The sequence below is a fragment of the Melospiza georgiana genome, chromosome 1, assembly GCF_028018845.1.
Source record: "Melospiza georgiana isolate bMelGeo1 chromosome 1, bMelGeo1.pri, whole genome shotgun sequence".
In the NCBI taxonomy this organism is placed as follows: Eukaryota; Metazoa; Chordata; class Aves; order Passeriformes; family Passerellidae; genus Melospiza; species Melospiza georgiana.
The window spans coordinates 143,731,438-143,803,526 of NC_080430.1; positions in this window are offsets into that span (position 1 = coordinate 143,731,438).

Sequence of the window (72,089 nt, forward strand, 5' to 3'; positions counted from 1 at the left end):
GAAGGCTGGCCTTTTGGCATTGCAGAGACAGGAGCTGACAGCTTGAGAGCAAAAGAATTAAATTAGACAAGTTTAAATGAAATAACTGTTCAAAGCAGCAGAGGAGCTTGCTGACTCACAGATGCCAGTGGATAGGCTGACCCTCTATCTTGCTCCCAGATTTTCTGAGCTGTTCATTATGGCCATAGCAAGCATACTACAATAAATAGTTATTTAAGAATACACTCCTGTTGCACCCACTAGATACCTGACCACAGGTATAACCTGCCAGTTCCAAGGAATGCCAGGCATGGTGGATAGAAAGGAAATGCTTCTGTGCTCTCTGCCAATTTGTGCAGCTCCAGATAATAGGATTTTTTATGTCACCACCACTGGTTCTTTACCAAAAGAGTCCCATCTCTATAGGACTTCCCACCCTTGCATCTCTGCTTGTGTTAATCCTTTCTAACCATCTGCCAAGGAATAACTGCAATCGAGGGTTCAGACATTTCCTTGTTCCATATTATTTCACAACAGCGCTCTGTGGTGATTCAGCCTATCAAATCAGACTGTGGTTTCCTTAAAGCATATATTCCAGAGGTTTCTGCTACACAAGAGGGAAACCAGGAAATGCCAAAGTTTTGAGAAGGCTCTTGCAACCATTTGGAGAGCTTCATCCCAGTTACCCCATTCTACCCATCCTTGTCACTGTGGGGCCTTGGCATCTGGGAGATGTGTCAGCTCCCCTTCACCACGCAGCACAGCACAGGTGGGACCCCAGGCTCTGGCTGACAGTGCACAGTGACTCAGGAAGATCTGCAGAACAAGCTGTGCCCTGCTTGCCAAGTGCAAAATTAGTGACCACTCTTTGTTCTCTGTCCTTCCAAAGTGCATCCCTGGTGCACTGCCACAGCTCCTGTCTGCACTTGTGAATGTGTGCTGACTTATTCCCAGCCTTGCTCAGGGTGGCCTCTTCCAAATTCCAGACAATCCTGCACATTAATTAATGGAAAGTATGCCTGGAACACATGTAGACACACTTGCACTAACTGCCATCAGCAGGAGGGGCCTGTGGCAGCACAGTCTGGACAAGTCACCACCTGGGAACACACTGACAGGGTTGGCCCAAGCTGAGCTGAGCCAGTGTAAAGCTAGCCTGAGTATGCCTGCACATCCTGACCTCTTCTCTCTGGTTTTCAAGTTAGACAGAGCCATCTCTACTACCAAAGTAAAGCAATGGGGGCTGTCAGGACTGTCTGCAAGAGCTGGATCACTTTACATTCTTCAGGGAGAACCACTGTGATGGGCTGCAGACTGAGTACATGACTAAAATTGGTGTATTTCAACACAACCATAAATTTCACCCTACCAGAGACTTGCTGCTCAGTGTGCGAGCGGTGGCAGCTGCTGTTGAGCTGAGCTTCACTTGATCTGCCTCAAACAGAGGTTAATAGGCAGGATAGAAGGGATTAGTCACACATACAGCCTGAATGTTAGAATTCTTAATTTGTCATGGCTCTTCTTTCAGCCCTGGAGCTAGATCCATTTAGCATGGAGAATTTGGGAGACAGTCTCATAATTAAGAAAGTTGACTTACAGCACCTGTGTAGGTGTCCCACAAAATATTGTTTCTGGTATTTTTTGAGATCATGGGCAGAGTGGACAGGACCATAGAATCATAGAATAGCTGAGTTGGGAGGAACCCATCAGGACCATGGAGTCCAACTTCTGGCCCTGTGCAGGACACCCCAAGAATCACACCACGTGTCTGAGAGCATTGTCCAAACATTTGAGTTCATAGAAAGGTGCCAGGCTGGTTAAAGAGGCACTCAGTGAACAATTTGGTCGTCATTCTTCTCTCTCCATGTTGTACATCAGACTTTAAATGGTTAATATCATTGCTGCTGGAATAAAAATATTTGCAGCAAAAAACCCCATGCTCTATCTAATCAGCCTCAATGAAAATGCTTTCAGCAATGACCCTCTTTCCAAACAATGAAATTGCTCAGAGACCTTGTTATTTTCAAATGAACTCCTGCTTGTTTATTTTAATGCAAACAATCCAAGTTTCTAGGGATAGTGTTGATAGCAGCATGAAATGTTTTCATAAATAAAAGTGAAATTTGTGAAGTGCTTCCATAAATGCACAAATACAAGTGCTAATTAATGTAAAAATGTTATTCTTTTAAAAGATTTGGAATAAAAGATGTACACCACAAAAAGGCTCATGGAAAAAACATTATTGCAGCTGTGCCCCATTGCCTTTCTCTGGGCGAGATACTTGTCACCAGGAGGAAAATTTTAATCTCTGGCTCAGCTCATGAAAAGTAATGGGCATGTGCACATATGACTTTAGGATAGCATTATGTGTGTGTAAATTGCTGTGGAACAAAAAGGGGCATATCCTATCTATCTGTGTGCATTTCCATCTCTAAGTGACCTTTTACAGCCAGGAGAAGGAATATGTAAATTTAGGGAAGAATTCATCTTACATAGTCTGGAGGTCTATTTTAGGATAAGAAGAGCTGAGCAAGCAAGCCCTGGTTGACTACCAAACACAGGTAAAAGATGCTTACACTTGATCAGATGAATCTCATCCCTTATATCAGCCACTCAGCTGCTGTCCTCCACTTGCCTTTTCACATGGTCCTTTTTAATAAGCACAAGGCAGCTGAGCCCTGTTTACTGTAGGGGCTAAATTTCCTTAGATTATCCTGTGTTTACTGTAGGGTGCCACTGAGGATGAGCACATAGTAGGAAAAATACTGCCAGCAACTGATTTACAGGTACCTTTGAGCCTGAAGCAACTTGCTTGTGCATCATAACCACAAATCTTTTGGGTCACACAGGGTATGTTTGTGCCCTTTGGATTCAGCTGAGTTTTGGGACAGGGTTTAAGCATTGCTCTGAATCTGTTAGAATGGAACTGTGAATATGAATAATTTTCTGGATATGGCTTTCAACCCCTTTTGGTGACTTGGGTGGATGGCACATGTACGTGTGTGGGGAAAATTTATTTGAGACATTATGGCTGTGAGCAATGCAGGTGCACAGCCCAGCAGGCCAGGCTGGACTCCCCTCCACAGTCGATGAACAGCCATCAGGGATTGCCAGTGCAGTCTGGGTTATGATCCTTGTCTGTCTTTGGTCAGAAAAATCTACCAACTGATTGCATTGATGATATTCCTATTGAGACTAACAGGAGCTGGATAGCTCAGTCATTGACATCTGCATCTGAGACACAAATGTGAGGAACTGCATCCCAGCACCTCTGTTAAGAAGTGAAAGCATAGTGAAATTAATCTAGTCAAGAATGGGAATCTGGCATGAATAGTATGAACATCATTTACTGCCTGCCTCCCACCTTATCTTCCCACATATAGATACATCATGTGTTCTCTGTGGTTTGTAGAGGAAAGGAATTCCACCTGCTAGAAGAAAAAGTGGGCACAATCCCAATTCCAAATGAATCCATTATTACTGTGTTGTTTTAAAATAACTATTCTCTTATAAAGAAGAAAAGTCTCTGATTATCAACTTAACACAGACATAGTCCTGGTATACACAGAGAAGATGAAGTTGGTAATGCTGGAGCGTTGTTTCCAGAAAACAAGAGATCAAAATTAATAGGGTGCTGAGAAACCATCCTGCAACACAATGAAGAGATCTGCCATATTGTCAGAAAAGCAATCCTAATGTCAAGGAAGTGTCCTACAAACTGATGCAAATAGCAAAGGAGAATTTAGAAATGCATCAGGCACAGCATCTTCAGCCTGTGAAGGGAGGGGATTGTCCCACTCTGCTCTGGGGCAGCCTCATCTCACACCCTGTGTGTACTTTTGGTCCTCACAGTATGAAAAAGGCATTAAGCTTTTAGAGAGCTTGCAACAAAAGGCTATTGGGATGGTGAAGGGTTTGGAGGGGAAGCTGCATGAGGAGGAGCTGGCATCACTTGGTCTGTTTGGTCCTGGAGAAGAGGAGACTGAGGGTAGACCTCATTTCAGGATATAACTCCCCTGTGAGGGGAAGCAGAGGGGCAGGTACTGATTTCTTCACTCAAAAAACTGTGACGGAACCCGAGCATGAAGCTGAGTCAGGGAAGGTGTAAGTTGGGTATCTGGAAAATGTTTTTCATCCAGAGGCTGGTTGAGCATTGGAGCAGACTTCTCAGGGGTGTGGTCACAGCACCAAGTCTGACAGAGTTCAGAAAGCTTTTGGACAAAGCTCTCAGGCACATGGTGTGACTCTTGGGGTGTCCTGCATAGAGTGAGAACTACATGGTCCTGGTGGATCCCTTCAAACTCAGCATATTCTGTGAGTCTATTCTATTATAAATATTGAGAGTTTTTCTAGTGATGCAAAATGAAAAAAAAGGGAATTTTGGTGGCTTCAGGAATGAGGTTCTGGGTGGGACTAAACTAACAGCAGATAAAGCCTAATCTTTTTTCCATACCACACCAAGATTTATTACATGGAAATATTCTTTCTCTTTTTATTTTTAATTTTTGCAAAAGGAACAGAAAAAGGTTTTCTGACCTTCTGAAAGTCATTGATCCTCTACAATAATCTTACATTCTGACATTTTCCCTAAGGGCATGAATGTAACATGAGGACTCCTTTGAAGTGTTCCAGGGACAGTCAGAGATGAAGAGTTATTTTCTCATATTGGAGGAGTTTAAAATACAGCTGATGAGGCAAAACAGATCTCCTGTTTAATATTGTCCCAGAACTTATATTTCAATGTGAACTTTGACTAAGTGGTGTTGTCAATAGATCATGAAAACGATTTAATTGAAAATGAGAATGCTGATTAAAGCAACTGCACAGATCCAGTTAATGAGTGAACAGCTGCAAGTGAGATGTTTTTTTAATAAAAAGAGAAGTAGTTCCAAAAGTGATGTTTCTAAAGACTTGTCCAAAGAAGTGCTTCTGTGAAGCAGAGTAGCTATAATGATTAGCATGCAGCTATATGCTGTTGGAAATAAGGAAGACCCTGAAAACCATTTACTGAGAGTGCACCATGCACAATTTTTTAAAACAGAGAGTACCAGTATTGGTATTTTTAACTCTTTCCCCAGTGTTGAAAATCAGGTTACTCATCTGATTTTTATTTTTTTTATCAGCTTTTGCAACTCCTTGAACACGGTTAAGCTTGAAATCAGAGAGAACTCATTGGGGGGCACTGGTAGAAGTGTGAAAAATATGTGGAGTTATTGACCTGCTCTCAATGCAAGAGATGAGTCCTTACCCTTGATAGGCAGAACTGACTTTGTCAGATTAAGAGAAAACTGTAATAGGAGTCCTATAGGATCTGCATGTAGACTGGATCAATATCTTATGAATATGATAAAAGTTTTTGGACACAATAAATCATAGTTTCCTAGAACAAATGGTCTCTGTGCATTTAAGATAGGTTGTCATTCTGAATTTGATTTTGAAGGAGGAAATCTAAGGAATAGGAAGGGAAAATCAGTTCGTAAGAGTGAGCACAATAGATTTAGATACACCGCAGAAGAGGGGAAAGTCAAATACAGCACCTATGGAACTATATAAAAATGAGATAATCAGCACAAAAAGAATAATAAAAACAAAATCTACCAATCAATAAGCCTCCGTGCAATCTGATGCCTCCTCAAAAATAATTTTGAAGCAGAGGTAAATTCTCTGCTACAAATTTGAAAACAAGGCAATCTCATGGAAGTGCTAACCAGCTTCATAGTAAATAAATCAGCACAAATAAACTAATCAGTGACAAGCCTGGAGGCTGTCTGGAATGCAGTGATCACACACTGGTGGAGTTTGCATTCCTCTGGGATATGGGTCAGGCAAAGAGTAAAGTCAGGACCTTGAATTTGGATAAGAAATAGGCTGGATGGCCACATCCAGTGAGAAGAAAGCAATGTCTCAGTGACCAGATGGAGAAGAGTGATGAGTGGTGTTTTCATCACTGGCACAGACAGTGAGATCAAATGAACCCTCAAATTTTCTGATGATGTCTCACCCCTAGAAACATTCAAGGTCTGGCTGAATGGGGTTTTGAGCAACCTTATCCAGCTGAAGATGTTGCTGTTCATTGCAGAGGGTTGGACTACATTGTCTTTATATGTCCCTTGCAACCCAAACCATTCTATGGTTCCATGATTCAATGAAATACAAGGATACTGTCCCATGGAAAAGGATGGTATTTAAAAATGGTAAGTGTAACTGAATGAAAAGTCAGGACAAATCAAAAGAAAGCAGGAAAACAAGACAGCGAAAAAAATCTGAAGAGCACCTTGCAAATTATGCTTCATCTAAGATCAAATTTTTATTTAAATGAAGGAAACAAGTGAGACTATGATGTCAGAGGGGCACTAGAAGAGATAAGACAGAGAAGTTCAATAAATTCTTCATCATGAAAGATGCTGTGGAAGTTCCTGTACTTAATGTATTCATAGCAGACCAGTCAGGGGAGCTACACTTATTTTAGGAAAATATACCTGAAGTATTGGACCAAAAAGCTATGTCAAGATTTCCAACATGAGTCTTATTTACTCTCTTACCAGTAAGCTCTGAGAATTGGAAGGAAAGAAGCTTATGGAGTGCACAGACTGCTGGGATTAATTACCAATGCCCTTGGAATGGGGAATCTTGTCCCACCATTCTGCTGCTGCTCTATCATGGTTCAGCAGGTGTATGACTGGACACCCAGTGAACCTGAGAAATGTGGGGTTTAAAAACACCTTTGACAACTTTCTGCAGCAAAATTTAATTAAGGTTATGAAGTTACAAGTTTGGCAGAAAAGTCTTTCTATGAATTTAAAGTTGGTTAAAGGTCAAGAAGAGCAGAATAGGGGGCTTAGTGATTTTCAGGCTGGTTAAACTCAGCAGTGGCTCCTACCCTGAATAAGCGTTGAAAGCAGTTTTGTTCATTATTTTGTCAATGACTGAAAAGGGAAATGTGATATCTTGAAATGTGAGGATGGCATTAACATCTTTTGGGTAACCAGAAGCTGCAACAGTGATAAGGGATTACATCAGGTGTTCAAAAAGTGGTCAGAAAGGTGACAGATGAGTGTTGGTGTAGACAAAGTCAACGTATCCTAAGAAAAAGAATCTAAACAACGCTTGAATAGTGCTGAACTCTAAAAACAAAAAATCACACAGGCAAAGGAAAATGTAGAGCTGCTTCTCCCCAAATCCTGCAACACTAGAACCAGAGAGCACTTGCTGAAACTTCCAGGAGATTGACTTAAAAATGGTTTTAAAAAAGTATTTCTGTGACTTGCTGCTACAGGAGGTACTGGACACAAACCATACCAGAATATTTAAAAGAATGCAAATTCATGGACTACACATACAAAACAAATACTACATGAAGAATATGAAGACAAATCCCTATCCTAACATGCCAGCAGAACTATTTTAAGTGCTGAAAGAATCTATGGAGAGAGGCCAGGTTTTTGTCTTCTCCTGGCACAGTGCCTCTATCTGCAGTGTCTTAGACAGATCTATTATTGACCTAAACATATATGATTGACATTTCTTACAATCTTAGTTCTTGTAATCCAGTGTTTTAAGGATTTACTAACCACAAGAACAATTCAAAAGGCAGGCATGGGGATAAGGGAAATGAGAAATTAAGTGCTCCTTAGGCAGCAGGGGGGAAACCTTGAACTCTGAAAATGTAAAATGCTACAGAGTACATTAAAGATACTTGTTTAATTACACATTGTCTCTAGAATTTATATACTAAGGCTGTTCCTGAAGGATAGAAAATTTGTTCTGTGATGTTCTTTCTCTCTCTTTTATCTTGATGTTAAGTTATGTAATTACTGACCACTTCAAAAGCTAAACTTTCTGAATAATTCATACAACACAGCAACATGAGACAGGGTTAGGGGAGCCTGTGGGTATCTCTACATATCAAAAACAGGTATAGACTTCTGATAAATAAAGGGATGGTATTAAAGCTCAAAAACTACCAGAGGAAGATAAAATAAACAGCAGCAAAAAGAAAGAAAACACAAACAACTGTCATTGCCCAGAAATCACTATTCTCTCAAGGATTTGGTACCACAGTAATGGGTAAAAAAATTAATAAGTATTTTCAACTCACATAAGTTTTTATTTTTTGACATGGTTAAATCTTTGTCAGAATAATGAATCAAAGCCAAAAGCAATCTTTATCTGTCAGGATGATTGCACACCCTTAAAAGAAAATTGATTCCATTGCCACAGTTTTAGAAATATGTCCAAAATTGTGCTCAGAGTAAAAGCTTCAGCTTTGGGGTTTTTTTGCCCTTCCCCTTTCAAAATTTAAAGCAGTGCTAAATGCCAGGTGTATTAACTAAATGGAGAGTGCATAGCAGTGACTGAATATTTTGGACACAGGGCTGAGAGATTGGAAACTCATTCGACTATTTGCTTCCATATGAAATCATTCTGGTCTTAAAAGTTATATAGAGCCCTGGACTTCTAGTGTAATCAATAGCTCCACCTCAAAATCGTATAAAATACAGATCTTAACAACTTTGCATCTGTAGTGCAGAAATAGAAAAGAAATCATCATAAATGAATCAACAAGAAGAATCAGCAAATTCTTGATCACAACTTTTGTGCTTAATATTAAGAAATCAAAATCAAAATATTGATGACATCATTGGCAGGATGATACTTTCATTTCAGTTTTATATTGTCACTTGAGAAGTACACTATTGGTAGGCAGGGAGTTGCTGAAGGAAAAATTAAGGGAACTGTACTGTTCTCTTAATAGCACACAGGCAATACTGGGTTGTTTTGCCTTTAATTTGTTGCAAAATTCATAAACCCAGAAGTCTGATGTTCTCACAAAATAGATGAGTGAATTTCCTGTCATACATAAATGGGCGGAGGGAGATTTTCAGATTTATCCACAAGATGTGTGTACTTATGACACCCAATACTGATTACCAGAAGCAGGACTGGAGCTACATGAGCCTGTTTATGTTAAATCCCCTTCATTGGCAAGGAAATCTCTAGCTGATTTTGTAGGGACATGGACTTGGAGCCTCTACAAGTTGGTTGCTGTTTCTTGGAGATGGAGAAGGCTGCCTACAGTTGAGAAAGTAAAAAAGAGCTAATCTGTCGCTGTTGAAGAACTTAAAATGTACTAAGCAAAAGTTCTCTTACATGCTTCTCAATCTCAAAGATCTTCAGAGACATTGCAGGACAACTCTGCTCATATCTCTGTTCTAAAAGTTTTCTGTGATGCTTAGAAGCCTTGTACATGAGAACTCAGTAAAAAGACTCAAACTGACTTTTCATTTTTTTTGTTTTGTACCACTTTCATGGTAAAACAGGAATTCACCTCTAGTGAACACTACTATGATAACTATCAGTGATGTCACCTGAGAATTCTGTATTTGATCAAAGTTTGATATTTTAAAGAAAGAAAAATAAAGAAGTACCAGCCAGACACATGATCTCAAACCACAGATTTGGACCCTGGATCTTTCACAACTTGAGAAAGTCCTGACAGAAATGTTGTCTGTGAAGAAGCAGGCCAACAGATTCTATTTCAGATTCTGTCTCTTCTTCCTTTGCCCCTCTTTAAAAGGTACTGTTTAGGGCTTTTTCTGGAAAAAGGCAATTGTTTTTTTAAGCTAAAACCTTCTGAATGAGAGTCAAGCTGCTGGGTCTCAGAGCCATTCCATTAGAAAGCTTATCACAGAGTTTAACAGTGATATTAGCCTAAAACTACTTTCCTTCTTTTCACTAAAGAGCAAAGGATTAATCCCATGGCAGATTTAGAGTTGAAGAAAATGTTAACTATGCCAGTATTCCTACAGGGTTGACAGATAAACTTTGGTCAGGTGTAGCGTAAATACCCTGAAGTGAAGGCTATTCACAGGCTACTGTAAGATATCTGCAAAGATAAATGGAAAAACAAAGCACACTTATTGGGAGTTTTGTCTCATTTTCATGCTCTGATAAAACATGGACCTCCAGCTACAAGTCTTTATTGATTTTAATTAGGTTTTACAGGTAACAGTCAGCTAAGCAGTTGCATCTGTGCTGCATGTCTGAGTAGTACATAATATTGCCTTTGGAGCTCAGATTTATCAGTGTCTATGTGCAAAGTACCTGCCCAGGGCAATCAAGTAAGACTGAAATGCGGAACATACAAGGAAAAGAAAAGCTCTCTTCTGTCATAACTTTAACCTGTCACTCATAGGAAAATGCCAGACTTCCCTCAGCTACAAGTTTTTACAGTGAATCTTCATCTGAATCCTTGGCAGGCTCTTTCAGAAACAAAATAGGCAATAAAGCAGCTGCTGCTGAAGTCCTTTCTGTCAGAATTCATATTTTCAGTGGTTGTTTGAAGGTTCTTTCCCCCAGCTGATTCCTTTGGTTCTTCATTTGATATTTCCTTTTTCTTCTCCCTTTTTTCCCTCTTCCTATATTGAACATCAAGAACAGGCATTGTTTTCCTTTTCTGCTCTTCTCTTTCTTGTTTTGTTTGAACTGAAGCATGGCTTTCCTTGCAAAAGCAGAGTGGGGCAGTGTCTTGGTTTGAAAAACAGGTGTCTGCAGGAACCTCCCTTGGAATGGAGAATACAAACCCCCTCCCTCAGAATTATCATAATTTTGGAATTAAAGGGCTCTCAGGCAAAAATATATGAGAATAGGAATAACATTTCTTTACTAGTATATATAACAAGCCAAACAAAACAGCAACAACCACAGCACCAACAACAAACTGCACATGGAGCCCAGTCCCGGCCTTTTGGCTGTGGCGCTTTCCCCATTGGTCAGTTCCAGTCACAGACAGAGATTTATTAAAAAAATATGGATATTGATCTAGTACTGATATCCAACTGTGACGGACAAAAACTCTCTAAGAGTTTAGAGTTAGAAAGTGTATGTTTATTGCAACGCCAGGTAGGGTGCGGGATAGATCCCAAATACACGCTGCAATTTACAGGTGATTACAGAGTCCTTTTATCTATACAAGTATTGAATACCCAAAATACAAATACATATTAATAACCTTGGTACATCCCATTCCCTGCTTCGTATGGTAATTAGTTCAAAAAGTATTAAGCATGTGTAGTTTGTTCCTTGAAATGGGTCGGAGGTCCCTTTCATGGGGAGAGGTCCCAAAATGGGGAAGTAAATGTAGTCTTCCTCATTCTGACCTTTCTACCTTTTCAATGCAAATATGACAAATGAACCCTTGGTAGAACTCCCATTCCCTGTCTTCAATTGGTTTCAGAACAGAGGAGGCCTACAATTATCTTATGTTCCTAAAAGCTATTTTTCAGTTTCTATATTCTTCATTATAAACCCAGCTAACCAAACATCGTGTTGACAAACAATCAATTATTAGTTTACTACTAACTCTTAACTTCATCAAGGTTGTCCTAGGTTGACTACATGATGTTTTATCCCCAATCGTCTTGTTCTGTTTATGCTGTATAATTATTTTTGCACCTTTAAGTCCTGTTGCAGACGGTGAAGGGGGAAGAGAAGAAGCGTGCAGTTTGTTTTCAGACACTGTGCTCACTTGTCCATATTCCTGCTCCTGGACTGCGTTGTCTGTGGATGGACAGACAGCAGGACAGAGCTCTCCTTTGCTTTTAGTTAGTTTAGCTCGGGATTGTGGGGTTTTTTTCTCCCTTTTCTCTTTTCTGTCTTTTCTCTTTTCTCCCTTTTCTCTTCTCTTTTCTTTGTTCAAACCTGTTCTGGAGTGAACACCAGAACAGCACCGGCAGCTCACACCTGTGGCCACTGGGCCGGGCCTGGGCCTTGGCATTTCCAGCACCGGAGGGACTAATAAGAGACTGAGTGAGCTGAACTGCAACCCAGGGCGGGGACATCCTGAGTTTGTCATCTCTTTTGGAGCAGCAAGGGGTTTTATTGTTTAATATTGTTTAGGTTTTATTGTTTAATAAACCATTTTTTTCCACTTTTCTCCAAGGAGATATTTTCTCCCAGACCAGTTAGGGGGAGGGGCCGATTGAATTTGCTTTCCTAGAGGAGCCCCTGTGGGGGTTCTCTCCCAAATTTGCTCTGAGCCAGGACAAAGGTCTACCCATTTATTTTATTAACTCCAATAAAGCTTATCTCAAACTAAAATCTTAGCTCCTCTAAAATCTCTAAATTCCTTACAGTTTGTGTCTCATCAGCAGGGGCGCCGCTGGCTCCCGGTGGGCAGGGTGGGTGCGGTGATTCCCCCATGCCTGCAGGGGGCGCTGTGGCACAGGGCTGGGGAGGCGCACGGCAATGGCGGCTTTGTCCCAGCCGGGAAGGGAAGGGATGGAGGAGAGGCTTCAGTTCACAAAACCCCGTGGGGAAGTTGATCCTGGTGCCCTAGCAAGACTCTTGGAAGCAGCAGGCTGGAATCACAGGGATGAGCAGAAATCCCGGAGCAGTGGATGAGATGTATCAAAATTCCATGGCCATAGCTGGAGCTGTGGGATGTCCCAGCAGGGCAGGGGGAGCGGGGCCCAGCAGCAGAGAAAAGGCAGCTCCTGGCGGTGTTATAGCAGTGGTAGCGAAGTTCCTTTCCCCCAGCAACAGCTCAACCATCCTTCTCTGAAAGTGAGAGCCTCCAGCTGCTCCAGTCCACCCCTTTTACCTGCCTCTCTTCTTGTGGGTTCTCTGTCCCTCTGAGAGAAACTCCCAAAAACCAGAGGAGAGCCACCAGACACCCTCTCTCCCTGAGGCCTGGCCACCTCCCCCTGTCTTAAGCATCCAGCCATCAGTGCAATCTTAACAACTCAGTGGGAAAAGTTCCACAGTGAAAAGGAAAGAAATCTAGTCCCCAACAGGCAGGACCACAGAGCCTGGTCAGTCCAAGTGGAACTGACCCAGTGCAGCGATTAGCAGCTGGCAGCAAGAAGCTAAAAGATGTGTTTGTGTTTCTGTAATTCCCTTTGCCATAACCTTCTCTTGGCTGCACAAGCCTTTGTTGCTCTAAATGCTGTTCAGGATATTCTCTGTCTCCACATATTCTCTTATAGTTTTCCCTGTTTTGGGAGCCCCAGAGATACCACATACTGGGTATCAAACTGGTTGCTGCAGTACCCAAGGACATTCAGGCAGTGCTCAGGTGTGACCATCCCTCACATCCCCAAATAGTCGCCCAGTCTCCCAGACTTTCTAAAGCTGTCAGCACATTCCTTATCTTCTCTGATATCTTCTCCTCCCAAGAAAAGGGCAGCTCTTGTTTGCAGACTCATCACTACTGTGTCTGAATTCATGAAGAAATTGCCCTGAAAGATTTGACTCTGTTGGGGTAGAACAGGTTGGATGTTGGTAACACAACCTGTAGAGCCATGAGTGGGATTTCTTCTGTGAGAAATTCTACAAACTGTTATTAGGACTGTTTGCCCCTTCTTGCACATATAGGGAGCTGTTTTGTAGTTCTAGATACTATATTTAACAGCAGCATCAGCTTACCAGGATTATTTTTTCTGTTTATTCCTCCAATCCTCTGAGTGCTAGATTTCATTATGTTCAGATGTTTCTTTCCCTGTAATAGAAAACATTAAAGGGTTGATTTTTACTCACATAAGGCTTCAACAAGGCACTCAGTGCAATAAGCATCTATGAAATCCCATCTGCTAGAGGGGTAGGGCTTGTACAGAAGTTTTGGTCTAATCTGTCTTGGACCATGGGCTAGAGAGGCCCTTGCCAGAGGTTATGGTGTGGACAAACTGCCTGTCCCTGTTTCCATATCCCACTTATGCCAATATATTCACCTTCCATAGACTCTGGGTTTGTCTGGGTGTGGTACACATCTCCATGAGCTCAGAGAATCACAGCATAGTCTGAGTGGAAGGGACCCAGAAGGAACATCAAGTCCAGCTCTTAAGTGAATGGCCTATATGAGAATCAAACCTGCCACCTTGGTGTCATTAGCACCATGCTTTATCTTTGTGGGTGAAACTGAAAGCCACTGACTTCCCACAGACCCTTTAAATAAGACTTTATCTGAATTAAATTATGCTAATCTGATTAGTGTTACTCATAACAACTACTAATTCTGTAGAGCACTAGGGGTGCTTCTCCGAACCTCTGTAATTTTCAGGGCAGGTAAGTGCCTGATAATTACTCAAAAGAGCGAAAAAATCTGTTGCATGCACATGATGAGGGTGTTCATGGCATGTAATCCTTACACAGCACCTTCTGCTCAAATCCTTAGCTAACTGCACTGACTAAGGCTTTGGAGTAAGGCCAGACAGCTCCATAATTTAGGCTTTTATGCAAGGAAATAATGTTGCTCAAGACTCAAAAAATTGTCTATATTGACCGAAATATTACTGTATTAGCTAGAATAATTGTACTTCTCCATCTCAGTCTACTGGAAAAAATAGATCTTGGGATCAATTTGTAGAAATTAGTGTTTCCAAATCTATATGCTCATAATTCAGGAAGGAATTTACCTTATCCTAAAAAAAACCCACATTCCTTTTTAAGCAGATGAGTTGCACCCCAAGATCACTATTATAGGAACTCAGAAAACTCAGGTAACATCTGCAGAGCAGCTACATAAACTTGGGTGAACTGAATCTAATCCCTAATTTCATATAACGTTTTCTTCCATGGAACAGCAACATTCGCCTGGGAAGAATTATTTTTGTGAAGGTGTCAAGACCAATGCACTTGGTAGCTTTTTTCTAACTCTTACTTCCAGTCCTGACTCCAGGTATAACACTCTTTTCCCCGCTGTGATCTCTGGGCTCAATGTAACAAACAAATGAGGCTGAAATGTAGGTTGAACCCTTATGCCTTGTTACCCCATCAATGGACAGCCATGAGAGGCATTTCAGTGCACCCTGCAGAGAAATCACAAAGCAGCAGCAAAGTGCTCAGGATGCTGAAGGGCAAGGCCAGCAAGAAAGTTCTTTCTTGATAGAATTACTTTTGACAAATTAATAATTTCCATTTCTTGGAGCACTTGACATCAGTGTTGTCAAGACTTCTTGAGGTCAATGTGTCCTGCATGTATTTAAATCTTATATCAGGAAATCAGTGAAAATCATATCTCAGTGGTGAACTTCCTATAAAACAGTACCACTCAATAGTACAATACCCTTGCCTTTATGACCCAAAAGTTCAGTGAATTGGATCAGCAAATCCTATCATATCTGACCTTTGGTTTGTCTTCTTTAAATATTAATTTTAAATACTAATATTAATTTTAAATAAATTAATCTTTATTCTTCAGCCAGGCATTCTTAAGAATGGTCATACCAAGGGACTTTTTATATTTAATTTGGATCAAAATCTAGAAGAAACTAGTTCTTTTCTTCCACTTGACTGACAGCAAGTTTGAGTCAGTTTTTAGCCATCAGGGACATTTGTCCACCTTCACTTTGTATTGTGCATGTTCATAATATTTCTTTAATGCATTCAAATGTATTGTAATCCCTAGCTGATCTTTCTCCTCTCATGTACAAAGGCACTCAAGCCTTCATGACACTGACTGCTCCTACTACCTTCATTTTCCACAGTGGAATTGCTTTGATGATGCTTCTTTTTCACTGTCCTATGTTTTTATTTTCCCAATGACTCATACTTCAGACTGCACATAAAATATCTTCCCACACTGCATATATGGTCTGTCAAAAGCTATCATTTGTGTCTCTATTGGAACATGCACTATACCTTTTGATGGCCTTTAATTTTAAAGGTCTTTGTGAAGTTTTCTGACTACTGAAATATAAACAAAGGTTTAATGTTGTTTTTTTTTGGTTGGTTAAACCTTGCTTCTGTAGCCTGATAGACCTTTCAGCTTGTCATGAGACAGCAGGTTGTCTCTGGAGAGGAAATAATAGACTAAATTACAGTTCACTCCCGGATAAATTAACTGCATTTTATTTTGAACAGCAAACCTACATCAGTTATTAATCATCATTGTCTAAAATCAGGTAAATTTTTGAAAGAGATGAATGACTTCCAGTTCCTTTGTATATTTGCCTTCTCTCTCTCTTAAACACTTCCATTAAAACTTTGCTGAGATGGGATCCTTAGAAGAAGAAAGCAGTCATCATGGAAGAAAATATATCCTGCATTTGAATGACTACATAATGCAATGTTTTTTCAAGTACACATAAATTCTGTGACAGCAGTTTCTGCAATTCCTTACCTGGAGCTTGGTAACTGTGCCATATTTATGTTTATTGTCCTTGGCCTAAGAATCAAACCCAGGTATCTTGTAGTGTGGCAGAAAACATCAAAATGTTCCCAAAAGAATAAGCAGTGATGGACATCTTCCACATCTTGAGTCATCCTTGGGAGCTGTGGTGGATAATGGGATGCTCAAGCCCCACCTGCTCCCCAGAGTTTCTGTGTCCCTGGCTCCCCACTGGCTGCCAGACCCATTGGCCCTGCCAACCTCGCATAGTCCCATAGAAGGCACTGTGGCCTTTTCAAGTTCTTCACAATCACCCCCCTGATGGTGGCACTCCTTTGTGGGCTAATTAAAGCCTCAAAAGGTAATTTCTAGCTCTGTCTTATTGGGACTGAATGACTTCAACTGTGGAGAAAACAATGGGAGAAAATTTATTTTATGATCACCTCTCTTTTCATCATTCCTTCACAAACCAAAATGGAGATGAAATGATTCTTTACATGAACACCCATGTGGGGTCCTGAATTATACCAGTGGGCTAAGAAAGGGATCTGAAAAATAATTGTGTTTCAACAGATGGCTTCTGGTGTGTGATTATCAATATATGTAATGTGTGGTTTTTGCAAGGACTGTTTATCTGGCTCGTCCTAGCTGTTTGTGTGTATCAAGCATATCCCAGGTGTCTGCAACTACTATGACTCAAAGGGCAGAGAGCAATAAAAATGTCCTTTTAAGAGCACAGCCACTCCAGACACTAATGGGCCTATGAGAGCCTTTGGCAGGCGCATCCATCCAGCACTGAGAGCACCAAAAACGAGCATGGATGACAAGAGTGGATTTAGCTGCCAGCTACATTTTACAAGGCCATTCATTCTTGCAAACACCTAAGACTTATAGCATGGTTCCCAGCTGTGCAGAGTAACTAATTATAATAGAACACAAATAATAATCTATTGCTCCTCACTCATAGTAATTTTCACTTTCTAAAACCTGCATGCCCCCACTTTGTGTGGTTACTGCAAATGATGTTTATTATCCAACAATCAGATTTAGATGGAAAAACAAAACAAACAAACAAGCAGTTTAATTGAAGGGGTGGTAGATGCTTATGTGTCATGCAGAGTAAGAATTCCAGAACAGCCCATACCAAGCCTGCTAGTACAAATATTAAAGTGTCTCTGCACAGGCTGCTTTGAGGCATGGTTAAGACAAGGAGGCTAGCCACGCAGTGAGTGCTCCATGGTGTTTCAGGGAGAAACATTAACAGTTATTAATACCATAGGTTCCTCAAGGAAAACTCCTCCTCTGAGTCCTGGTGCAGTGGGTGAGTAGTTTTCGAGGTGCCCTCTAGTACCTGGTGCTGGCACAATACCAGAGTTTACTGGAAGCAAAAGGAAGGTCCCTTTGCAGGGACAGGGAGTCATCAGAACATGATAACCTCACCTCTGCTGGCAAAAGAGGTTGGCTCTTCAAAATGATCTGTCTGGTTTCTTTGTAGCAGCAGGAGGATAAAGAAACCCACAAATCACCACAGTGCCCAGAAGGAAAAAAACCCAAGAAAAATTTCAACCCCTTCCAAATCTGCAGGAGGTGTTTGAGAAAGTGAAGTTTACATGACACAGAAGACAACTCAAAGCTGAGAAAGGACAAATAAATGCAAGATTTATGACTGTATTGAGAGAGGTCATATAGTTACAAGCCTCAGGCATTATGTTCTGTGTAAAGAATATGGATTGGTCCAAGGAATAACATGGAAGTACGGCAAAACAAAGAAAAAGAAAATAAACAAGCACCAATTGATCATCAAATATTACAGTCTGGATCTGTGCTCATTTTCACATGGCTGAGCAACTCACCATCTCACAGCAGGTTTTTTGCCATGTTTCTTTCATCAGGGAGCTGCAGAAAATCTGATCTCCAAAATGTATTTTTGAGCTGTTTTGTTTTAACAAACAGAAGAAGATTATATGTTTCACTGAGTCAGGATGCAGACTTTACCTTTGTGATGAGGTCCCTACTGCTTCAGCTCTTCATTTCACACTGTTATCTTATCCAAGGCTTTCTGGGAGTCCTATTGTGAAACTACAAGACCTTCTCTTTGAGCCCTTGCCTGTGTAATTTTTGATAATATAAGAAAAACTGAACTCAAATGCCTCTGCCCTCAGCCAGTGGTGCGTCTCCCTTGAATGCTCCCATGCTGTTGCAAAAAGTGTAGTCCTCAAGGCTTCCACCAAGCTTTGGAGCACAGTTGAATTCTGAGTGGTTAGGAGCTGATCCAGGGAGATATCAAGGTCACATGCGTGAAATAATCTATAGAAAAATGACAGTATAACAGTTATCAGCCAGGCTTTTGAGAAAGTTTGATTTAAAACTCAGGACTGCTATTTGCTTTTTCCTCTAAGCAGACCTTTGTACTGAGACTTTGCAAATATACTTTGTAAATACACATTTTAACTCCTACTATAGGCTGATACCTTTGCTGGAAGTTTCCCCAGGCAACTTCACATATAGTTTCATTACGAAGATTTCTTCTTATTCACCAACATTTCAGGTGCTAGTCCATTGCATAAGAGCTCAATAATGCTTTGAAATATATATTTTTCTTGTCTGGGGCAACACAACCTTATGGAGTCCCAAATTATTGCTCAGCTAAGTAAAATTACATAGTTCTCCTTTGTAGTTCAACCAATTGTTTAGAGAAAAATACAGCCTCAGTTATTCTGTAAACCTCAATACTCAGCCAGACTGTGATGATATTTGTTTCTCAGCAGTGATGGAGAAGAGTGTTTTCCTCTGTTCCAACATCATTCCAACCTGGCCAACACCTGGAGATTTGGCATAGTTATCTTAAAAAGCTTTTCATAAAGCACAGCAATATGGAAAGAAGGCATTTATCTATGTGTTATTATTAGCCTGGATCATATTTTTGTGAATTATGAAGGAAAATAGAAACACAGCTGGCTAAACAATGCCCTTTAAATGTCAAGACAGTGTGTGTGCATATATGTGTGTGTATATATTTATCAAGATTTAAATTTTAATTCTGTTGTTGTTTTCTTCCCACTATGGATTTCAGATGAGTTTATTTTCAATATGCCAAACACACTGTTAGTTTTCAGGAGTTATTTTATTCCAGGATAATTAGTTGGGCACTTAATTGTTTCAGGTTCTCTGAAGAATTTTTCTGGGATTTGCTCTTTGCCTACCCGATATGTAAAATCAGCTAAATATTTTTTATTGGGAACTTCAGTCTCTGAAACATCTGCTTTGTATTCATCACTGAACATTATGTGTTGATAAAATACTCCTGGGAGCTTGAGTACTTGATCTGAGCTTTTTGCCAGCTTCCCTAATAACTTCAAAAATATTAGCTTTTTGGGTTTAGGTTAGGATGGGTGACCATTTACCTTAGAGCTTTCATAAACTTCTGTTTGTGAAAGCTTTGTCTTTCTATGCAACAGAGACATTCCACGATGGCTGTAGGAGACACAGTGCTCTTGGAAGGGCTGCTGAGGCCTCTTGCTCAACACGATTCCCAGGTCTGCAGTATGGGTTAACAACAAATGCTGCAGATGGACATACTCTGCAATCCCAGCCGCCAGATCAAGGATTTTAGAGGCTCTGCATTACAAGCTGGCCACACTGTCAGACCAGAAGCTGGCCTTTTCCACAGTTTTCCATGGAGGAAAACCCCAATATTGTGTGCCACAGAAAATTCTTTTCCGTGATGCTGAGTACTTGATTTCACTATAGGAAAAATATCTCCTCAGTCCTTAATCTGATACCTTAGCAGTTTTAAACCTTTTATTTGGCACTTCTCTCAGATCAAGAGTAAATAGTCAGGTTGGTATGTTATGATGAAATTGTGTGATTGCTCCCATATGACAAAAAAAGAAATGTTTGCTTCAGCTGTAAAGGAAAAATCACATAATTGTTCAGGTTGAAAGGAACATCCAGAAGTCTTTTAGTGGCCCAACCCACCAGCTCAGGCAGCATGATCTAGAGCAGGTTGCCCAGGACCATGTCCAGATGGGTTTTGAATATCAGGTTTCTTCAGATGGAAACCACAATAAATAAAGAATTAAAGCTAGAACTTGTTCAATTAGATCAGAATCTAACTCCTTCCTCTTCTGCCAGACCTTCTACACTATCACAAATGAAAAAAGGAAATAGGATTTCATCTGTGGATTCATTTAGATTAAGTAACTTTCTTTGCTTACTGGCTTATATACTACTGTAATGAAAATTGTCTGTTTCAGCAGTGGAAGAGGTTTTCTGCATATAAATTGGTGTGGGTGTTTAAATTTGTCGAGAGTTTCTGACTCCTTTGGGAGGAAAGTGACTATATAAATGTAAAAGACTTTGTTATTTTAAATTATTTCTTTTCCCATGACAAGTGCTTCTGCAGTGTTTTGGTTGTTGTAGAGGTTGTGGTGGTGGTTTGTGACCTGGCATTGCATCTCCCCACAACACAAAAAGATTTATTTCAGAAGAAATGAAATTAGCACCCCCTTCAATTTTCCACTTACACAGTATTTTACATTAGATATCTCTAACTAGTTTCTTTCTCATCCTTATTTTGTGTGGCATGTGGAACTAACATTCTCAGAGAAATTATTTTGTCTTCTGTGTTTGCCCTCAGTTTTGCCCAGTGTCATGCTGAATAGGCTGACAATTCCAAATATTAGACTTTTGCTGCATTTGGCTTCAGGATACACACTGATGCCCTAGTTTCTTTTAGAGAGAGAGATTTGAAGGAACCATAGACATTTTTGTCTGTGAAGAAGTAAACATGTTGTATTGTCTGTGTTTCTCACCCCTGTTGCACATTAAGCAGTTGGTGTCCGTGCCTGTGCCCACATGCTACAGAGGAAACCTTGCTCATACATTTTTGCATTGTCATCCCCTGGAGAATACTGATATTCTCCTCATTTTCTGTAAAAGCAGAGAAAGATCTTGCCTATCAGCTGAGTAAAGCAGTTGATGGGACAAATTACCAACTTTTTTTTTTCCCTTAAGGTTCCCCTCTATCTTAAGCCCTATCTTTTGGTGCTACACATGCTTTTTTTAAAATAACACATTTTTTTAATCTACCCAACAGTACCTGTCTACTGGCCTTTGCAGCAGCTATGTCATGCCTGGAAGCCCGAGGAATTGCACTGTTTGCATGGTTCCACTCTGCTGAAATTTTGTGCCAGCATCTGTAGAAAGCAATGAGGTTCTTGGCTTTGTCATCCCAATCCAGGAGCAGAGAAGAAGAGGAATAAGAAGTCCAAGACATTTTAAGATGGTCATAAATGAGTTGCAAAGGTTGATTTTTTGGTTGAAAACTACAGTTTGTATGATTTTTAGAACTACTGACAAAAGCTATCTTCTGATATGTCCTGTCTTCAATGAGCTTTGCACTTCTGCTTATTTTGAAAGCACTAAAAAAGTGCATTTTCTTCCAGATCTTTCTTCTGCAATTTTCAAAGATACCAGATGAGGTATAAAATCGGTTCTCTTCCAAGAAGTTGGAGAGGTCCAGTTTTAGCAGTAATATAAATTAATTAATTTAATTTGTATTAATTATATATTATATTAATTAATTAAATAAATTTTTTCTGGCGGTCTAGTGAGATTAAAAAAATTAAGAAGGGATTGACACAGAATTGTTATTCTTTCACCATGTATACAGGGGGGCTGTGGTTGGCTTTTCATTTCTTTTCCAAGCACTATTGTTCTAGTTTGGAGATGAATTATGAGGTTTGGGAAGGTTTACATGAGCTGTTCTCCATCTATAAGGGCATCAGAACTAGTGACATAGAAAGAAGCAAAATCAGTATTAGAGACTAATCTTTGGAGGAAAAAATATGTGCAGAACCTGTAAGCACCTCTGGCAAAATTTACAAAACAGGTAATTTTTTGCTAGATTCCTTTATGCTAGATTCCTTTTAATAGGCTGCAGTTTGTGTAACTTGTCAGATTTTTTTTGGCAGAAATTTCTTTGCAAAAAATCAGAAAATACTCTTTTGCTGAGTTCAAAACATTCTGTGATGGCTTGGTTTTTACTATATTTGATTGTATTTTGATTATATTAGCATTACCATGCCAGCATTAAACAACTTTATTTGTTTAGACCTTTTTCAGACAGCTCACATTTCTAATAAAACAGGAAATATCATTCATATATAGGTCAGGAGAATACTAAATGTTTTTCTCTTTAAGAGTTTTTTCTAAGGAAGAAAAACAGTTTTGATCCACCAGATATGACATTTAATTTGACAATGTTAAATGTACCAATCTTATATAAAAAATTAAATGCAAAAATATCACTTTTTAACACTACATTTTTGATCATGCAGTAGTATTACCCATATGTTGTGGAGCTCTTTAAAATACTTAAGAAGAAGTTGAAGGGTAGTAATGACAAATTATCTGTGTGAGTACAGTCTTCAGGAGAATTTAGGTTCCAAAGTGCAATTTTCAGTAGCTGAACTCTTATCAACTGAAATTTCCTGAATCTGCATTTTCAAGACAAAGAAGACACCTTTATTTCCTCTTGTGAGGAATATTCTGGGAGGAACACCTCAACTGAGGTGAATATTGGTCACCCACAGGTGTCATTATTATGGCAGCAGATTTGACAGCTATGATTTACATATATATCTGATGGTTGCAGTTCTCCTGAAAAAAAAAGCATGGAAATAAGGCCTGAAATTTGGAAAATGTGTAATGGTGTGTGGGTGGATACTAGTAATTCTTGAATATGCTGTTCTTTAGGTCTTTTTACAGAGCAGAATTGCCTGTGACACACTGTTATCAAATACACTCCAGAGGAGCTGGTCTGCACACGCTGATGGAAGGAATAAATGGAGATGTGTGACTGGTAAAAGGTGTCTGTTGATCTGCAGAATTTGCTCCTCATAGAGAAGTTAAGGGAAAAAGAACAATAGTAAATGCCATCCAGGAAGGATCTTCCCTGGGAGATGTGAACCATGGTATCATCAGAGCTACAGGCCAGAATGGGCAAATCATGTGCTCATTGAAGGACTCACCAGAAGTCCTGAAAGTCTTTGAGCACAGAAGTCAGTGAGGATATGGGTCAGGTTCCACGTTCCAAATTCTTTCTAAAAATAATGTCAAAACATAACTGCAGGGCAGTGCACCTTATGTCATATACATTGTACAAAATAAATAGGTGTGTCCAGGCTTTCTTTGAGCCCTCAAAAGAGAATGAAAATCATAGTGGAAAATACATGTGATCAGAAGAGTACTTGCTGCTATTAATTCACTAACATTATACTTTTGATAGGCCCTTTTCTGTCAATCTATTTACACAGACTGGCATAGACTATAAAACTTTGAATGGAGACATGACAGCTTTAGGGCTAGACTGTTTGTGAATACTAGGGGGAATACATTTGGTTTTGGTAAATTTACCTAAAAAAGAGGAAAAGGAGAGCAGGGTTCTGTAATTCCAGATCAGTCTGTCACAGGCCAATCTGAGCTTGCATTTAAGGGGAATCCTCCAACACTGGATGTAAACAATGTCTGCCACCTTGCTATCATTACTGCTCAGAAAACCAAGCCAGTTTCTCTGTGGCTCCTTGAGGCTAATTAATGTGTTTATGTTGATTGCTGATGTCCTTCTGATTTGCCCTCTGCAAAAATTAGTCCAAGATCTGTGAAGTCTGATCTCTTTGAGGGATAGTTGCAACAGTACCACAATTCATCTACTCATGTGAAAAGCTTGAAAAATGTGATGATCTGGATTTACTTATGTAAGGTATTATGTACTAAATAAACTGGTGTCTTGTGGGTAAAACTTATTTTGTGACTCTGTATCAGCTTCATGCTTTATAAAAGAATTTGAGAATGAGTAAAAGCAGGAAAACTGTATAGCCCTTTTTATCTTTATTAAAAAACCCACTCTCAATTTGAAACTCCATCTCTTGATCCTCATTCTAAACCATCTTTTTATTCTGTTTTAAAAATTTAATATTCCTTTTAATAGTGAAAAACAATTGTTTTGAAAAAGTGTAAGGAAATTCTCTTTAAAATTAAAATCTGTCTGAAGTAACTGCTGAACAGACACTCTTCTTATAAGGGCTTGACTGTAGAAATGTTTCAAAGAAATTAGCATTTTAGACTCTATTTTATTTTAACTTTTGTACTACAGACTGTTAAGGAATTTCACTTTAATGCCATGATGGAGAAGAGCTACATAAAACCTAAATAGCTAATAACAATATTCATGAAAAATATACTTTTGATGTTGTCAGTAGAATAGAAACTAAAGATAAATAGCTCAATGAGTGTCAGTATGGTAAGAAATGCAAAATCCCAGAAGTTTCTTAATGATGAACTTAATGGCAAGGCTGGATCCAAACACCAATGCAGGAGAGGACCCTGGTACACTGAAGTGCTACAAAATCATTTCAAACAGGAAAATCCAACCTTCTGCATTTTTTTTTACTGTATTTCTTCAGCCATCACCTGCATGATGGTGCCTGTCCCTGGATTGTCTCTGAGCAGTGGTAGCACATTCTGAAATCTTTACCAGCTTCAGACCATGGCAGCTAGGACCTTTCACAAGGAATCAAGAAGGCTCTGCTATCTCTGCAGCATTTTCTCTTGCTTACCTGGACTGGACCATTCAGTCAACATGATGATACCCTAAAGTGCTTTCTCTGGGCCTTGATGAGGTGATAATTTGGCTGTCTTCTTCTTGTAGACCTCAGCCTAGAGGACCATGAACTTTGAAGCTGAATGCTGCTTGACTGTTTTGCCATCTGAAATTACTATTAGGATCTGCTTATTTTCTTCATTGCCATCTTCAATGAGATCCACTTTGTTCTGGGTAAAGCCCAAATTGTAAATCTCAGTGGCTCTCTGAGTCGGTACACTCTAATAAAAGAACATGCCAATAGCATGACTGAAAAACAGAACAGAGGGGTTAAACAACTGCTTCAGTTGCTTCCTTCGCCTCCATGAATGTGATAATGTTGAAAGAGTACGCTATAATCACGGATTCTTGTTTGTTTTTCTGAAATTTTCACAAAGTAGACGGTTTTCATCCATAGCACATTTATTAGTGAGGGCTTGAAACCTTGTGCAACCTCCCTGGCATGTGATTGGCTGTTTGCCTTTAGTAAAAAAAAATCATCCTGTCACTGATTCTATGAAATCACAACTTGTCATCAATCTGACACAAAATTTGAGCTGATCACTCCCATTTAGACTGCTCTAATCTCCAAACTGCAGGAGCGCATTCAGTCAGAATGGATTTGGGGCATCACGCAGAGGTCTCATCTCAGGCGAAGAATGGCGAAGACAGTGAGGCAGGACAGCAAAAGTACTGACTGGTGCAGCTGAGGTCTCCATCAGGCAAAGAAACAAAGATGATGAAATCTCTTGGGATTCTGATTGCTCTTTTTCTAAAACTCAGTTATCAAGGTTTTGGTACAGGAAAACTTGCTGCATTTCTCTACCATGCTTTCTGTAATAGATGTTCATGACTGTATAAAAAAACATGCAGATCAGTGCAGGGATGTGATAATGTATGTGGAGATTAGGGTCATCACATTGCTGATACTAGAGACTGAGGAGGGACAGGAAATCTGCTGTCTCCTTTATTTTTTTTAATGAAATCACTTTTGATAATTATGCTTATAGACTTATTGGGCCTCCCTGGAGGATCACAAAGACTACAGAAGAACATAAAAATAGTTTCTTATACTTCCTACACTCTTTGCTCTGATGCTCCAAGATTTCAGGGGTCTGGAGCTTTTTATTGTTAGCAGCAGACACAGATATCTGGGGTAGCAGATTAATAGACCCAGAATTAATAGACCCAGCTTCCTCCCTAAATTGCTCACAGCTTCTACAGATAATGAAAAGGATGGAATATTCTAATTTTGCGTATGGGTATGTGAGGCAGTTTGCAATTATATAACCTTCCAAAGTAGTTCTGTGACAGAGATAGGAAAGTTAAAAATCCCAGTCACAAGAATTTTATTAGTAGAATAATAACACAGATGTGCAAATACACTCCAAAATCTCTTCATTAGTTCATAACTTGACTTAGGACTTTCTGAATTTAAAGAATATTTATTGCAAGAGCAACTGAAAAATAACCATGTGTTTAAGAAAATATCCTGGTACTCAGGAACCCTTGGATTTCAAATTCCAGCCCTGGTTTGCAACTCCTACTTCTTTCTTCTCTTCTAGATTTTCACTTACAGTTTGTATTTGCCTCACAGCAATTTCAAGCATGGGAGGAGGGGGAAATGTCATGGAAGTTATTCATGCTAATATGCTTTCTGCAATATGTTTAAGAAAAATCTCCTATGCAGTGTTCTCTGTGGAGCATTTTTCCTGAATATTTTGCAGTGGATTTTTAAAATACATATATGGTGCTAAAGTCAGTCTAATCCTGCCAGCAAGTCTGGGGAAATAGATAGTTTCTTCCTACAGGAATACATTTACAATCCTGAAAGTTATACACTAACAACACACCTCAGTGCTGAGACCATGGAAACCTTTATTGTATGTTCAGGACTAGTGGCCTGCCATGCAAACAAGGGTCACAAACATTCAGTTTATGAGTTGATTAAACCTTATTCCTTGATTTCCCCTCTGCTAATCATGATAGAATTTCTAAGCGCTTTGTAATGGTTCCAAAGTAAACCACATCAAGCTTTCAAGCACAGCAGGATTCAAGAGCTTGTCCAATCACAGAATCTTTTGGAGCACATCTGCCTACGCTGGATTAGTTAGGAAGCTTTTCCAAAACTGGCAGTCTTTGTAAAAATACTTTATAGATATTCTTTAAATTCACCTCTTCCCAGCAAAAGCAGAATAAATCCCAAGCACCTGTCAGTTTTACCAATGCTCCTGACTGAATCATGACATTAATATTTGTGTCTCTTGACACTCAAAAAATTCCAGCCTCTTTTACAGTGAGTGTTAAACACAAAACCTCCCCATCCATAGTCCATTCCAGTCAAAGGAAAGGGAGTAAAGGGAGTAACAAAAAAAATGTGGGAATGGGGAGATAGCTTGGGTTTCATCATCATAATTCCTTCAATACTTTTAGATGTATTTAGTATATATGACATTTTCTGTGCAATGCTTCATGGTTGATACTATTTATCTCTCTTACTCTTTTCCAGTTTTATGTGTGTATAGTCACATGCCCTCATTTGATGTCTTAAAAATGGGGTTTCTGCGTACATGGATGCATGAGTTAATTTGTTTGTCTTTATATAATTTTCCTAAAATCTACTGAGTCTTGGCTGTTAACTGTTGTCTGAAGGTGACAGGTGGTATCCAGCTAAAATTTGAAGGAGTGATCCATAAAGTATTTTTTTCCTAATATTCAATTCCTCTTCCTTTCCAAACCCCAGTCTCTGACCCCAAGCCTATTCCATGACATTCCACAACAACCAATCTCTCCTAAAATCATTTGAAGTCATCTCAACCTCTACATATTCTCCTCTTCTCCTTTTTTTTTTCAACTGGTCCATGGTCAAAGCAACAGGTGACATATATCTCAACTCTCTCCAAACACTCCTCCTTGTTTCCTGTACCCTCCATTCTCATCACACCATTTTGGAGTACAATGAGTTTATAAAATAATAAAAAATTTTAGACACAGTCTAATAACAAATCTTTAAGGATGTAGCAAATGCTGATATTCCTAAGAATCACCTATCTTTAAGTTTTTATTTCCTGAGGCCCACAGATTTTATTTTCTCAAAGAGAGAGGCCTTGTCTTTTAAGGTTTTGTTCTGAGCTGTTCTTGACAGCTGTGCACTGCAACAATCCATATAGCACATTAGGACTTGTATGAATTCAAAGTTAGGTAGAGTTTTCTGACCATAGAATTCTGGGGCATCCATCTAAGCAGTGCTTGGAATAAGTGATTCTGTTAACATCTTGTTCCTCTGGGATTCTCTGAGCCTCACTGGATTGCCATCGGTCTCATCTTGGTTATCTTGTTCTGCATTCTCTCGGTCCTTGTGGGCATTCTTCTCTCTGAGAGTTTTCTTGAGAGGGGTTTTTGAGTCAGCTTTGGGGACAAAATGAGTTCTGGGGGCATCTGGAGCTAATTGCCTATTTCCCTTTCACAGTCTCTGGTGGTCCTTGATGCTTCAAAACTTGTAAATTTAGGATTAGAAGAGAGAAGGGACACATTTATCATTATGTTTTGTGAGGCATGAAAAATAAAACCTGCTGATGTTGGCTGTTGTGATGGGATCATGCAAGGTTCTGAGGAAAGTTTCCAAACAGAGAGGATAGCAGCAGTTTAAAGAGAGAAAGAAAGATCAGGATCTATTTTTGGGCTAAAAGTAGATCCTCACCATAAAATGATTGATGACATAAAGTAATGTCCAAGCATTTCTATTCCCTTCAGAAACAGGCTTTTAGTGCAGTCTGGAGATCATAAGATGGATAAAGATTTGGTTGGAATCAGGTTTGGGAAAAGAAAGAGTTTAAACTTATCTGTGGTGGTGGTGAGTGTGGTATAACCTAGAAAGATGAGTGTGCTGGAAAGAGCACTGGCAATGATATTCCTTTATTTTGTTTAATTACTTCATGGTGGCTGTGCAGCTTTTAAAATACCAGCTCTTAAGGGCTAATAAGGAGTAATGTTTCAACAGGAATGATTAGTACTGGATTGAAGGAAATGTCAAAAATATTTTGTAGTAATACTACAAGATTAGTTCTCCTGAGTATTACCCAGGAGTTAAGTTGAATGCAAGTTGTTAATGAAATGATATCATATGGTTATACATTATATAAGAAAAGTAATATTAATGCTTTTTGAGATAATGGCTTATTTTTGGTTGCTTTAGCTGTGCCTGAGCAGTACAGTAGAATTCAAGTTAGAGTAGTGGGAATAAGGGAGGTAAATACTAAAAGTATGGTTATGTCTTGTGATTGCAAAGTAGCCAGAGACAGGTTAGTGTTAATTTTCAAAAAATCGGAGTAGCTCATTATTGTATTGATTTCAGACCTTCAAAGTAAAATAATTTAAAATTACCTTAGCCAGCTGTATTGGGGTTTTGTGGACAGGTTTTGGTAGTGGGGAATCTACCAGGGTGGCTCCTGTGAGAGACTGCCAGAAGCTTCCTCCGTGTCTGACAGAACCAATCCCTCGTGGCCCCAAGGTGGACATGCTGCTGGTCAAGGCTGGACAAGTTAGAAATGATGGAAACACCTCTCTGATAATATATTTAAAAAGAAATTTTAAAAAGTTACTGCACAGCTGTAATTTTGACCAGGGAAGAGCAAAGAGAGACACCCAGGTCAGTGCAGGAGTAGAGGGAGGACACGCTGCAATCACCAGAGGTGAGTTTCCTCTGCAGGCTGTGCTGAAGGCCATGTTGAAGACCATGGTGAGGCCGCTGTGCCTCTGCAGCCCCTGGAGGTCCCTGGTTTAGAGGGATCCACCTGCAGGCCATGGAGGAGACCCACAGCAGAGCAGGACCCACCCTGGAGCAGCCTGTCTTTGTGGGACTGCACCCCATGGAAGAGTGACCCACATTGCAGCAGTCTGGGGAGGACTCTTGCCCACGAGAGGGACTCACATTGCAGCAGTTCACAGAGAACTGTTGCTTGTGAGATGGACTCACATTGGAGAAATTAATGGAGAGCTATTTCCCATGGGATGGACCCCATGGCAGAGCAGGGGAGGGACTCCTCTCCCTGAGCAGTGGGAGAAAGTATGAGTGATGAACTGACCATAACCCCATAACCCCATAACCCCCATTCCCTGCCTCCTTGGGCTGCTGGGGCAGGAGGTACAGCTGGGAAGGAGGGAAGGGGTGGGGGGGAATGTGTTTTATTTTATTTCTCATTACCTTGCTCTGATTTTGTTACCAATAAATTCAATTATTATCTTTAATTCAAGTCTGTTTTTCCCATGACCACATTTGCTGAGTGATCTCTCCTGGTCCTTATCTCAACACATGAACTCTTTGTTATATTTTCTCTCTCCTGTGCAGCTGTAGAGGGGAGAGGCTTTGGTGAATGCCTGGCACCTAGCCAGGAGCAAGCCACCTTACCAGTGAATCACAGTTATCATTTTAATTCTAATCAAATCCAGAGCCAAGGTTAAGGTTAGTATTAAAGATCAGAAAGTGAGGAAGAGATACAAATTTTGTGGTACTGTTTCTAGACTAGGGAAATAAAACTAGAATATGAACCAAATGGCTCCATTTTTTCTCCAACTTGACAGTAAGGCTGAAAAGTAAGCAGTGAACAGAGTTAAAATTAGGGCTATAATTAGTATAAAACAAATGAGCAGGAAAATATTTTTAAAATGTATCGTGGATTGTATATAGAAGAAAATGACAGTTCTGCTTTTACATGAGAGAGAATATTGTTATGACCTTTTATCTTCAGGGCTTGACTGTCACCTTTTAATTCACCTTTGACAGTCATCTTTGACCGTGCTATGGGTTAGTTTAAGGTTGAGATAAAAAGGGAGAAGTAAGAATCCTTACATTTTGTGTAAACCACTAATGTAAAACAAAGGTTTGAACTGTAGGGGTGAAAGTTTATTTCTTTTGTCTCAGGTCTGGTTACCATGAGTAGAGCTTGGGTTACAGTTAGATTTTCAGTCAGCTTTAGGGGTGGTCTAGCTTTAGGGATTTCATGGATGAACAAATGAAAATGACAGGATTTTAAAGAGGCACCATAGTTACCTCTTTTAATCTCTGCAGCTGGTGTAACAGGGTTACAGAGCAGAATATGGGAGAGGGAAGAAAAGAATTGTCTTATTTATGGTATAGAATGAAAACTGAATTTTAAAATTATTGTACCAATAATTTCTACATTTATTTTATGCATGACCATCAGTTATAGTACTACTGAAACTCGTTTTAGGCATATGCAAAAAAAAAATAAAAGAGGGCAGGAAGAAGTTTATGTTTTATATTAAAGATATTGCCAGAATAAAATTAACCCTGAGCAGTGGTTATCTTTGTTATTTCTAGAAGAGTTTGACAACCATAACTAGAGCAAGGTTAGACTAAAGGATGTAATTATTGGTAAGCACATGAGAGAAAGAAATAATGAGAAACAGCTTCCTCCATATTTCTATTCCCTCAGATCAGAAGAGTTGTGATGCTTTTACACACGTCCTTATGAAGAAATAAGAGCTCAAACAAGGTTTTAGGCAAGATTCTTTGTCCCTCCCATAATAATTACTCTTCAATTGCAACTAATTATATCTTCTAATATCCATCCACAGGCCTCTAAAAACAAGTGACCTTGAAGCTCTTGATTTTTGAACTGAAGTTCACAGGGCTCTCATGGGCTTGAAAGGGTTCTGGAGCAAACTGAAATTACAACTAACTCTTTAACTTCTCTTATGAAAATGATTACAATTCCTACAAGGAATACTAGGATGCTCATTGAGCTACATTTAAGGACAGCTGTGACAAAGCTTTGGGAAGGTGACAGATACTCTCACACTGGGGGAAATTACATTAAGAGTGGGATTCAATGTACATTAAGACACCTATGTTTGGTATCTGAAGGGTTTCATTTAGTTTTGTGTGCATGCTGTCTGAGCTCTTGCTGTGGTCAGTGGAAGTGTAGGGAGTCTGGTTGGTGGAGTCCCACACACGTTCACACCAACATGTGCTTCATTACAGTGAACAAAATCACTCCAGTGACTGGAATAACTAATGGCTCAAATCACTTCCCTAACAACAGAAATTATCCATCATTGGAGATGTGTTTAAACAAAGACTGGATGTGGCACTCAGTACCATGGTATAGTTGATGAGGAGATGTTAGGTCATAGGTTGGACTTGATGATCTCAAAGGTCTTTTCCAACCTTGTTCATTCTGTGATTCTGTGTGGTTCTGTTATTCCGTGAGATAAAGAAAGGCATTTCATTTGCCAGAAGCCACAGGTCCCACAGACTCTGTGTTATATCTGCCCATCTCACCTGTAGGACTTGGCTACTCTTGAGCATCAAAATTGGCATCAGATACCTGTATTTAGGGAGTTGTCATTCAGTTTAGCTCTGAATTCATTAGACATGGAGACTGGACAGTCACATTCAGGCACTTAAATTTAAGTGTCCTAATCTGGAGCTCAATCCCCCACAAAGGGGAGTTGCTTGCAAGGACAGAAGTTCTGGAGTGCTGTTTAGGGGGGTTTACTTGCCTGGTCTCCAGCTATTGTATTCTACAGAGCCAGTTTCATCTTTCTCAGAAGCAGACAGGCCTATCAGTTCCCTTATCACATGAGAAAGACCTGCAGATACTTCTGTATTAGGCAACTGAAGTATGACATTAGCATCCAACAATTTTTGATGCTCATCTTCAAGATAAATCTCAGGATTTTGCTGCCTTGACACAAATTCTAAAACAGAGAAATTCTAGAATTATGGTGCTTATTCAGAAAGAACGTATATTTGGGTAATTTAAGGGATAACAAACCATTACATGATTGAAAAAATTATATCTCCCAAAAGTATTGCACTATAGGAAATCTGGAATTATAAAGAAACTCAAATGTACATGCTATGAAAATACACAAGTAAGGCACCTACACAATCATGCTTTTCTCTTGCTTTCAGAAACATTTTCAAAGTTTTCAACCAACTGGAAAAAAGGACATGTTTTGTGAGTTAGATGCAAGCATCCCTGAAAAATCATAAAATCATGGAAACATTTTGATTGTGAGAGACCTCAGGAGCTCATCTACTCCAACCATGCACTCAAAGAAGGAATGACTTCTAAAAAGAAAGATGGATTTAAAATGTGGTAATTGGGTTCAGGAACATCTCAGAGGGCTCAGCAGGGACTATGGGGTGTTTTCCCAGGACAGAAAAGCGCAGTCCTTTCTCTTGGGTGGGGATCAGAAGCCAGAGAGTTAGCTCAAATAACAGCTGCACAAGTAGAGGGCCCATGTTCACAGATACAGAGCCTGTCTCTTTGAAGCATTGGGGATTTTTTTGAATTAATTAGAAAAAGAGTTGACCCTTAAAGAGTTCTCTTTCAGGACTAGGCATCTTGGGAGATGCTGGGATATTTAAGGTTGTAATTGACAGCTTTGATCTTAATGATATTTTTTAATAACATAAATCTGATTGTAAATTTGTTTTGTATCCTCATGGCCTGAACTATCAGAAAAATTGTGTGAGAGCATTCTTAGTTGTATTTTTTTTCCCCTGGCCATTATTATGGCTTCATAAAGATGGAATAAAACAATTTATTTGGATTTGGTGTTCTAATGGTTTTCAGCATTTGCTTGAGCCTCTTGATATGGAAATAACAGATTAATGTAAACATAAACTCTCTAAGATCTTAATGCAGCAAAACACACCCACCCAAAAATGCACACATTAAGATTATTTTTAGAGATAATTTCTCTTTTAGCTGCAACCACGCTAGAATGCATGCATCTGTGGAGAATTACAAGAATGTGTGGTGATTCTCCTCTGTAATGTCTTTTTCTATGTTCCTCTGACAGAAAAGGAATAAAAGCAATAGGTAAACCTCTTTGATTTTTTTCTTGCCAATATGGCCATGAAGGGGAAACAGAAAGTGCTTCACAGAAGAGAAAAACACTTTAATTTTCCTCTGACTTATTGTGTATCCATTTTAAATACTTATCAATCTGGAAATCATTGAAATACAACATTTGAAAAGCATTTGATTGTGCCTTATTCTTCTTTATCAAAATGTTAATTTACTGTTCTAAACTAATATTTGCATTTTAATCTTTCATACAGTTAAAACATCAAAAAGTTTTAATACCTGGTGTTGGTCAAAATTAATTTTGTACTATCAAATGATTAATCACCAACGCAACCAGAGATTTTTCAGCATTCACATATAAACAAATAAATGCACATAACATCACCTTTAATGAACCAAAGAAGTCTAGTTTTGGAGTAATATATGATTCTATTCAATCAGCAGTACTGTAGCTTTGGCTCTAATATCTGAAAAATGATCACCATCAGTATTGTGATTTAACAGTAATGAGCTCTTCTGGACTGCATTTGATATGGATACACTCAGGGCAAAAGAAGACTTAGGGGCTGTAAAATACCCAGTTAATACAGATTTGTGAAATGCAAGCAGAGGACCTGTGAGCTTTCAGGTCTGTAACAGTATTTCTATATAGTTTTAACCCAATATAGTCTGTGACTCACACCACTTACAAGTCATTAAAACACATTGAATTGCAGTCTTGATGGAGAGAAACCTGAAGTTATGACCACCCAAGATCTCTTCAGTACTCAGCTAAAGGTCTCTGTCCATTCTAATGTGGCATAATTCTTTCTTGCTGGCACCAGGATGTGATTTTTGCTGGTGTTTTCTGTGAAGACTGAAGGAAACAGTAGTTAAGCTTTGCTCCCTGGGTTAGGATAAAGTGCATTGGTGAAGCAGTCTAAAAACTTGGGCTTTTTCTATTTGGCCTGGCCTCTGAAGAAAGCAACCCAGCACTCCATTGGACTGAGATCTCAAACTCAGTTTAGATTATCTTCAGATGGTTTTCAAAAGATAATAAGGGGTTATGCCCAAATGCAGAAAAGCGAGAGATTTTTCTAGCTTTCAGAATCTCTTTTGTGCTTTCTATTGTTCCTAAAATGACACTATTGAAGTAATCAGTATTTGAGAATATTTAATTAATGTAGATTACCTCCTGAGTTCTATCACACCAAACTCTCTAGTACTGTTCCCTAAAAAAATCCTAGAAATCTGCACAGGACACACAGATAAGCCAAGACTTAAATCAGAGACAGCTTGACAGCTTTCTGTAGCAGCACCTGAAGGCCAGTGGCATCTAAATTTACAGAGGCTCTGGACACCTCTGTGTAATTATCTGAACCATGCACTTAATGACTTGCATTCTGTCTTCTTCTATTTCTTTGCTAACAAACAAACATTATGCAATGAAGACCAAAAATGGAATTTTGAGTTTTTCCTGCTAATCAGTTTTTGACCAGCCTTTTATTTCCTATTGCATTGTGCAAAATTGTTATAAACTTAGGGCTTTTCATGATCTTTCAGCTTCAAAGTTTTCTAGAAGAACTAGAAGGAGAATAATTTAAAAAATATCTTGTTTTTTTGCAGGATCTGGATTTCAACTCACTCTGAGTTCACCTTACTTTGTAAAGAAATAGGAAAGCTAGCAATGTTACTCTGATTCAGTATCTTGTCTGAGCTTGAATTGTTTTGCAGCTCACACAACAACAGCTGCTGTGGAAATCAAACAGAATCAGGCTTTTTCAGAAGTTAGATGAGATTCTTAACTGTCCATGCCATGCAACAATTCATTCATCTTGGCTGCAGCCTGCTCAGCTGAAATAACACGGTGCTTTGGAGCGTGTCAGTACAGCTGTGCTTCAGTGTATGCTAATAGCTCTTCCTCCCACTCTGCTCCTTCTCCTTCCCTTGGCACAGAGCTGCAGCTGTAGGAGGGTAAGGAGCAGAGGTGAAAAAACCTAAATGAGCCAGAGCTAATGTGCTTCAGAGCTTCTACTTCCCTTCAGATTTGCTGAAGAGAAGAAGTGCCATGGGGAAGAAATGCAAGCAGTGCAAACACAATAGCAGAGGAGATGAGAGGGGATGATGTCAAGGAATCTGGAATCAGGGAGCTCTAAAAGGGGTATACACCCAGATTAAAGTATTCTGTAAAGAAAACAAAAAAGACCACTGAGTGGTGCAGGACAGCCATGAACTCCAGCACTGAATCACTGGGTAGATTGGTGTATCTCTCTTGGAATTCTCCTCTTGGCTACCACTTTGTTATTGATCAAGTTTAATATAATCTTACAAGGCAATGCTTCACGGAACCAAAGCACAGGGGACTCAGCCTGTCAAGGCAGGATAGATGACTCTATCCTGAGGTACACAGACCACAAAAAACCAGTAAAGCCATTAATAATCATAAATTCCAATCAGGATAGCAGCAATCATTTCTAAGATGGGCTATTCAGATTAGGGCAAACTCCATCAAAGAAGTCATGTTAATCTGGGTACCTAGTGAGACAACTCCTACACAGAACTTCTGCCACAGGAAATCTAAGGTTTTCCCTGTTCTTGGGGTACAAAGCAGAACTGTAGACACAGAGTTAAGAGCACCTAAATGTTCATCACAGAATAGCAGAATCACAGAGCATGCTGAGTTGGAAGAAACCCACAAGGACCACTGAGTACAAGTCCTGACCCTGCGCAGGACCATCCCCAAGAGTCACTGTCTGTGAATATTGTTCAAATTCTTTTTGAACTTTGTCAGGCTTGGTGCTGTGACCACTTCCCTGGGGACCCTGTTGCAGTGTTCAAGCACTCTCTGGGTGAAGAACCATTTCCTAATATTCAACCTAAACCTCCTCTGACACAACTTCAGCCCATTCCCTCAAGTCCTGTCAGTAGTCACCAGACAGAAGAGATTGGTGTCTGCCCTTCCTCTTGCCCTGATGGGGAAGTTGTAACTGCAATGAGGTCTTCCCTCAGACTTCTCCAGGCTGAACAGACTGAGTGACCTCAGCCACTCCTCACACAGCTTCCTCTTGAGGTCCTTCACTGTTGTTGTTGCCCTCCTTTGGACACTCTCTAACAGCTTAATGTCTCTCTTACATTGTGTCACCCAAAACTGCCCCCAGCACTCGAGGTGAGGCTGCCCCAGTGCAGAGCAGAGCAGGACAATCCCCTCCCTTGCCCAGCTGGCCGTGCTGTCCCTGATGTCCCCCAGGACAGGGCTGGCCCTCCTGGCTGCCAGGACACTGCTGGCTCATGTTCAACTGCCCACTGACCAGGACCCCCATGTCCCTTCTCATTGCGCTGCTTTCCACCTTCTCGTTCCCCAGGGTTGCTCCATCCCAGATGCAGAATCCAGAACTTTCCCTTGTTGAACTTCATATGGTTGGTGATTTCCCAGTCCTCTGATTTGTGAGGTGTCTCTGCAGGGCCTCTGTGCCTTTGAGGGAGTCAACAGCTCCCCCCAGTTTTGTATAATCTGTGAACTTGCTCAGCATCCATTCCAGTCCAGGTCGTTAATGAGGATATCCAAGAGCACAAGGCCAAGGATGGAGCCCTGTGGAACCCCACTGGTTACAGGTCCCCAGTCTGATGTCAGCCCATTGACCACAACCCTTCATGCCCAACACATGAACCAGTTGCTCACACATCTCAGGATGTGTTTATCCAGTTGTGTGCTGGACATTTTGTCCAGAGAATCCTGTGAGAGACAGTATGGAAAGCTCAAATGAAATCCATAAAGATAACTGGCTTCAGTTGATCAGCTGGGTGGGTTACCTTGTCATAAAAGGAAACCAGGTTTGATTTTCAGGTTAATGTGCAGAAGTCTACCTGAGCTTCCAGTGCCTGAGCTTCCATTACAGGCAGAGGAGCATTAGAGATTCAGCTTTTTTAACTCAGTCACCTCTGTCATTTGCAAGGTTACCGAGTGTCCCACTAACATGGAGCTGTCACAACTGTAGAGGACTGGCAGCTATGGCAGAAGATTTAAGGAAGAGCTGTACACTTTGGGAGAACAGCTGGAAGCCAGGTGGGATATCCTGTGGCATTAGGTGCTTGTATTTAGGCAACTGAATTCCTCCCAGGGACTGATGGCACCAATGGAGCTCCCTTCTCAGCAGGCATCTGCTTTAGAGAGATGTCTGTGTGTTCTCCTGAATAGAAAGCTTTGGGGCTTGAATCACTTGGCCACATATTGATTTCTGGTGCCTTTTGTGAGGCCCTAACAATATTTCTCCAGAAGATTAAGGCCATATTTCTGCCCAGACTTTCTTTCTGCCCAGATATCTTTCTTTCAGTTTATCAGTTACAATTGTCTGTGGGTGATATCTGCTGAGGAAAGATAAGCATTATATAGGGTCAAACTGGCAGAGTCGTGGTTATATCTTACTTTTTTGATGGTGGCCATGAATAACTTTTAACAGGGGTTCAGCATCTAAGCTGATGGAAAAGGTAACTACCTTTTGTTTGATTATATTTATGTAGGTATAAATATGTAGAGGAGTTTGATTTTTTCCTAAATCATGAAGTTCAAAGAAAATCCCCTTTAATGTGGTGTAAAATGGGAATATATTTTTCTTCCCCTTTTTCAAGAGAAGCAAATTTGCAAGTATTCTGATTCAAAGCTTTCACATGTAGATCTTCTTTAGTAATTGGGATGGTTCTGGTTGCCATAAATATTTAGAGATAAATCAGCTGCAGATATTACCCCTTAAGGGAAAAGGATCATTGGCACTAATTCTATTCATTTATCCAAAATAAGCTCAGTAGTGTAGATTCAACAATCTTACCCTCTGTTTTGAAATATCTCCAAGTTATTTTACTTATTTTCTTCCTTTCCTATGATTTTGGCTTATGTTGACCTGGATGTTGCCACCTGTAAAAAGGAGTTCTGTATTCAGAATCCTGTGACAGCTTTCTCTCCCTGTTGTTAATTTCAATGTTGATCTGGGTGGTCTGGAAGAGAAGAATTAAAGAAAATAAAAAGTATGCTGAATTTATTTGATGACATTTCAGGGAAAAATATCAGAGTAGTAGAGAGAGCGAAGACTGTGTGCTCAGCAGATCCATGATCTGCACTCTCTTCCCCATCCTCTATCCGTCTCTTTCCTCACCTTCCCATGAATATGGGTTAGGATGTCTCTGTGTCTCTTCCCTCTTCCCTTCACAGCTAGTAGAAAACCTATTGGTTGGATACACTCACAAGAGCAAGGAGTTACAGAATTGAATGACTTCAGGATGGAGATGTGATACAAAAAGGAAATAATATAAATAAACACTTTGGGATATCATTCCAAAAACTTCTTCCTATAATCCTTTCTCTATTCTGGATACATTTTTTCAGTGAAAGTGGCTGAAGTTACTGGATTTCATACTGAGATCAAGAGGGAGGCTAGGCAGCCCCCTTGGATTTTGCAGGGGCTCCTACAGATTGATGGGGTGTGTTAACAGAAAAACTTTCTGTGCTTTTGGGATGCTGTGCAAGATAGAAGTAGGTACTGATTTTCTGTCTTGGTGAAATATAAGTCCCAGGAAAAATCTTTGTAGTTCAGATTTTGATCAAGTTTTCCAGAGATAGATAACGAAACACCATCTAAGTTGGCCTCCATGTGCCCATGGTTTTCTGCTTTGTTTACTTTATGTTTCTGGCTGCCTAATGTGAGTGGTTTTCAGTTACATTTGGATATTTTTCAAAAGTTGCAGGAGTTTTTGGTAACTTTTGACTTAAATTCTTTTATCAATTCTTACTGAATTTTCAAGCAGGTTGAATGTCTAACTTCAGAAAGTTTCATTAAACCTCAATAGCTAAAGTTCCTAATTAATTCAGATGCTTTAAAATATCTTAGTATATCAACCAGTATAGATCTTCTGTAATACTGATTTCTGGTGATTATCAATGAAACAATATTTGGAAAAGAAAAAAAAAAAGTCAGTCTCTCTCAACTATCTGTGCTACAGGCTTAATAAACACGGGGTTTGTAAAATAAATCTGGGATGTTAATCAAAGATCTGTACACATCCCCATCTGTTGTGATAGTAAAACCCCTGCTGCTAACATTATACAGAGAAATACAATTACTTGTCTTATAACTAGAAACATTAACAAACACTACTGGATGTAAAAAGCAAATAAAAGGACAAGCCAGACACGCACAAATTATTAATCTATGCAGATAACCTTCTGTCTACAATTAAAAATCTGGCATTTGGAGCACTAATGTCACCCAACCTATCAGATTTTGGAACAGCCTCACATTTTAAAATCTATCAGTCTAATCAGATGTCTGTTATCTGGCATTACTCAGGAACTTACCAGGTCTTTGGAATCAGAACTGGAAAGACAAACACAATTTATATTCTGATCAAACTGGCCTATATGACATCATCAAAGATAAGATGAAACTCTCCATCTCATGTCACTTGACTGAGAAAATCACTAGCATTTGAGAAGTCTGTTTTATTTTATTGTTATTTTTGCAGAGGAGGAAAGAGAGGGAAAGAGGGTAGTTGAGCACTTCCAGATGATCAAGTCATAACCTACAGAAAATTATTCAGAAGGTATACTAAAAAATTGATATTAAATCCTCATGGAAAATCTACAGAAGTAGATGAGTACCACACCTGAGATTGTCAGCTAAGATGAGCAACACCTAAACCTACAAGAGACTGGGTTGGGATGTGAAAGTTATTAAACATCCCTGGTTCTGAGGTCTGCAAGAACCATATATGAAGTTCTATTAAGAAAGAGGTGGATGCTTCATAAATCATCCTGTGATACTAGAAAAAGGAAAGGAGACTGAAAAATGCATAGTTGGCATGATCCTCTGATGGTTTTAAAAGACTAAATTCAATAGAGTCTCTCCTGACAAAGGACATGGGGTGACCAGATTTCTGGAACTGAGCATTCAACCTACCTGAAAATTCCTAAGACTTATAAAAAGAATTTAACTTATCTGCTGTGCTGCTTTCCAAAGACTGTGCAGAAATGAGACCTGAATGGACCAAGCTAGACTCGAGGCCAAAAGTTCAATTGGTGTCATATGCAGTACAAATTACATGGATCCCTTACTGTGTATGAGAGGAAGAAGAAAATAAATATGAAGGAAAGGGATTCTTGTCAGTTAAGGCATTTCCTAAAGTCTAAAAAGTTTAAATTTGGAATATCTATTTATTTATTTAGAGAATTTGAGTAGTTTAATGTTAATTTAAACACTAAGATTTTGTTGATTTTGTTATAACTTTCTGATATAGTCATTCATTCACTTGAGATCCAAGCATTTTGCTTTGTATTTGAATGACTTTGCTTTATGTTTCAAATGACTGTGGAACAAGAAGTGTAAATAACAAAAAAAAATTCCAAATGAATAATTTGTTTAGGAAAAAAGCCATATTTCTATAGCACTCAACATTTAAAAGTGTAGCATGTACTCCGTAGACTTAAAAAACACAAATAAGGTTTTTTTCACAATATATAGAGGTAATTATTTTCCCTTCAATTTATAGCAGATCTGTTGACTTCAGTAAATTGCTCTTGGTTCACACCAAAGCAACAGACTAAAATTTGACCTAGGGTTTTCAACATTTCTTTTAAATCTAAATTTATAATAAAGCACAAAAAATCCTTAATGATGAATTGTTTTGTTGCTAGGCAGTCTGGCCCTGATGGGCTGTTAAAGTTTGATTTACTCTGCTGATCCATGACCTCTTTCTCTGACAACTCATTCTTTATGATTATATATTTATATTATAGAGGCACATAAAGGCTTATGAGGTGACCAGGGCTTTATTGCGCTGTTAGGCATTATCTACACATGCATAAAGAAAAATCTCCTTATTCCAAGGAGTTCATTATTCATGTAGCAGGTGAGTTTTTGCAGAGAGCTGAGTGAAATGGAGGACTGAGCTTTGGCTGCCCTGAACTGCTCTTCCCGGTGTGCTGTGCTCTCTGCTCTGTTAGGAGGGATGCAGGGGCTCAGCAGCCATCCATCCCCTGGCTAACTCCTGCACCACAGAGACACAGAGAGCTGGAGGGGACAGGAAATCAGCTTTTTATCTGATCTTTCCAAGAATGACAGGAACCGGGGGAAGGAGACTCTTGGCTCTTCAATGTCCTCAGAAGGTGCTGTGTGTGCAGCAAAATTAGTTAAATTAATCAATCGCGATGAAATTAGTTGAAGTAGGCTAAATATTACAACAGTTATTGGTAGAGAGGGAAAAAACTTTAAAATTTGTTAGCATGGATGTTCAACCCCTGAGTCTGTAACTATTGAGGCTCCTCTCTTGTGCTCCCCAGCCTTGCAGCTGTATACTGCAGATGGGCTTGTGAGTACAGAGATCAGGCATGGGTGAAAACAAAAACCACAACAAAACAGAAAAAGGAAAACTGTGAAATATTTATTTTGATAACAGAACAAGCATGCAAGTATGATTTCCCAAAATAGTGCAAGACAAAAAGATCATACTCTCAGTCCTAAAAACATTGGTGCCTTGCTAAGGCTCTGTGTAGTTATTTTACCTGGGGTGTTTGTGTTTCCTTGGCCAAATGCTGCTGCCTCATATCCCAAAGGGGCCATGCTACAAATGGCATATGAAAATCAATTGCTGAGTTTCTGCCTGACTCACCAGGCTCTGCAGGCAGGGCTATGAGTGAAAATGGTTGGTCACTACAGGTGCTACCCCAGTTCACTGCAACATCAGCTTGAGTTACAGGCAGGGCAGAAAGGGTGCTCCTCACCCACCCCTGCTAAGCACACATACAACTGTTATTTGAGGGGGGAATCTGACAGACTAATTCTGCACAAAATTAGGTACAACAAATCTCACTCTCTTTAGCCCTCTGCCTTTCTACAAAATGTGTGTTGCTTTTAGACCAGGTATTGAAGTGTTAAATAAATCTAGGTGGGCAGAATAAAGGCCAACGCATCCAGATTTATCAAGAATTTTCTCTGTATTCTCTTTTCTTGGCTTTCCTCACATTTCATAAGAGACTTGCTCACAATTGAGAATGGCAATCCAAAAAAGCACATAAGCTCCCGGAAGTGTGAATTTCAGCTATGAGTCTCAGCTTTGTCTTGCCTGATGCTACACTTGAGACATTGAAAAACAAAAGTCTGCTCTTAATCTCATTTAAGATGTTATAAATCAGGGATTATTCCACTGAGCTCAATGTAAATTTGTGGTGAAGCTGATCTGAGTAATAAATATCTAGTTCATAGACTTGAGCAAAACAAGTTGGGCTAGTAACTGAATATGTTATCATGAGGGCTTTGAGTTATATATGCTGGAAAAAAATACAGGATGGCTTCCTTCTAAGAATGATGATTTCCCCTCTTGCTTTTGTCGACACTGTTTGCAGTGTTGTATCCTATAACAGTTCATTATTTCTTCTCCTTGCTTCATTCCTTCAATTTTCAGGCTGCAGTTTACCTTTCTTGTGTGCAGATAATTGATACTTTGGACTCAAGGTAGAGTTATATAAATATAAATACTTGACCATACCGGACTGATGATGTAACTGAGTTTTAGCCCAGTGTTGACTTATTCCTGCAGAGGAGTCAACCTGGGATTAAACAGCCCCATAAAGGCTTGTTATATCTCCTGCATTCCCCCCCACCCTTTAGCTTGACACTTCCATGCTCATCTGCCAGCCAGTATGACTGCCTTTCTCATTCCATGCAAGTCTGTGTTTGCAAGCAAAGGTACCAAATTGAGGCTAAATTTTCTGCAAGATTTTATCTGCCAGCTGCATCTGCCTATTTGCTGTGTCTATCCCTCCTGTCTGCCAGCTGCTCTCAGCAACCAGCTTCTTGATAGCCACAATGTTCAAACTTAACAGCTGCTCCCACTTTTGTGCTGTACCTCCCTGTTTGGTTTTTTCCCTCACTTTGTACCCAAGCAGGAAAAAAAGATATAAAGACCCAGGTGTTGCCTCTTTTTCCATTCATGCCATGTGATTCCTGTGCAAGATAGAAGAAGGTGTGATCGAATGACTGTGATCATGGGGTCAGGATTCTTTTGTATTTTTTACCTTCTAGGTACAACCTGCAATTCCCCTCTTAAGTGGAACATTTCCAGATAATACAGCAAGATGTGGCAGAGACTTCAAGAAAAGATGGTCTCATAAAGATGACATGAAAGGAGATTTTGAGGTGAGGGTAAAGGTAATAAAGGTCAAAGCTATAATTATCTCCATGTAGAGGTGTTAAGACTGAGTACTGCATAGTCTTACATCTGAAACCTCTTAATATATTCAGACACATTAACATACATTCCTCTGCCTGTGTTCTGAGCCAGCCAACTCTGTAAACAGGAAGGAACTGGCACAGGGCATGTTACATTACACATTTTAATGGATCCACTCTGAGCCAATCTCACCACCAAGGACCTGTGCAAATACAGCCTGGATGTTTCCTTCCAGCTGCCTGGGCTTGTCTTTCCCCTATATTGCTGAGCCTCCTAAGATAGGAGCTGTACATACTTTTACCTCTTCCTCTCAGATGAAATCCACACTTTCTCCATTTCTCCATCTCCCTCATGGACGTGAAGAGCATTTTCACACCTTCCATGTGATCCCCTGGGATTCTCAAAGACTTGTGTTTGCATTCATTCCCATACTTTTGGTTACGAAAACTCTTATGATACCCATATGATTTTACCTTTCTTTACTATTATGAATATGCTTGATGATCCTGAGTCTGAGATTTTTTTATCAGAGACCAGTAGAACTTGTGGACTTAAATAGCTGCATAAGGATATTGAGGATATGAGCCAAGGCTGCATGACAGCGTTCTTCTGTATCCTAAGCAGAGAAGGGCATTGCATATGCAGCTTTTGAAAATACATGGGGTCAACCTCTCTGTGTATCCCTATTCTGTGCATCACACAATCAATCACTAAAACCCTATGGAATTTCAACAAAGCTGTAAACATATGCATCATGTCACATGATAACTGTGCCTGTGTTCTCCGGAGAGGATCCTTTGAAGGTCACTTGCAACAGTATGTGAGTATGTAAACAGCACCTGACAGCTACACTTGCATTTACCCATTATTTTGGGTGTCAAAGAAATGGGAGATATGGGCCTGTGTATTCTTGATATCTCTTAGATTTTTCATTTTTGGAGTCAAGCATAACTTAACTCACTATTGAAGCACTGTGCTCCTTTCCCTGAAAGTGTTGGGTAAACTTTTACCATGTTGGAGGAAGGAAGAGCATGCCTTTTACTCATGATGACCAAGCATGAAACTGCTTCAATGCCACCACCCATCAGGAGAAAAAGGGCTTTGGAAACTTGGGCTTCAGTATAGTCTGAAGGGGCTTAAAACCTTTTTGTTTCAGTCAAATACTTTATCTTTCCCTATACTCTGCCTGAATGTTGAATGGCAGTTTTGTGAAAGATGTAACACCTGTATTACATAAGCTTTGATATCAGGATCCCACTTGGATATCCTTGGTTTCTATGTTAGTAAAAAGAATGATGAGTAGAAATTTTTGACCAAAGCTTTTCTGACACAAAATGTTAAAATATTTGAGTTCTTATCTTTGCCACTTAGAGCATGACAAAGACAAAGATTAAACCATTAATCACACACAGGCCTGTAAAAATTCCGTTTTGATCATGAGACAGTACTTGAAGTGATGATATGCCAGCACTGTTATTTTGACATGATAAAGTAATACAGAGTATCTGTTTTGTGCTTTCATCTTTTGAACTTCTCTTGAAAGGAAAGTGAAGAATGAGAGACTACAAAATATATAATGTAAACATGACTGTATGACAAACCTCAGAAAGGAATGAAAGTTAAGTGTTGAAAGCCTGTTGATGTTTCTTTTATCCTTTTCTTGCATGAGTCATGCAAACCTCTGTTGTTTCTCTTCCACTTACTGATTGTACTTGATGGTACTCTTGAAGTTGAAAAGTTTCTTGGATTCTGCTTTAATATTTGCCTTCTTAAATCCCCTTTTTAAGAATTAACATAAACAACTTCACTTCTTGTCCACCACAGTTTAAAACTTTAATAATTGTCCTGATTTCCAATTAACAAACATTAATTCATTATTATTTTTAAGCAGAGAGGAAAAATAAAAGAACAACTGCTTTGAAGCATCAGCCCTGATGGTGACAAAACCATGATCCCAGTGGTTATCCAACTGCTAACTCAGGTAGGGTCAACTGCAGCAGATTGCTCAAAGCTACAGCAGACATCAGGCAGTCCAAGTCCTGAGGAGGACTGCGAGGTTGTTCACAAATTATGAGAGAAATTCTATCATCTCCCATCAAAATGCAGGATGTAACAGAGGTCTGAAGGGGCAGGGAGAACTTGCAGCATGGGTGTCCTGCCTATATTGCTGCATCTTTATCTGCCATTCAACTGACTGCATGAACCAAATGTGTCTGATAGACAGGTTTCTCCTTAAACTCACTGACTGTGAGAGAGGTGAGGCACTGGAACCAACCAGAGAAATTGTGTCTGCCCCATCCCAGATGGTGTTCAAGGCTAGGCTGGAAGAGGCTTTGATCAACCTGGTCTACCATTGCAGGGCAAAGAGGAACTGGATGAACTTTAGGTTCATCACAACCTAAATTATTCTGTGTCCGAGATTAAATCTATACTACAGACAGTGACAGATGCAAGCTCACTCAGTTCACCAAGGGCAGTGTGTCACTGTCATATTTTCTGGAAAAATCGCTTTGCCCAGGATTCTTCTCCTGGGAAGCTGAGAAGCCTCAGAGATAAAAAGGAAAACAACATTATCACATTGCTTCTCTTGTGTTTTGCTGCTTTGGAATGTGTTTGGAGATTGTTTATCCAACAGGTGATTGTTTCATTGGTTTCTGAATTGTGAATTGTTTTAACTTATTGGCCAATCACGGTCAAGCTGTGTCAAGACTCTGGAAGGAGTGATGAATTTTTCATTATTATCTTTTAGCCTTCTATCTGTATCCTTTCTGTATTCTTTAGTATAGTTTAGTATAGCATTCTTTAATATAATATAGTATCATAAAATAATAAATTAATCTTCTAAGAACATGGAGTCAGATTCATCATTCCTCCCTTCATCTGGGAACCCCACAAATACAAGAGGCAGTGTGATCACATCACTGAAATATAAAACTCGGGTTAATATATTCTTTAACAGAAAAGGAGATAGGATTTAGATTGGATAGCAGGAAAAAATCCATACTGGAAGCATTGTCAAACTTTAGAACAGGCTGTCCAAGGAAGTGGTAGAGTCACTATTTCTGGAATCATTTTAAAGATGTGTAGATGTAACACTTAAGGACATGGTTTAGTGGTTGACTTGGAGTGCTGAGCGAACCGTTGGACTTGATAACATTAAGGATCTTTTCCAGCATAGACAATCCTATAATTCTTAGATTGAAGGATGCATTAGCTGGGGTTTGGCTCCCAGTTGACAGCCAGTCTGGCGTGGCTGCTGGCTCACGTCTCCTGCTGTGGGCCAGGGCACAGGGCAGGCTCATGCTGGCTCGTAAGGAATCCTGTGGATATATCCCATGCTGCTTCTCTGTTGAGTGGGTGCAGCCACCAGTAGTGCAGCCATTCCTGAGGGATTGGGATTTAAAAGGGTGTAGGCAGTGCTTGGCAGGCTGTAAGTTTGAGGTATTGGTTAATTAAATTCCTTGTAGGTTTTCCCTTCATGATAATGCTAAATCCAGGGATAAGTTGTCCTGGCAACAGCTTTGGCTACCGTTCTTTCCACCCTTGCTTTTAGGATTGTGATTAGAGGTACTTGAGTATGTAAATCACCATCTGAGTCTGGTGGATGTATTTATTTATTTCACAGAAAGTGGTGCCCATATGAATTGAAAATACAGTGCACTTTCACTTGTGTTTGAATAATAAAACAATATACTCACTCTTCAGAGCTCAGTCTTTAGCCAACAACATATATATTATTCATTGTTTCAAAATGTAATAAAGATACATACTTAATATCTGCTTTCCAATTAAACTTTATGAGTGGGGGCTGACTGTGGTTATATTTTTTGGCTGTGCTTTTTAATTTTCTTCTAATGCCTCCCTGGGAATTCAAGAGGCAGCTTCAAGCATAAACATGTTGAGTGTTAAAATAGTGCAGTGTATTTTATGGCCAAAATTTTATGGCCACAGAGATTTGTGGGGCTATCAAATGTGGTGACTGAAAGTGGGTGTTGAACCCGCTACACTTGATTTCTTCAGTAAGCTTCAGTATTTGCAATTTCAGGTAAAGCCAATGGAACCAGGGGTAAGTGGCCTGGTCTTTTTTTGTTTGACAAATAGTGTCAGTTATTGAAAACTGTGGATTCTTGGTACTCCTACAGATCCAATCATTTATTCCTTATTCTTATTTATTCTTATTCTTATTCTTATTCTTATTCTTATTCTTATTCTTATTCTTATTCTTATTCTTATTCCTATTCTTCTTCTTTCTTCTTCTTCTTCTTCTTCTTCTTCTTCTTCTTCTTCTTCTTAATGTTCACTTATGTATCCTCAGAGATGAGATATGCACCATAGGGTTACATACTTTGCTTTAGTTGGTTCTGTTTATATGTTGGGTTCTTTACAAAAATTATAATATTAGTCTCAGGCACTTCTTCTGGGAGAGGGTAACTAAATAAAATGGTTCCTCTTTGTAGGCATGTGCTGGTTTTTTTTTACTGCCTTCATCTTGTTCTTCCCATGATTAAAATCCTGGCAGATGACACTTTGGCACATCTGTGAGCCTGTGTGGCTGAGAGATTGGAGACAGAGGTCATCGTCTGTTTTGGAGGGGACAGTCCCCTCCTGCCAACAGGCTGCTGGAGCAGGGCAGTAGCAATAGCAAATGACTATTTGGGATGCTTGTGTAATTTAGAAAATACTCTATGACAGCATTTATACTTTGCTTTAAATGACCCACATATTATTCTGTATACAATGGCTTGAGATGGAGCAGTGACTGTGTCTATAATTGGGTTTGTTTCATTGGTTTGTTTTTCCTGCCTGAAGCCAGCAAAGATTTTCTCTATCTGAAATACAAGTCAGTGGCCATACTGTAAGGAAAAATTGCAACGACAAATGCAGATATTGCATGCTATGACTAAATGCCTAAAGAGCTGCTGACTAAGGAAATGGAGGATGCATCAATTTTGAAATTACAAAACTCCAATAAGAACATTTACACTGGTTAACAGAGGCTGAAGTGTCAATATGTCAATCAAGCATGCAACATGGCTCGGGGCAGGTAACAGTGGCTGTGAAATCAAGATATCCAGACCTCCTGATCTGGCACTTTGTGTAACTGGTGCGTTATGGAGGCACTTTCCTTTGGTCTATCTAGCCAATGCCATTGGAAAGGAGATGTCTCTGAGAACTACTCTCCTAAGGACTGTTATTTATGTGCCTGAATAATTTCTTGAAGGGATTTGGTATTTTCCTGTGGCTGCAGAAAAAGTCTAAGGAAATTTGCATCAAAACTCAGCCAATAAAATTACGTCATGTAACACTCTCCTTTATAGCTTCTTCAGTTCAACCTGGCAAAGAGGAAAAGTAATAGGCTGAGGTATTTTTGAAATAATTTGAGGTAGCCCTGCTATTTTCATGCCTCCAATCTGAAAACAGCAGAAGCTGTTGCTGGAGACACAGCTGGCTGTCTGAACTAGACAGTGATGAGGTGACATACCTGTGGCTGGCTGGCAGCCCAGTCTGCAGCACAATTGAGTGTGTCTAAATGGAGATCTCCAGCAGGCTAAAGAGAAAAGATGGTCCTGTTAGCAATTCTGTGCCAAAAAACACGTGAAAATATTTTCAAGGAACAAGTAAAAGGGCTGTGCCCTTTCCAGAATGATGATAGGAAATGGGAATCAAGAGTTAAAAAGGCTTCTGCCTCTGGGAGGCAGCAGGTCTGTTGGTCATGATGGGTATGGACAATGGGGAAGGGGTTAAAACCAAGAGAGCTCAAGAAACTTTTGAAGAAGGGAAACCAAAGTAAAGAAAGAGCGTTCTGCACATGAGCCGACCACTTGTTAAGAAGGGGTAGCTCTTTTGCTGTGGAAATCTGATTCTCTTACTAAGGAGACAGGCAAAACAAAGTTTCAATCCTCACTACCAGAAAAGCAGCCAGATTTCTGGAGAAGGAGGAAGCTACCAGAGGAGGTTAAATTAACAACAAAATGAATTAAAATGAGAACTCAGGATAATGTAAAAAGCTCTTGAGAATAAAATGAATCAAAGTACCAAGAGACATGGAAAGGAGATCTTTGATTAGCTTTATGCCAATAACTGGGAGATGGAATGAAAAGTGGTAAGGATTTGAAATTATTTTCATGCAAGAGTTTATTAATAAGCTTGACATTTATAAAGCCTGATAGGAAGGTCTGTGTGACCGAAATTTTTTTTTTAAAAAAGAACCCCATGGTGATTTTTGTGAGTGGACTATGCAAAAAAGACAAATTCTTCTGAAGTTCACATACAAATTGCCAGACCAATCACAACTTGACAGCATCTGTAGCAGATCACCACAGCAAGGCAGACAGCAGGATGACTGACCTCTCATTTTTACAGCAAGGAAAAGCTGTACTAACACGTACTGTGGGAGACTGTGTGACATACATTTGAGTTCTCATGCTGAAAGAAAATAAAAGTTCTTTATTTTTATAATCTAAGCTTGGGGAACTCTCACTGAAACATAATTTTGAAAGATTGAGAAATAGATCACAAATCTGAAAGATAAGGTTGCTTAGTTACAAATGATTTTTGCTTGATTACATTTGCAAGCAAAGTAACAGCACTAAGATCAATGGACTAAAATAGATAGTTGATGTTTTAAAACTTTCTGTTCCACAGAAATGAAAACAATTAAGAGGTAAATCAGCTGTGGAAAAGACTATCAACAAACTGATGAATTATTATCAAGAGAGGATGCAAAATGTTTCACTGCATCCTTGAATGCCACATTCTGACAATGGGAAAAGAAGACTTTGCCACTTTTGAAAACAAAGCAAAAGGGTTAGAAGCTTGAGTCAGGGGTGAGGTGAAAGGTCTCTACAAAAGCATTGAAAATCGGTGGGGCCCTTATATGGAAAAATTTGACATGTATCATGGAAGCAGGTAACGTGTATTTCACTGCTGCTATGTGTGAATATTTCATAACATTTCTGAAGGTTTTACCACAATGGTGAAGCAATGAGTAACCAGCAGCAAGGTACAATTTAGCAAGAGCCACAATGAAGATTCTTGCTTATCTCTAAGGTGAACATTTAAATTGCTTTCTAAAAGTAGTTTAGTTCAGATGGGATTAATCCAACAAAATGTTTTATTTATTTAATGTAGTTCATCTTTTGCCTATACAAAGAACTGTTCCTGTGCTTGCTTTACTTTCTGAAGGAATTAAAGACATTGGAGGGTCTAGTGCAGGATCATGATCTGGTACTGAGGTCATAGTTTGGTACAATAATCCACAAATATTAAGTAGAAGAAGCAGATGTTTTTTGCAGAGCATTTGGTTCCATTTTCTGGGATGTGTGCACATATACTGCTTTTGTGGACTTTGCCATCTCTCAGCCCTGAGCTTGAGTCATAATCCACTGTGTAAAATATTTGTATTTCAAGGTCTTTGAAGAAGAAATTTGTTTGTGGAAACCTAAAATATATCCAGAGTCTGTGATATCGCAGGAAAATTGAGTTGTTGGAGGCAGTGATGAGACAGCATGAACATAAAAATTATCTCTTCTTGTAAATATACACATATTTTAGCTACTTCCTATGCACCCTGAATCCTAAGTGCTACTTTCTCTTTTTCCTCATAGCATTTTTTTTTGCTAGGGTTCTTAGGTGAGGTTATTAACAGAGAAGTTTAGTGCAAAAGTCAGTATCTATTAAGTTGCAAAGACTCTACTGGAAAACAAACTGAGGGATGTTTCCTTGGCTCCAGGCTGTCAGACAGAGAAATGAGCATCCTGCAGCTTTGGAACTGCATCTTCTCTGTTTTTGTTGCATCTATATTGCTTAAAGAGATGGCTACAAAGGCAGAGGAAACTAACTGGGCTCTAAAGGAAACTCTGTTTTTTCAGCCTGGACCAGCCTGGACAACCAAGGTTACAAGGAACATTTTCCAGCTGCAAGCCAGATGTGCACTGCAGGAACAGGGAAGAACACATTGCAGGGCTTATATATTTCTATACTGCAATGACAGCACACCTTCCATGATGTATCCACAGAGGTACACCTGCATCCAGGGATCTTGTGTCTCTGCAACATCCCCCACTTGATCTCTTCATCTGGTAGTTAAAATCAATCCTTCAGGGCTATTGGTTCAGCTCAGGACAACTGCCCAGCAAAGTGGCTACCAGTGAACTCTCAGCATCAGAGATACCTCAACATTTTAGACTGAGAAGTCCATTAGCTGCCATTATGCTGCCTGTGAACCCTCTTTGTCCTCCTTCTCCTTTAATTTTGAACACTTTCAGTCAGAGAAAAAATAAATCCTCTATGAGTGTCCTTTGTAGCCCATAGGGTCACTTCAGCTGCCCATCCTTGTGTCTTATGCTCTGTTGAAGGTGGCCACATTGCCCGCTTTCCTGCTGGTGTCTGAGGGCATGAGATGTATTGTGCTAATACAGGTGGTGTTTGATCCATGCATATTCCCAGGATGAGGTACTTGGGACACCTTCAGCTGAGGCAGATCTCCTGGCTGATAGTTCGCTCCCTTCTCCAAAGGCCCTTTAGATATGACCTGCTGGCCGCTCAGGGAAGGAGATGGGTAAATACCAGCAGTGCCCTGATCTGGGTTCCCAGGACCTCTCAGCTCCCAGGAGCCTGGCATGGCTCCCATGAGACAGGAATGCTCCATTGTGGAAAATGGATCTGAGAGCAGACTAGAGGAATTATCCTCTGGTTAATAACAAGAGTTAGTTCCCATGGACTGCAGATTGTTCATCCATTAGTCATCAGAAGAGAAGATTCTGGAGGGAAATGTAAACTTCTTAGGTTTGTGAAGATAAGGAAATGTCTTAATTACAATTGTTGATATGACAACACCATCTTCTTGTCAATCTAAAAATCAGAGAACAGCAGATTATGTGGTGACATGCTGCCCACCTTTAACTCAGTGGAATGGCCTCCACCACAGAGGACTGTAATAAATAATTTGGAAACCTTAAAAAAACTTCATATCCACAACTACTTTATATCCATGCCTTCATGATTTCATAGCTGTGGTTTCAGACATTCTGTTGCCATTTCTCTTTATATAGGTGTTCCTGGCCTTCTTTTCTATTTTGCTAAACTTTTTGCATTTGGACATTAAACCTTTAATGACCTCCTTCATGAGGTTTTGGTTCTTGTTCCTTTATTTGTACTCTCAAATCCCAAATTTAATCTCTGAGTTAGTTCATTTCATTTGCAAGAACTGTAATCCCTTTTGTTTTTCTCTTCAGCCACATCCTCAGGCTTTTTACTTTTCTTCCCCTGTGTGTAGTTCTGTTCTCCCACAGGCTATTTCTCTGGAGTTTATTATTTCAATAAAATCACTGTTTGGATGAATTCTGTCCCATCAGGATGGGGTTTTTGTACATCAAAATGACATTTAACACCACAGAAGGAAAATCTTCATTCTTTTTTCTTTATATAAGCTCTCCAGTCATTCAGTGAAGTCCCTATTCTGTCCTCTCCCTCCTTTGCTCTCCGTGAGTAATATGTAATACTGCAGAGGTTACTTTTACAAAAGTGACCCTCACCCTTTGTCCTACACCTTATATTAGTTTCTCTAATTTCTTGTCTGATTGCAGTCTGGTTCTGGTGACCTTGGTGCCTTCAAGTATGCTGATATTTTTTTTTTCATGTTTGTTTCTTTTATTGTAACTTAAGAGATTTTACTGCTGCTTTTGCTTTACTGGACCACACTTTTTTAACTCTGAAGGCCCTTGGCAAAATACTATAATTTCATAGGTCAGTATATCCTCCTGACCTGGAGGGAGCTCTGTACTTACAGCTGAATCTTCATCTGTGATTTCTCATGGTAAGTTCATTATTCTTGCACAGGCATGTCAGTGAATGTTTTTCACTGTGGAGTCTCTCTCATTCTGCAGCATAATTTAAGATCCCCACTGCAGCTTTGGCTAGTAAAAACCTCTGTACTGTCAGTATGTGCTCTTCTTCCATTATCCAAAGGCTCTTTATTGTCTTTCCACTACCCTCAGACACATTCCTAATTCCTATTTAATCCAGGAATAGAGTTTGGGAGTGAGTGCAGCAAAGCCAGGGTAGGGTTGACAGTTATGGCCCCTATAACAGCCACAGAGGGAATGAGGCATATCTAAATGACTGATTGTTATACATAAAAAATCTTCAGCAATCATAGATTATTTGTCTGCAATTCCACTCTCATTTTTCACTAGTTATTGTTAGTGTTATTTGACATTCCCTCTTCCAATTTGCTGTGGTAATGGACTCAAGGCTGACAAAGTGATGAAATACTGCTTATCTCAGCTTTATTTCTTCTCTGAATAAAACCCTTGTGGACAAAAACATCTTGGATAGAAAACTACTCTCAGTAGTTATGCAATTCATGATTATCCACCATCTCAGCTCTCCTGATCTGATCCTACAGCCAAAGTTATTTTCTATATTCCAACAATATAAAATTTGCTAATTGTCTCACTAATTGGTCATATGCCTTGCTTACTGAGTTAAAACAGGGTTTCCTGCTCTCCCAAGTGTAGGAGATTGTTAGGTGTGTTCATACCTGAAAACTTGTGAATCACAAACGTTCCACAGGTGTTTATTGTTGTTTATTCATGCAAATTTTTTGGTACAGGGAACAGGCTGGGACTCGAGCCAGGATCTCCTGATACTGTGCCCTGTCAGGATTTGTCCTGGGTTCAACCAGGATCTTCTCCATGTTACTGGGCAAGGATGGCAGAGTTATCAAGTTCTGCTGCATAAACTAATGATGGAGATACTGACCTTCCTGTTGTGTTGTTGGGAGAGGGAGAAACTAATTCTGGCTGAACATTTGAGTAACATAGTCCAAGTAGAACAAGACTTCATAATATTATATTCTCTGGGAAGTTTTCTGAACTGTTATCAGTCAGAAGGTTTCTACTGAAGAGGATCCCCTTGTACAAGAAAATTTGACAAGGTAGAGTGTGTATTCATTTAGATGTCTTGTAAATAAACTGTCTTAAATTAAAAATTATAGGCTATATCTGGAATGTACCTAGCTGACTCCTTCTGCCATAGTACATCCATGGTGGCTGAGCACCTAATAATGCTGTACATATAATTTATGTTGGTATGTCTTGAAGTTCACTTTTGCCCCAAATGATTAAGCTACAAGAAGCTGAATGCTTACAAACTTACTATAAAATGAAACAATTTAGGAGAAAATTGAAGAAATACCCTTCTAAACATTTTGATTCTTGTTACTTATTTCTGTTTCTGAGTGAATTTTTTTACATATTTGAATTTTTGTGAATTCCTGTGAATTTCATATTTTGTGACTCCTTTGCCATATGTAGATCAATAGAGATCTGTGGATTGTGAGAACACAGCCCCAATTTTGTTTCATGAGCAGAAATTGTGCTATGCTGTAATGAAAGGGATTCCCTGAGATTCGGGAAAGGAATAACTTATTCTCCTTTTTGTATCTGTATCTCTCTGAAGTATGTTTTAATTTGTTTTTATGTGGATCAGAAAAATTCAAGAATTATGAAGAGTTCTGTGAAACTGACGTGATTTCTGAAAAGTTGTACAAGGTAACTGGAAAAAAAATTGTAATGAAAAGATTGTTTATTCTTAATAGCTGAGGAGATTAGCATTTTTCTGTAATTCATTGAATTTATGGCTGATATGCCAGGAATAGAAGTGTAATAGAAACATCTTACTTCAGAGGAGGACTGCATATTTTTTACTGCCTGTGTTTGATTGCAAATTTTTTATGTGTTGAAAGTTAAAAATTGCACAGTACTCAGGCAAAAAACTATATCTAGTTCTGAAAGGTTTCTGAAGTGTTTTTAATTTTTTTGAGGATTAGCATAGAGCTAGCTCCCAGCATTTACAGCTGCTTTAACTCAATTGTAGTTGACACAATGTGTACATTTACACCAGACAGTCTCTGCACTGGCAAATCTTAAGAGATTTAAGATGCCTATTTTTATCCAGACAGAAATAGGCAGTGCAGTTCTCTCCCCTTGTAATCATGCTAGTGTCACAGACTGATATAAGATTTGCTTTAATGTCAAAATGATTGACATTGCACAGTCTTGAAGTCTATTTTGTTTGTTCATTGTTACTTTTAGCCAACTGTTGATTTTGACTACTCACGAAGGTACCATTTATTTTCATCTGCATTAAACATATTCCAAAACCTCCGAAGAAAATGTCCTGCAAGTGTATTTGGATAGATCTATTTGGGCATCATCAATTAGCAAAAGTCTGATGAAACTGATGCAAATATTGGCTACTTCAGCGCTGTAAATTCATCCATTGCCTTTCCTGAGGTGAGAAATGCTCAAAGCTTTTAGACATTAATTGATAAAATCCATCCTTAGGATGGAAATTGAGTCTCTGTAGGCTCCCAGCCTCTTGCCAATACAAAATCCTCACTGTATTTAACAGGAGAATGCCTGCTTGAGGGTGGTTCTCAGTGAGACAGCTCAGGAAGGAAGGAGCTGAGATACTGGAGCCTGCCCCAGTGTTTCTGACAAACTCCACAGCTGAAGGAAGGACTGTGGGCAGGGAGGCAAAGGAATTCCACAACTGAAGGGCTGTGGGCAGGGAGGCAAAGGCTCAGCTGGAGACAAGCCCTGGAGCAGCCTCTGATACACTTGATGCTGGCCACCCCTTGTTATGGAGAATCTTCCACTTGTGGAATGACATGAGTGGGCTGAGAGGGCTCCAAGGGGAGTGGGCAGAAAAGGAAGGATGTCAAAGTTCCAAACAACCCCAAAAATAAGGATGTGCTAAAAAGGTGGGAGAGATGAGGGCAAAATTAAATGGGAAGCAAAAAAAATAAGATTGCGGAGGGCTTTTTTCAGTTTGATGAGTTTCACAGAGGAAAATGAACAACAGCAATAGTAATACTACTACTCCTACTCCTAATATAGTGATTGCATGGGCAAACATTTGGAAAAAAGAAAATAAAAGAAGTTTTACTTAGCTACTTACACCCCTAGACAGGCGTCAGACACACTCACAGCCCTTTTGTTCTCCCTGAATATAAACAATCCAGTACTTACAGTACATAATAAAGTGTGCTCCGAAGCCTTACTCTCAACAACAGCTGTGCTATTCTGGCTCCAAAGGCACTGTGCCTACTGGAAGCAAGATGCTGCTAAAGATTGATGGAAGAGGCATCATCATACCACCTCCTCAGCCCCAGGCACAAAACATGCCTTAAAGGATGATAGCAAAAGGTTAATTCTCCACTAACTTTTCAAATCCTATCTTTATTTTTTAATTTTATCCACACTTGGAACAGTGTGGATAAAATTGTTATAAAACAATTATAAATTTGTGTGATAAAATTGTGGATAAAACAGTTGGAGCTGTTTCAGTCAATTGTTTTTATATTTGTGGTATTAAGACCCCAAATGTAAAAAGAAAGCATTAGTTTGGAAGTAAAACTCTAGTCTGTTTTTTCCAAACTTAGGAACTTCTAGCACTTGATGTGTAGCTTTAATTAAGAGCAGCTAACCTCCACAAACACTGCTTCACCTAAAAAGGGAAGTTAATTAGTGGTTGGGAAAGAGTTGAAGGGAAAATCTAAAGGTCCATTTTACCTTGAATCTGTTGTGGTTTTAAGCCCAGATGGAGATGAAACACCACAGCCTCTCACTCAACCCCTCCCTATTCTCCCCAGCCCTGGTGGACTGGGGAGGAGAACTGAAGTAAAACTTTTATATTCAGATAAGAACAGTTTAATAATTGAAAACACAGTACAGTACAATAACAGGAATGGTAAATAATAGTTATAGTAAAAAGGAAAAAAGGTTATGCACAATGCAATTTCTCACCACCCATTGACTGATGCCAGACCCCCTCCCCAAACCCAGACTGGCCCCCTCTGGGTAACTCCCCCCAGTTTGTGCCCTGGGCATGGCATTCCATGCTGTGAACATCCCTGTGCTCAGTTTGGGTCACTTGTCCCAGCTGGGCTCCCTCTCAGTTTCTTTCATGTTCCTCCTCACTGGCAGAGCAGGAGACAAGGAGAAAAAAGTCCTTGGCTTAGGATAAACACATTGTAGCAAAAATCCAAAACATCAGTGTGTTATCAACACCATTCTCATCCCAAATCCAAACCACAGCACTGTAACAGCTACTGGGAAGAAATGAGCACTACCTGAGCTGAAACCAGGACAGAAGCACACCTGACCTTTCTCAGTTATAAATCTAAACTCCCCAGATTGAATAAACTCTGATCCAGACTTTGAGTCTTGTGAAAGGATCATCTCTAACACCATTAGAAATCATATTACCGCGCCTGAGTGGGTCGCAGCTGGTGAGAGAGAGACGGTGAATCTTGTTTCTTGATCAGAAGGCTGATTTATTAAGATATTATATGTAATACATTATTACTATACTAATAGAATATGGAGAGATGTTTGCAGAGCTGCTAGGCCAGGCTAGGAAATAGAAAGAATTCTATAACAAAGTTATGCCCAAGGACTGAGTCCCTGGCTTACACTTTGTGATTGGCCCTTAATTATAAACAAGAAGCATGAGCCAATCAAGGTGCATCCCATTACATTTCACAGCAGCTGATAATAATTGTTTACCTTCTCTTCGGAGGCCTCTGGCCTCCAGAAGACACAGAAATCTGAAAGAAAGGATTCCTGTGAAGAAATGTCTGCGACAAAATCAGTGTATTTGTCCTTGCTTTTGGAAAAGAATTCTTGGTTTTTGTGGGCTTTAACTGCAAGGTGATTTATTTTAAGTCTATCTACTCATGTTCAAATCCTGTTTACTTCTCAATCCCTGAAAAATTCCATGAGTTCAAAACTATGAGGAAGGTTCCTACAGACCCTGAGATTCTTAAAATAAAAGGTTTCAATTTTCCATCTTGTTTCTGACCCCTTCAATTAAACTGCATTCATTGCAGCTTGGCAAACTTAATTGCATGCTTCAAAAAGAGAAGAAACAAAAATCAGAATGAGGAAGAAAGATGAGATTTTTTTTAATTGTATGTCTCAGACAAAAAAAGAAAAAAAAATGAAAGAAAAGAAAAGAGACCATAAGAAATGGAAAGCCAAGAAGACATAATTTAGATTGTATCTTTATCTTGCTAAATTTTGGTGGGAAAATGGGGCCTTGTTAACTGTGCTGAAAGCAAAAGATTTGAAGGCAAGCTGGCTTTTCATTTAAATTTTAGTTTATGATATACCAAGAAAACCCCAAAATGGCCAGAAATCTGTGGAATAAATGCTTATCAATCCCATTTCTGACTGTGTTTTTTCACTTGCAAGAATGGAATTTACCTAATAAAGTTGGAGCCAGTCCAAAACTAGAGGTTGTTTCTTGTATTCATATGTAAGACCTCTAATATTTTGGCTGCTTATTCCTAGTAAAAATCAGGGCACAGCAATCACATATCTTGCTATTACACATGCATGATTTACCTTAGGAAAGATAAGAGTGGGTGGGAGTTATTTTTATCTTCACATGGCAACAAAACCCCTTGCACCCACGTTGCCAATGCAATTTACAGAGGGTTAAAGGGATTTTGATTCTTTGGGAAGGGAGGGGAGTCAGTGAGGCAGGAATGCTCGAGAGATGAAGTGATCCTTACTTCTAGTCAGAAGTATTTAGATTCTCCAGACCCTATAACAGAACCAGCTAGAGAATGTGTTGCTATCTGTGAAGAACATTAGAAGAAAGGTATGAACTTGAAATGTGCACAGAGGAATCTTAAAACTGCCTTTATACTGTGTGGTGCTGAGTGTGGCCTGAGGATTGCTCTGGAACGGTTCTTACAGCCAGCTCTTGCCCAGAGTATGAGTTGTTGTGGCTGTGTCTGATCTTGAATCCAGCTGCATGGGGAGGAAGGAAAATAGGTCAGGTAAAGACAGCTCAAATGTGTGTGATATGTTCAAAAGGGTGACAGCATCCTTCTGAGAGCAGCCTTTTTATTACCTGATATTTTCTGGACTCAAAATAATTTAGCTTGGAAGAGATCTCTGCAGATCCTCTAGCTTTACCTCCCACTCAAATAGGATCAATTGCATGGTGGAAATTGAAGAAGTCATTTAGGATTTAAAGCACTGCTTAAAGTTGGAGTTGTTTGGCTTGTTTTCCAGTAATAATGCACTTCTTTGGGATTATTTTATTGGATTATGAGGTGTTCTTAGAAAGAGAGGTGCTCAGCATTTATACATCTTGGGTATGGACATCTAGAAATCCTGTATAGTATTTTAGGGAGGGCTTCTGTTTTGACCCAGCTGACACAGTAATAGAGACGTAAAGGTAAGGGCAACAGCATGACCTTTATTTTTCTGGCAATACAAGGAGGCTCACACTGGCTGTTTTTCAAAATATCATCTTTTCTCAGGTTCCAAGGTTTTAATCAGGTCAAATGCACAGCACAAACCCTACATTCAAGGACCCTGAATTCTGGTTTGCTAGGAGTTTGCACATACAAGAAAAAGAAAAATAAACACACAATGGACTGGAGTACTCCATTTTAGAACTTTATTTTCAGGTAGGCTTGAATTCCAGTTTTAGAGAAGGATGAGAAAGGTGCTTTGTATGCTATTGAGTCAGCTTACCCTATTTATACCTGAATTCAAAGAAATTACAAAATACAGTGCTTAAAAACATCACTTGAACACTTATTTTACCATAGATGCTAACAGAATGTCTAACTGTGACCTGACATGGCTGTAAAGACCTGTGTACATGTGCTTGTGTGGAGGGAAGGGGAAGCAACCTGGTCTAAGTGAAGTAAGAGAGAGCCAAACCTGCAGGCTTTCAGTCCTGATGTCTGAATGGACACTGAAACCCAGCACCTGAACCCTGCTTTACCAACACAGGACATCCAAGGTTTGTTACAGCTTGAATTACTTTGAATCCAAGCAATTGGTACAACCACTGGTGCCTGCTTGACACCCAGCACTGACCTTTCCCACCCCACTGTGCTTTGTCTGTCTGAGACATCAATCTTCGTTTAACAGATTCTGCTCACAAATTTTATGTGTCTTCATGGTCAGTGTGCAATGCCCTTGTGGCCCTGAGCTGCTGGAAGGCACATTTCTCACATTTCTCTCCATGGCTGGATTCTCATGTAACAGCAGGGTCTCCAGCAGCAGAGGGACCTGTTTGGAGCGCAGAGAAGCTGTGTGGACAATGGCACTGTGTCCCAGCTAAGAACCAGTTGAACTCCAGACCTGAATGATCCATACAGGCAAATACTTTGTGTGAACACACTCCAAAACACAAGCTGATGTAATCCTGCATGTTTGGAATTTTTTTGGATAGTATGAAAGCCATGGACAGAATTACTATGTGACAAAAGACATACAATGTTTTTTTCTCTTCCTAAATGCGTCATTTAACTTCCTTAGAGGAATCTAGAATTACTTTCCCCAAAACATACTGGCTGAAGCACATCTATTTCATATGGTTTGCTTAACACATTCTGAGAGAAATACAATTAAATTTCATATAAGATCTTTCCACTTGCATGCATGCCTTGATTCAGAAATTCAAAGTCAGTAAGCAGCTGTAATAGAAACAGTAGTCTTTATAGGGAGTTGCACAATATATAGTAACTTTCTAACTTGTTTAAAAAGAAGGGTTATATTTTTCATTCCAGTGTCAACCTTGCTTTCTGCATTATAGGTCTAATACACAGGATGAATAATTTTATTCTGCAAATAATTGCATGATGATTAATCCTACAAAGTATCTGTTGTCTCCATAAAGCAGAATTGAATCAAGCACAATCCCAACCCTCCTGTTAGTCTTTACTGAAAATGTGGCACAAATTAGTCCTCTATTTGCCCTCAGTGCTGGTTGTAAGGGGTAGTCTGTGCCATACTACTGTGGTAATAGTAATGAATATATTTATGAAATGGCTAAAGCTGTGCCACTTGATGGGAAGGAGAGAAGGCAGACTCCAAGACACCTGTAGGACATTCCTAGTGCTGTGCACAGGCCTGACCCCAAGACACAGCAGGAAAGGTGATGGTCATGTGTGTGGGAAAACTGAAACTTTTGCTTGCGGGAAAGTGTTTTCAAATCTGGGAGAACTTAGAAAGGCAGAGGTTTGTGTTTGCCATAGGCAAATCTGTAGGTCATAGGCATACTGATGTTCTTCAAGCATTCCTCTCCTTTTCCATTTTTCTTTGCATCTCTCTCTTCGCTGTCTTTCTATTTAAACATCTACATATGTCAGAGACATCTTAAAGGTTAAAGCAGTCCATGCTGTATTTATTCCACCTGCCCAGTACTACTGGATATGTAAGATTTTCTGCCTCCAGTCCTGCATTTTTCTTTCACCAAATAACCCAGGGAGCAAGTGGACTCAGAGTATCTGAGCAGGAAGCTAAACAAAAGTCTTTGACCAAAACACTTTGAAACAATCAAACCCATCTGTATAACCAAGCACTCCCCTATAGGCAGGAAAATCGCTGTAGCTTCATATGAACTCTAACAACTATTCACTTATTTTCCTTCCTGTTTGAACCCTGCAACCTTTCCAAGGCCTGATTTAATTACTGGAAAGCAAACATAAGAGAAGTTATTTCACAGCATAAGGGTAGAAATACCAAAATTAGTGCAGAATGTGGTCTTATAAGCATAACAGCAACCCATAACTGGAAGCATTGTGTAGGAACATTAACCCCAAATTTCTGTTTTGAAGAATGTGCAGCAAGTGCAATCCCTGTGTGGGCTAGTGACTTAAGAGTTTGACTTGATGACCCTTTTGGGTCCCTTCCATCTCCCTTCCTGTGACCTGGATGTGTGACAAATATGGTTCTTACGGTAAAAAAAACACTGCCAAGCTGGACTCAATGCAGCATCACTCTGTCCTCAAGGCTCTCATATGAGCTTGCAAGGCCAATTTTTTTCATTTTTGCCATGCAACACTAATGAAATCAATGGCATAAATAATGCAAAATTTTCTGTGGGACTTTGGTCTTTATTAAAAACAAGGTTAATTAGTGATGAGTTTTTAATATGTTGCTATTTACCTTCATTTACAATGTCAAGGTCTGGGACTCTACTGGTCAATTAAATTTCATCTTCAAATCTGCAGCATCAGATTTTATTGACTCATTAGAGGTTTAGGAGTAGGTGTTTGTTTGTGTAGGTTTTTCTTTCTTTTCCAAACTTCAGCAGATCCAAATTCTATGACCAGCAGCTCTCAGACAAGAAATTGTTGTTGCTTCATTTGGAGCTGTGACCCTTGGATGTGGTGGGTGGGGAAGAGCAGGGCTCTCACAATTGCATGGATCTGTAGTTTTTCTAATTATTTTATAAATATATATATATCTCTTTCAGTTACTCCACTTTACACTGAACCAATCAAATGTAGAATGTGATCAATGAATATCAATATAAGTTGGTCTATAAATAGTTAACTTTAAGGAAGTGCAAGGAACTACAGGTAGTGAGAGTCTCTCACTCTGTTCCAGATGATGGAAATCCCAGCTGGTAAAATTGTATATCTTATATACTCACTGTGTATATGTGTGTGTATAAGTCACTTGTATGAATACATGTTAAATAGCAATTTACATATTTTTTCCTCTGCCTAGGGACCTACCTTGCTTGATTTGCTTACAAAAAATTTGCATTGCTACCTTTGGTCACAGTGACATTAGACACCTTCAAAGGTCTGCAAAAGGGAGTGTGAATTACTCTTCTCATTATGTCTGAGGGTGTGACTGGGAGATATTTGCTCTGCACTATACATAATGCCAGAGGATCAATGCTACCACTGTACCCAAGCAAAGACACAGTATGGGAGTAAGAATCAAAGTGTCCACTTTTATTCCCAGCTCAAAGCACTTGAGAGGTGTGAATCTGCTCTCCTCACTTCTCCTCCAATAACATCACAAGACTGATCTTTTGTATATCAGGTTGTTAATCATAGAATTGTTTAAGTTACAAAAGATCTTTAAGATCTTCAAGTCCTGCCATTAACTCAGCACTGCCAAGTCCACCACTAAACCATGTCCCCTGGAGCCACATCTACACCTACACATAATTACATATTTTTAAAATTCTTCTAGGAATGGTCCTTAGAGCAGTCTGTTCCGGTGCTTGAAAACCCTTGTAGTGAAGATTCTTTCCCTAATATCCACTGCAAACCACAGTTCTGCTGACTCCCCTTCTTACTTCTCCAAGAACTGAAAATTCAATCACTTCATGATGTCTCTGCTCAAGACTTTGGGTTCTTTTTAAGCCTTGCATTTTCTGTCTTTCTTGCCTGACCCTGAGGTCTAGAAACTTTCTCTTTTTAAAAGAAACAAAATTTCTTATTTAGTCACAGGACGCTGGGAGCTGGAGTTTGTGGGAAAATACTGGTACACTGGTGACATAATCAGAAAACCCAACAGAGCTTCCAGCAGTGTAGAATTTCTCTCAGCTTTCCTCAGCTCTGGGTATGAATACTCAACTGCTCTGAGCCTGAAACCACAGGTCTGGGGCTTCAGCTGCCTGCAGCACAAGGGCTGGAGCCCTGGGGTCAGCCTCCCCCTCTAACTTGCTGTTGCAATTAGGGAAAGCATGGGCTGTGGAATGGAACCCACCTGGAGAGAAAGAAGCCACAGCTGTGTCCTTTCCACATTCATTTGCATTCAGCTGCTGAGGGTGACAGTGTGCTCCACTGGTTAGGAGCATTACCCAATGGCAGAAGGTAGTATGCTATGAAACAATAAATTTTTAATTACAAACCTTGTTTTTGGTTAACCCTGACAGGCAGCTAAGCACCACAGAGCTGTTCACTCCCTGCTTCCAAACCAAAGTCCCACCAGGAAGAAGGAGAGAGAAAAGGAAAAGCAAGAAAACTTGTGGGTAAAGATAAAAAAACCAAAACCCCAAACAAGCAAGGAAAAATCAAACTTGAAGAAATGGAAGAAGAAAGGCAACAAAACAAGTGATACTAAGTTCCTAGAAAACTCCTGAGCAAAACACAGGCAACTTCCCTAAACCCCATGGAATCTGCCTGGTTGTGTCCCCTCCACACATATTGTGCAGCCCCAATCGATTCACCAAGGGTGGGGAGCAGAGTAATAAAGAGAAAAGGCCCTGCTCAGCATCAGGTAAAGCCCTGGTCTATTACCTGCATTGTTTTGGTCAAAAATCTAAATCACAGCACCATACAATCTCCTATGAAGAAAATTTACTCTAACCTGGTTAGGACCAGTAAGGACCAGTTAGGACCACCCCTGTCTGTGAAAAGATTAATCCAGGGCTGCTGTTAGGAAATGCTAGAAATTGTTTCAATAGAATTTAGTACCTGCTCCTTATTCTTTTTCATTTGTATAGCTCCTCTGAGCTGCAGGAAAGGATTTGAATAAAAGAAAAGGCAAAGTAAACCCTCATCCTCCTGGGACAAAATGTTCCTGCTGGTTTCCTACAATGTTACTTCAAAGTAAGAATATCGGGAACAGCTACAGCACTGAGTACGATGAACCATGGGTGTACTTAATGTTATTCAACAGAAAATGTGTCAGGAGAAAGTAATCCAGGAATATCAGTCACTGTTATGCTGGGAGTGATGAGTCAGACGGGTGCTCGGTGCAATACATCACCCTCTGAACACTTGCAGGGAGGCTGAGTGCACGTGTCACTCCTCACTCTGCTTGCAGCCGTGATTAAACATGAGCTGGTACTGTGGTTTTTCAGGGCCATTGGGTCATATTTCCCTGGAAATCCAGAGTCTTTGGCAGTGATGCTTGAATTTGGAGGGACACCTCTGTTTCCCATTACTTGCCAAGGCAATCATTCACACAGAATCACACAGAATGACTGGGTTGGAAAAGACCTTCAAGATCATGGAGTCCAACCCATGCCCTAAACACCTTAACTAAACCATGGCACCAAGTGCTACATCCGGTCTTTTTTTGAACACATCCAGGTGTGGTGATTTCACTACCTCCCCAGGTAGGCCATTTCAATATTTTCTCACTCTTTCTGTGAAAAACTTCTTCCTAATATCCAACCTATATTTCCCCTGACACAGCTTGAGACTGTGTCCTCTTGTTCTGACATTTGCTGCCTGGAGAAAGAGACCGACCTCCACCTGACCACAGCCACCTTTCAGGAAGCTGTAGGGAGTGATAAGGTCACCTCTGAGTCTCCTTTTCTCCAGGTTAAACAACCCCAGCTCCCTCAATCGTTCCTCACAGGGCTTGTGTTCCAAGCCCCTCACCAGCGTTGTTGCTCTCCTTTGGACATGCTCAAGCACCTCAACATCCTTCCCAAACTGAGGGCCCAGAACTGGACACAGCACTCAAGGTGTGGCCTCACCAGTGCCAAGTACAGGGGAAAACTGACCTCCCTGCTCCTGCTGGGCACACTTGATATGCAAATGATACATTTGCATTGTCTTATCTTGATCTTTACTCAAGACAAGGCTGCCTCATTTGGGAGCAGGTGGGCTCTTTGTTGGTCCTGTTTTAGTTATGTGGGGTCCTCTTTAGCAAATCAGTTCCCAGGATCATTTAAAGCTGTTATTGAAGGGTTTTAAAGGATAGAGGTGGAGGAGATATGTGAACAGTGTTTTGGATTTTATAAATGTGTGCTGAGCACATGGATGAGTGTAGGATGGGCAATACTCACCCTGGACCTTACACAAACCGATGGCCCATGATCACAGAATCACAGAAAATGCCAAGCTGGAAGGGACCCATAAGGACCACTGAGCCCAACTCCTGGCCCAGCACAGGATCACCACGAGTCACACCCTGTGCCTGAGAGCATTGTCCAAATGCTTCTTGAACTCTCAGGCTTGGTGCTGTCACCACTTCCCTGGGGAGCCTGGGTGCTCAACTGGGACTGAGAACAAAACCTCAAGCTCCTCTAGTTCATTCCTTGCACTGCCCCATTAGTGTAGAAGCATTTCAGGTGTGGTACTTTGTAGCCAAGACCTCTTAAAGCAGATTGAGGGATCCCATTAGTGCTCATTTCCTCTAATGCTGGCACACCTTCCCAGCGCTCATCATGGCAAGCCTGCTATTTTCCCTTTCCCTCTTCCAAGCTGGTCTAAAGCTCTGTCAAAGAGCCCTGTTAACCCCTGTGCTACACCTTTTTCCCCTCTGAGAAATCCTGGGGAATTCCTGATGAATGCCTATCAGGTGTCAGTAGACCAGGTGTTGAGTAGATCCTCCTATGGTCAACAACCCCAAAATTTTTCCACTGTCACCAGCCTTGGAGCCATGCATAAACTTGATGCCTTACTAGTCTGCAAAGTTTTGCAGGATGTCCCTTATTTGTGCCCCAGGGAGACAGAGAAGTTCTCTGTGAGATCCAGTCTGTGCATTGGATCCTCTGTTTCCCTCAGAAGGGAGTCTCCTATTACAACCACCTTTCTTTTCCTCCTAACAAAGGAGGTTTTGATGCGAGGTACAGGTGGTGTTGATTTAGGGAGCTCCACTATCTCAGAAGGACCTTCACCCACCTTATCAGGTGTCTGGCCTTCTGTTCCAGAGCCTCACACCTGCTGCAGAAGGTACCAGTCCTACTTGTCAGATTCTGGGAAGGAGGAGGAACCTTCCTGGTACGTGCAGTGACCTGCTTCCAGCCTTTGTCTTTGAGAGACCCTGGGCTAACACCTCTTTGCCCTGCAGGGTTTTGAGTCCACGATGAAGATGCTACAGACATTTTTCTGCATGGCATTTTTTGAATCTCACTCATTTTGATAACAATAAGCACAGATAAAAATAACAATTGTACCACAGAGAAGCCTGTGTTTTAGAGTGTGCCCTCAAAAAGAGCAAACCCAGTTGAGGAGACTGAATTCCATGTAAGTGTCAGGAGGCTGCACTGAATGCATTTAACAAACTTGTGCTCTGCTCCATTCTTTATAGACTACAATCTCACAGCTAGGCACACTCACCAACAATCTCTTCAAGGATCTTCTCACAACAAAGAGACATATCGTATTTATTGCTTTTCTTGGAAGAAAAGTGTTTCCCTTACATATATGCTAAGGTATTACTATACCCTTCTCTCTAAAGAGCATAGATAACTTTTATGGTACTTAAAAGCCATTCCTTTTGTAAACAGCTCCAGAATTATTAAACCCTTCAAGGGCTCTCATAGCAAGATTCCTCTTACCATGCAGGGAGTACAGGAGATGCCAGAAGCAGATGTTGTGAAAGTTGCAGAGAAGAATCAGTGTTTAGTACAGAAGGTAGAAAAAGACAGTGATGAGAATAAATGAAAATAAATTTGTCTCAACAAACATTTATCAAGGAGCCTAATTTCTGTGGTACGGACTGAAATTGCTGCTGACATTTTCTGTAATGAAGTTTCTTCTGATTTGTTCAAAGTCTCCATCTGCACTCTGACTCATCCACTTTATTCCTGGCCTGGGCATGTAAGACAGACCTCCACATCCGCAGGACCCTGGCATCCTTCTGCAAAATGCTCCACCAAGGAAAGGCTGAGGCAGATGGGTACATTCAGACCTGGGGCTGTCCATTTGCCACTGTATAAAATAAAGCCTTCACTGAGAAAAATCAGCTTTGTATCCAGATCCTTCCTTCTGCCTTTTTTCTTTTCCTAATATGAAGTGTTTGTTAAACTTTGTTCTGAATACTTAAAAGAGTGGTTGTGTTGCATTTTATTTCTTTTCTGACTGGATTTATAAGCAATACAGGTTGGCATAGCTCTATTGAAATCAGAGGAATTACCCCAATTTCCACCAAACGATGCAGATCTGGGGTTTAAAATGCATATTCAGAATGAAAGAGTCATGTAAAGAAAGTAGCTGGGGGTAATGAGGCAAGGATTTCAGCTAGAGATTTCAGAAGTGTATTTATGAGACTTAGAGCCACATTTCTCATAGCTAGGGAAATAATATCTCTTCTGTTGCTTGCTTAATAAAATTATTCTCTGTTTCAGGAGAATTAGCAAGTCACAGTGCATTTAGAAACTGCTGCATTGGCATTTTGTAAAGTTGAAAAGGACAAGATGTTTGACACATTTAGTGGTCCAACATGTGTGTTATGTTTGTCTTTGGGCACACATTCTGTTACCTCTCTTTCTCTGCAGACAATCATTGGCCCGTCAGCATGAATAATTTGTTTTGCTCTGGAAAATTTCAGCCCCTGCTAGGATTGACTAAGAGGAATTGTTGTTACAGCAATAATCTCTGTTGATATGCTGTGTATTAAGCAATAAGCGGCTGTTGAAATTGATTAATTGTTGAAGTGGAGATGAGATTTTAAGGCAATTTCAAATTCTGTTCATTGCACTCATATTTTTTTATTAACTATCCTTTGTTGTGCTGTTATGTACAAGATGAATAGAACTTTTTTTTTAATAAGGCTTCTCAATGTCATATATCACCTTCTAAATGTTTGGGGTGTTTGAAAATCAGCAGCTGTGTTTCCAAGCCTTCACCAAGGAAGGAGAAAAGGATAACCTTGTCTTTTAAAACATATTTGTCTGTGGTTTCTTGTGTTACAGCAGACCTTTTTTTCCACTTTGATGTATATAGGACAGGGAGAAGCACTAGAGCTGGTCTGACCCAAGGTTGATGAAGGCCAGTCTTCTGCAGCTGGCAGCAGACAGCACCAGCTGCTTGAAAAGAGCAGACAAGAAGTTTCACAGCTAGTGGCAATTTGAAAATTAACCTTTGAGACATTTTCTCCCAGCTTCCATGGGTGGAAAATTCATTTACGCCTGGAGGCAAGAAGGTTTGCAGGTCTTCCTTTCTTTTTTTCCCTTTTCTTTTTTTCCCCCTTTTTCTTTAGGGTTTGTTACTATAATTCTGTCCATTCTTGATACTTGTAGGAAAATCTTGGATCTTTTTGATTGCTGTGAGGCTCTTGCCCATGATGGTATGCTGTGCCAAAGACAGGTGAATTGAAATTGGTGTGAAACACCATGTCATTGTATCAGTACAAAATATGTCCCCTTCCAGTCTCAGCAAATCTATTGTTTTTCTAAGAGTTTGTGTTATCTGTGCCTGATTAGTTGCAAATTTTAGGCCACAGTGGTTTGTTGTTTACTTACTGTTATCCCTGTCCCCTTTGTAGATCTTGGGTCCTTTGAGTGCAAGTTCTTCAAAGCAGGCTGGTCCTTACACAGTTTTTGTACAGCACTCAGTTTACTGTGGACATCAGCTATTTGCTAAAGAAATATATGTATCAAAGTCTAGGGGAACTGAACATTATTAACATATTCTGACTCTTATTTGACTAAATGTGACTAGGAACACTAAAAAAAAAAAAAAAACCAAGCAAAATTAACATTTCTGCAAATGGAGTGTGTTAACAATGTCACTTGCTCACAGTGGATACCAAGGTACTGGGTCTTCTGATCCACCAAAGACTTGAGGTACCTGGAGGAGTTGTGAGGCTGAAGTATTTTGATGGCCATATGTCTGATTTCAGGCCTCTGCTTCTCTACTTTTCTGGGGTTTCTTATCTGTAATGTGAATGATCATGAAAATGATAGCATATCTAATTCTGTGAGAGTGTTGTATGCTGTCAGAGTCCTTCCACTGAGGCTGCTGGAGCTGCTCCTGTTTGCACTATGCAAGGTGAGAATGCTGAAGTGCTCTGTTGGCTGGGAAGCATGAGCTAATTCCCTGCTGCTCCCTATGGCTGATCTCTCAACTGTCCAAATTTAAGGAATCTAAGAACACCTAAACTTGACATCAATTTATACTTTCACTCAGAGCCTTTCTGAAGAATTTGACTTAAAGGGAACAAGTTTCACATTAAGACAAAATGGAGTCTATCTTTATTATGTTTTTGGAGGAGATGAGGTGGGTTTGCAGCAGAGACTGCATAAAAAAATTGTGTATTTTTTGGTCTTTTTTTAACTCCTTATCAGCAGGAGTGGAGTTGGAAAGATCTACTGTGAGAGATGGAAAAGTTCAAGCTCAACATAAGTGAAGGACTTTACTGTTCTGATTTGCTACTTCTCTGTGAAGAGCTGCATATTGATTGTTGCATGGTGCTTTCTTCAGAAGGTGTTTTGTGAGCAATCTAGTGGATGGAGCAAACTATGGATGACAATGGCCAAACTTCAAACCTGGTGGAAACTTAAATTCATGTAGTGTGGCCATTATAAACTTAATGCTCAACTCTTTATGCATCTGAAAAAATATCTGACTGCTTCTACATTTCAGGAAGGAACCTGGATCTTAAAGCAACTTCTTTTTATGCAAAGACTCCTCACAGCAACTTTTACAGCACAGATTGTCACTCTGTTTAGTTTTGCTACAGTCCTAATTCTTGTGTGAATGTGGCTTGCACAATAAATACATATAATGTCTGTCTGTGATTGTGGAGGGGAGGGATCTGAGTCTCCTCATACTTGTGAATTTGTGTGTGAGATTACAGAGTCACATAAGGGCAATCATGTTGTAGCTGATCTTTAAAGCCAGATCTCAGGGTATATTAAAATTCAAGGTAAATCAATGCTAGCCTTTTCACTACAAGTAATCCAATGTGATATGAAGTAGGGGCACAGTCCTGTAGAAATGGAGTAACTGAGATTGTTTCCATTCATTGTTGGCAGCATGGCAGTGAGTTATACCAGCTGAAATCAGACTGGGTGAGACAACTCACAGAAACATGGTATTTCTGGAATCAAAAACTGGTGGAGATTTTTGTGTTTGTGCCATACTTTCCTGTTTTCTGAGTGGTACTTTGTCAAACAATAGCCATTTCAGTGCTGGTTTATCAAGTTTTTGTGGGTTTGTGCTAATCAGTATTTGTCAGAAAGCAACATATTTCTTTTCAGCCCAGGAAAATAATTCAATTGGAGAAAAAAAAAATCATTCCATTGCCATAGTTTATCTGCATGATATATACATCAGTGCATAGTAGTGGTATCTCAGGAGACCTCAAATGCAGAACCTGTACTAAGAAGAAAATATGAGAGCTAATTTTTCTTGTAAGTTACTCTTACAAGAGTTTATGTCTTATTTCCATTCTCTGATGAGGGCAGTAGCCTTTCTCTCCACATGACTGTCAGTTTTATGTGTGCTGGGCTTGGTGGAGACTCCTGTGCTACAAGCACTTTCTGTTCAAGCAGAGACTTGTGCAAACATTGGGCACCAGTCAGCCCTTCCAGCTCTTGACCAAAATGGGAATTAGAGATGGCAGCACAAGGAAGCACAGGTGGGGCCAGCACTCACAGAGAGAGAGGAAATATTTTGCTGGATATCATGAACATTCTCAGCTTTTTGTATGATGACAGAGTTCTGCCTCCAAATGTGCCCTTGAATGATTCAAGAAAGAGGTGCAACTTCCAATGAATCAGATGATGGGATTAGAACCATTAAATTTCACAGGAAAGATTTGCTTCACATTCCAGATTTTTCTAAGCCTGGAGG